Raw genomic sequence first — 72089 nt, forward strand, 5'->3', positions numbered from 1 at the left:
CTACTTGCTGCGGGGGGGTTGGGGGGGTGCTGCTCAGAAAACAGTGCTCACTTGACCTCAGTTTGGGCACCGTCATCAGGCCTACCATGCATCCCAAACCACCTGCATGCCTTCCCAGGCTTTTTGTGTAATAGCTCTCTTTGTTGAGACCTTCTAAAGCCCAAGACCAGATGGCTGTCTGGAAGGCACACAACTGAGGGCCATGATTCTGGGATCTCAGTGTAGGAAGAGGACTGGAGGTATAAAAGCTCCATATGTTGACTTTCATTTCATCCCCCACCCATTTTCTATGAGGTACCCCCTTCTTCCAACTGCACCTGGTACCAACTTGTCCAGAGTCCCCTGATTGGCTTCCTTCAAAAGTAAAACTCCCACTACGCACCAGGCTCTAGGAGCACATGTTGGCTGATGTGATGGGTGGGTGATCTACAGGTCCCTTTGCTTTTACAGATGTTCAGCCACTTTGCCTGTTGTAAGGCTCAACTTCATACTGTTTAGAAGTTTCAGAATCCAGAATCTTTGGGGGGCTTTAGAGTGTGAATCTCTTTGGTCTTCTGCATTTGCCTGCTTACGAATCAGACTTCTTGGGTCTGCTAAAATCAACTGGGACCAGTTGTCCACCAGCTTTTCAGCTTCCAGTCTTCTTACCATTCCCTCTTCCCTTCTTTTGTCTTTGAGAGTTGACGCTATACATTATGCTAAAAGCCCAGTCACTGTCATTTTATTGGTGTTTCAGGTGAGAACACGGATAAATGAGAATGTTCAATCTATCATCATCAACCAAAAGCTGCCCATTTTTACATAACTTAAATAGTTATTAAAAAAAAAAGTCTTGCTTAGTTTGAGATGAAATGGGAAAATTGCTAAGATTCATTTCCCATTCTTATCTAGATACAATAGATCTTAAGATGTTAGAGAAAACCTTGATCTCCCCCTTTGACTCCTCTCTTCTCCAAGATAAAGACAAGGACCCCCCCACCACCACCAGTATTCATGAAATTATTCGTGAGCAATGGAAACTATATCCAGCAAACACACACAAAAAAGGTTGAGGGTGCACGGGAAGAGAGAATTCAGAGATGGCTCCGTTGCCTGTTCCTCGGTGAGTGGTTTTCAACATATGCTCCCAGGCCAGAAGCATCAGGAGACCTTGGAACTTTCCAAAAAGCAAATTCTGAAGCCCCACCCTAGATCTACTAGATCAGAAACTCTGGGAAGAGGACCCAACAGTGCCTGTTTTAACGAGGAGATTCTGAGACACACTCAAGTTTGGGGAAAACCGCCCTAGAACCAGGTATGGATGAGGAGACAGAGGGATGAAGAACAAATCTGGCCACCGTGTTGCAGTCCACCATATTACCTGAGAAAGAATAATTGTAAACTGAAGACCTGCTCAATTGGTCTCACACTTTAAACTCCCAGTAAATTAATAGTACTCTGATGGAAGAGACAGCTCACCTCAAATAGTCTGTGTTAAAAATGGCCCCCTCCCCCCATTCGTGCTTTACTCTCATGGTTTTACTAGCTCGAGCAACCTCCTGTACATGAGCATCTATCCCAAGGCAGTTTACCCAGATCTTTGTCATCCTCCCATTGGGTATCCTTGGGGCTGCTCATAATTACAGGCTGGAAATGAGCTTTGTGCTGAAGGTGTGGCTGGTAGCCTTCCAAAGAGCTTTGCTCCAGGAGCAGAAGCTGAGGTTTTTCACCAAAAGGTCACATACAATGAAGACAGAGAATTTCTCACCTCTGGTTTGACTTCGTTCCAGCCTTAGAAAATACAGAGGGGGATGGAGCCCCAGGGCGGGGTGGGGAGGGGGATGTGACGTTGATATCTGTGTTGCCATGATTCAGAAAAGTTTCTGAGACATTGCAGGAGAATAAATGAAAAGTCATAAATAAAATATAACCTGTTTCTCTCCCCCATCCCCCATCAAAAGGCACTACTTCTTACCCTTAAACCAACTTGTTCCAATTGCTGCTAAGATTCTACTGTTCCAAAGATCCAGTTACTGAAATGAGAATAATGGCCTCACTACTGTGCCCAGCAGTGTGCAAACCTTTACGTATATTATGTCTATTCACTTAAAAGATACAACCTTCCTGAGTTTTAACCTCCTTTTAAATACAAAGAAGCTAGGGCTCAGAAAGACCAAACCATTGACCAATGCCACACAGCTAGTAAGTCAGAATTCACCATATCTAGCCTGCAATATCTATGATCTTAACCAGCTGCCACAAGGGCTCCATGACCACACAGAGCTAGGTTTCTAATAAGCCAGCTCCCAGTTCAGACAGGACTGGGTCACTCCAAGAGCTATTCTGAATTTCAGGGTGCCCAGAACACACTCCTAATCTCCCACCCAACAATCTTGCCTACCTAACACATTATTGCATGTCCTTTGAGAACCCCACACAGGGTCACCTCCTCTGTGAAGTCTTTCCCACTGCACCCCAACTCTGAAGCAGTCACTTATTTTATTCTCTATTATTTGGTTACCTGTCTGCCTCTTCCATGAAACGCTGAGCTCTCAGAAGGCAGGACTGACCTCATGGCTTGCCTTGCTAGCACCTAGGACAGGGCTAAACACGTGGGATACAGTTAGTACTTGTTTGTTACTTCAAAAAAGAATGAATGGATGGGTGGGTGGTGGGTAGGTTTCAAAGGAAAGTGACAGCAGCAGATACATGACTCTAGTATCAATAGCTCCAGAGTTAATTAGGGCAAAACCAAAGCCATTTATCTGCAAACATAGGTGCCTAAGCCCAGGGAATCTTGCCCTTGCTGCATCATTTTCGCCTCTGCCATTTCTGCCTGTTGTCTCTCTCCCCCTTCTCTTTCTTCTCCTTCTCTCCCCCAACCTCACTTTCTTTGTGTCCCTCTTCCCTTTAAATGCCTGCAATACAGAACGGAAACCATACATGTAATATTTTCATTTGTTGTAATATATGATTCAGATATAAATAATGTTCCCCATTCTTAATTTCAAAATCCAGTGGATGGAACATTTTTGTAATGTCTAAAAATAAGATCCAAAACACAAACACCCACAACTCCCTCCCTCGAATTAAGAGCATACACTAAATTGATTATTTCTTCCTTCCTTTGTTTTTTTTTTGTTTTTTTTTTTTTGGTGAGTCAGTGACTATCAATAGGAAAAAAAAGCATCCAATGCTGTTCAATAGCAGAGATTTACATGATTTCAGTACCTAGGAATTAACAGCAATGTGTTAATCATATACATATGATAATTAATCATAGACATAATATATAAATCATTACTTACACATTTATATGTATAATGTATCATAATATATCATTGATACAGGTATATTCTTATATAATATATATTCTCCCCCTTCTTACTTCCATTTATAAGGAGACAACCGAGACTCAGAGAGGTTAAGTGACTGTCGAAATATTAACCAGTAAGGGAGAGGAGGGGGTGGGATCCAACTCAAAGCCCATGCTTTCTCACTGGATTAAACATTCTCTCAATGCAAAGAGACCGTACTGTTAAAGAAAAGGAAGAGGAAATGCCCCCCAGCTAAAAACAAAAACCTAGAATTAAGGAACACTTTATTCAAGGCAAACAGCAAATCCTGGGCCACGGTTTTGTAAGAACAGGTGTAGCGCTTGCTTGCTGACATTTCCTATGATTCAGCTCTGCCGTCTTACTCGGCTCTTTGCGAAATTAAACCACATTTCAGAAAAGGAAACAATATCGGACTGATAATAATTTCTGTTTAAAATCTGATCATTTAAAACGAAGGTGAAAACCAATGGAATGACATAGATTTTTATCTCACCTTCTAGTCACAGAAACGTTGAGTGTGAAAAACTTTGAATTCCAAATTCCAGAAACAATACTTTCTTTGCTGCCTGTGGAGGTTTCTCATGCTGTTTCACAACCTACATGCCCCACACTCCCACTCCCATGGTGTCTGCTTCCTCTTCCTCCCTCAGCCCATGCGGTGAACCCGAAGGCATGCTACGGGAGGGGCTCCACGGAGAGGAGCCCAGGACTCCTTCCCGGCATGGGGCACTCCTGAAAATCTCCAGAGCCTTCCTTCCCGTGATTCTCTCAGGCTGCTCTGTCCTGACCACGCAAGGAGGAAACCAGGCAGGATGTTAGTTAGACCTGCCTGGGTTCTGAGAATTGCTACTTGACCATTGTTTTTCTCTGGTTTGAACCGGAGCAGCAGGAAGGGTAGAAAGTGTTAGAGAAGAAAGTGTTCTCGGGGAAGCCATCAGAGTGAAAGCAGGTGGGGTCTGTGGGAGACCTCAGCTCTGGCCAAGACTAGACTGACTGAAGCTGCCTGGCCTCCCTCTCCACCAGACGATGGGGAGCTTCGCAGTATTGGCGTTCTTCCCTCACACCCCATTAGTGTCCAATTGCATTTTGCACCTTCATTCTCAAGAACTCACATATCCCATTAAATGTGAGTCTTGCCCAAAGCCAAAACTAAGCTTGTAATCTCCTGCTTCTTGAGAAAGTTTTAGAGTGAGTACAGTCTGTGTAAGTCATAGGCTTACATCTGACTTCAAATTCTGGGTCTATCACCATCCATGTGCCTTTGTGCAAACTAGTCCTCCTTCATGGCTCTCTCTCCTTTGACTTCTCTGTGAGAACGACTCCCTGATCGACGTCTTCATTTTCTACTTACATAGCCAACTGCCCGCAAAAGACACCCACTTGGAGTTTCCTTCATGCCTCAAATATGAACAGACAAAACCATTATCTACTCTCTCCCTGCCCGCAATACCCTTTATACTATTTTTTTCTTTCTCTTGGCCCATGGAAGCCCCAGTGATGTTGAATCAGAACATGAACCCTGAGATTTCTTCCCCCAGAGCTCGGCCATGCACTCCTTCCTTCCTCACGGGTTCTCATCAGTTCATGGCATTTTATTCCCCTGCCTGTATACTCCTTTCAAATGAGCCCTTAAACCACAGCCAGAAAAATCACACTGACCGAATACCCTTCTGCCACCACTGAAAAACCGTCAATGGCCTTCCAACCAAGAAAACAGGACACAGTCCTTGGACTGGAGCTCAAGACCCTTCATAATCTGGGCTCAGCTTCTTCTTCCAGCATCATCTCCCAGAGCTCCCCCCACCTAAGGCGTCCGTTCCCATAAGATCACTCACTCAATATGCATGCATTTACTCCATTCACTAAGTATCTGCAGAATGCCCACTTTGAGCCAAGCGTTAGGAACACAGTGGGTGAGTTAGCTGACATGGACCCTTTGTAGTGGAGCAGACAGACAAATGACAAATTGTGAACTCCTGGTTCAACTCGATATACTGATCACGGCATTTACATGCTTTCCTTCCCTCTATGAAATGGGGGAAAAAAGTGTAGGATATAAGTGGACAGCAAATTATAATGAAATTTTGGAAGACGGCTATAGACAGATGAGCAATGATCAAGTTAGCAGAATGGAGAAAACTTCAACATAAAGGCCTAGAGACATGTATGCTGACCAAAGTGCATCATGCACTTTGCTGAAGACCTGGAAGGTGAGGCTCTCAGAGACCTGATGCCCCCACAGAAACAAGGGGTAAGATGTGAGGCTGCCTATCTGGACACAGGAAGAGTAAAACCCTTAGATTGTCCCCTTGGTCCCACAGAGCCTGATGGCCACCATGCAGGCAGAAAGAAGGGTGTTAGTGTCTGGAGAAATTGTCATAAGAAGCTCCAGACTCACACACATCAAGTCCAGAGCAGAACAAAGATGAGGCAGGAGCTGAAAATGATCATGTCGAGGGGCATCACCATGACATTTCAGGACTGCCCTGATAAAAAGATGATTGTAAAAGTTTGTAGATGTGGGGCTGGGAGAGAGAAGAAGATCACATGCCCACATATACAAAGAAACACAATTGCAATCAGGCACTATCAGAAATTCTAGAAGATGGAAAATAACTGGAGAAAGCCTCCTAAGTTCTGGGGAAACTTTTTAAAATCTCAAACCCATGACTTCACAACACTACCAACAAACAGGGTGTGCATATAGACATTTTCAGACATAGGAAGACTCGGAAAATTTACCTCTCATACACACCCTCTTTTTCGAGAAGTTACTTGAGAATGTCCTCCAGTGGAGCAAAGGAATAAAGCCAGAAAGAGGAAGATGCAGAAACCCAAGACATACGTGGTCTGAAAGAGGAAAGCCGTGAAGGGGAATTCCAGGATGTTAGCAGACAGGACACAAACGAGGAAAGGCAGTGGAGTGGAGGAGCATCTCCACTCTGAATGGAGGCCTGCAGGACAGGAGACACAGGAGAATAAAAATAGTACGCATTAGTATCTGACATATTTTATCATTGAGAACTGGGGTCTGCAAACTCCCACCCGTGGACCAAATCCTGCTTGCCGCTTGTTTTCCTCCCTAAGATATAATTGGAACATGGCTATACCCATTCATTTAAGTCCTATCAGGGGCCACATACTGTCCTTGACCGAGTTCCCTCTGCAACAGCTGAGCTGAGCGATTGCAACAGACTGTCCAGACTGAAAAGTATACAATTTTTACTGTGTGACCCTTTATAGAAAGATTCCATCAATCCCAGTTTAAAAGGGGGGAAAAAATTACTGACTTGATAGACTGGGTTAAAAAAAAAAAAAAAAGATAAGAGTAGGTATAGAGAGTGTCTGGGTGGCTCAGTTAATTAAGCGACTGTCTTCAGTTCAGGTCATGATCCTGGTGTCCCAGGATCAAGTCCCTCCTCCGACTCTCCCCAGAAGGGAGTCTGCTTCTCCGTCTGACTCACCCCTCTCTTACACTCTCTCTCTCATTCTGTCTCTCAAATAAATAAGTAAATAAAATCTTTTTTTTATATAAAAAGAGTAGGTATAGAGAGAAAAAAGCCCACAAAAATTGGGGGTAAAGAGGCCATTGTAAACTCAGGATATCAAAGTTGTATGAGAAAAGAAATGATCTTAGAAAAGAAATGATCCTAGGATGGTACTTGAGTTCTGCAGTGAGTAGTATCTGCATGATCATAAAAACATGCACACTGATTCTGATTCATCAAAAATTATGACATAAATATTAAGGAAAAAGAAGAGGAGAAATGAGATGTACAAAAGGCCTAAACTGTCATCTCCTATAGCAGGAAGTCAACAGAACACTGACATTATAAATCAAGAGTTTAACAGTGTAAGCATCTTTGCTGGAAATACAGAGGCTTATGCCATAAGAAATAATGAAAGAGTTAAAAGTAATTTGTCTGGTGAGAAGGACCATATGTGGTAGGGATTGGTAAGCAGGGCACTACTGTTTTCAGCATAAATCTTCCAAAAGCTTTTTTTTTTAACTGTGTATACATATTATTGGATGAAGTAACAATTTTTCAAAAATACACGATCTCAAAAATTATAAAAGACAGTAGGTTGAAAGCTATTCAGCTAGCCAGTTTAGGTGAAAAGGACTTCCCAGACAGACAGATTAGCATGTGCAAAGGGCCAGGGGTAACATCAAGTATAATGATTTAGAGGACTGGAAATGGATGGGACCGGCTGACGAGAAGAGAGTGGATATGGAAAGGTTAAGAACCAAACTAGCAAACACAGCAAGAAAGAGACCACAATGTCACCATGAAGAGTCTCAAAGGCATTGCTCAATCGCTGGCTAATAATATCATCAATGGACTCACAAGACTGTGATCAATATTTGGAGCACATTTTTCCTTTCATAAAGAAGTATTTTGCTTAAGAAACAGACTCAAATTCGTGACCTGACAAAAGGAGTTACTGGACAATCAGAAAGTCAATTGGTATTGTTGAGCCAGATGGTATCTGTTTCCTTCAAGGCCCTATGTCAAATTCTTCTAAAAGCATCAAGGGGACCTCCCAATGTCCCTGCCATCATTGGAAGTGAGCTGCCTTTCCCAAGGAAACTCTTGCTCCCACACCTGCGTACTCCATCCCCTTAATCTTTGTTAGCATTCTGGAGGCAGAATTCCCTTCAGTCTCTTCTTGAGCTCCCACTTGCCACTCTTCCATCAAATCCAAAATCTTGGTCTTTGCCATCACTTGACTACCTAAGTGCCCTGTTCTCCACATTCCTTTATCAGTCTGTTCCAGATGTCTCAAAACAAACTTGAATCTTTCAAGAAAGGACCCCAGAGATGCTCTCTCCCTATCTTCATGAGGAAAATGGACCCCAGGGAAAGAAAGGATTTTCCCCAATGTCAGGCAGCAAATTGAGCACAGAATCAGGATCACAATGCAGATTGCATCACTTTTGGTTTGTGAGGGCCTCCCTTCAAGATTTCAGGAAAGACAGTATGGAGGTTCCTCAAGAAGTTAAAAATAGAGCTACTCTATGACCCAGCAACTGCACTACTAGGTATCTGTCCAAAGGACACAAGCACAGTGATCCAAAGGGGCACATGCACCCCGATGTCTACAGCAGCAATGTCCATGATAGCCAAACCATGGAGAATGTCCAGATGTTCATTGACAGACGAATGGATAAAGAAGATGTGGTATATATAATACAATGGGATATTACGCAATGGCAAGACTGAGATCTTGCCATTTGCAATGATGTAGATGGAACTCGAGTGTATTATGTTAAGCAAAATAAGCCAGTCAGAAAAAGACAAATACCATAGGATTTCACTCATATATGGAATTTAAGAAACAAAACCAATGAACATAGGGGAAGGGAGAGAAAAATAAACTAAGATCAAAACAGAGAGGGAGACAAACCATAAGAGACCCTTAATTCTAGGGAACAAACTGAGGGCTGCTGCAGGGGAGGGGAGTAGAGGGATGGGATAGATGGGGGATGGGCAGGAAGGAGGGCACGTGATGGAATCAGCACTGGGAGTGATATGCAACTGACGAATCATTAAATTCCACCTCTGAAACTAATAATACACTATATGTTCATTAATTTGAATTTAAATTTTTTAAAAAAGAAAGGGAAAGACTTCAGGGAAAAGTGCTCCTACACACCAGTAGGCAAGAACCTGAGATTGGGAAATTCTCAAAGGTGAGTTTTCTCTTTCTCCCCCTCTATAAGAGAGAATTTTTCCTCTATTAAAGAAATAGCAATTAATATCTTGGGAAATGTGTTCAGGTTATATTTTACAATTCATGCCCTTGGGTTAAGGTGTACCCAGATGTAATTATTTTTGTGAAATAGCAGTTAAGACTGAATATTAACTCCTACTGCCTTTAGAAGTAGCAGAAAGACTCTGTGTTATTGTAGCTGGCATTTTCTTGTAGGAATTCCTAAGAATCAATTACAAATTATTTTTATTGTGCTGGGATGAGGCAGCACTGACTCAATAATGTGTTCTAAACATTAATTTAGCCAATGGTTCTGAGTCACTTTGGTTTCAAAGCTTTTCAGCCCTTTAGAAATCGAGGACTCCAAAATTTGTGATTGTACATATTTACCAATAAGTATCATTTGAAACAAAAACTGAGACATTTGACTTATGTATTCATTCAAAAATATCAATAAGTTACATGTTGACATAAATAACATTTTTTGTTTAAAAAAACACTATATTTTCAAAAAACAGAAGAGTGGCATTGGCTTTGCTTTTTTGCAAATCTCTTTCATGCCTGGCTTAGTAACAAACAGCTAGAAAATTACATCTGCTTCTTCATTCAGTCTTTGGCAGATACCCCACATCATGCGGCCCCTGGAAAACTCCACTTACACTCACAAGTGAATGAGCTTGAAAAAGGCCAAAAACATATTTGTATTGTCACAAAAATAGCTTTGACCTCATTTCACAGGCACCCTAAAAAAGTGCTGGGGATCCTCAGGGCGTCCCTGGACCACATTTTAAGAAATGCTGGTGTAATTAAAATTAAAAAGACAAAATGTACTTATTTATTCAAACATTTGTGTTTTCACATGATGGGTTTCACTACGTCTTCCCAACCAAACAGGGAGGAGAAAGGTTTCTATTCCACTACACAGAAGAACGTGTTTGTTAGTAAAGACATCGGTGAACTTGTATTTTAAACATTCGGATGCAAAAGCCACGATTCAGGGTCTGTGGGACCCTTTGGGTGGACAGCCAGTGGCCACAGTGATGTCATTCAAAGGTGATGGGCTCACCTTAGTAAGTAGCTCTTGAATAGTCATTGAGGGCAATTTGTTTGGACCCATCATTCACTCATTCACTCATTTAATTCACTCGTCCCAATTCTATGTTATCTGTGCAACTTGTACATTCTTATTTCAGGAAGCAGGGTATCTTATTTTGGTGCCTCCTATCTTCTCATTGATGCCACTTTTGAGGGGAAGGCAATATGCCCTTTGCTGAGTACAGGAGTTGAGAGCAAAGAGGATCATGGTAAGAAGTGATATGTTCACTCTCAGGACTGAAGTTGTGCACTGAAATGGAACTGGTTTCCAGTCCCTGTCACACTTACTGCGACTTGGGCAAGTAAGTCACAAGACTCTGTGAGCCTCGGTATCTCTATTGATAAAATGGGGATGACAGTTCCCAGAGTGGCTAGGAAATTCCCATGGAGTGATGTGTGGAAAGTACCTACCGCTGTTCCTGATGCCGAAGGAGGGCTCCACAAATGCCAGCCATGACGCTGTGGATCATAGGAAAGGGGTTGGAGCAACACCCCAATGTGGGCACAGCCGGCTGACTCAGGACCCAAAGAGGGCATTGATGCGAAGCCACAGCCTCCCTTCCCTTCCATGTTGGAGCTATAAGAGCCATTTAACAGATGCTCAGTTACGATGGGCTCCTGCTCCCTCCAGCATTTTCCTGAATGCAAAGCTCTCCAGGTGTTCCAGAGAATCCATCAACAAAAAAGTCTCCCTTGACACAGTCTAGAAAAGTCTTTCTTGACACTCCTACTCCAGTCTCCTGAGCGATCTGCTTGATATCAGTCAATCCATTTACCCAGAAAGTCTGCACAAGGGCCCCTTTTCCCAGAAAGCACCCCCCCCAACATGGTTCAGGTTTGGTTTCTCTTCCCCACTACCATTTTTCTTCTGTAACTCTAATTTCACACCTTTGTTAATTAAAATGACCAATCTTTTTTGCCTACAAAGAGCGTGCTGATAATTCAACGAGTTTCTCTGCATAATTCTTACACATTACTCTGAAGGTGAAAAGCCGTACTGAGTGAGACTCCGTGATTTGCCCCAGTTCCCACAGGTCACAGAGCAGATGGCAAGTCCTCCTCACCTCCCCCACCCATCAGCAAACTGACAATCAGCACACTGCAATTCGCTTTGATTCTCAAGATTTCTGTCTTAGTTCATTGAAGCCTCCTGGCTTTCTCTGGCATATTGAGAATTAGCACGGAAAGGCAACAGGGGAATAGCAGCACAATTAGACCACAGCCATCATTTCAAAAATAAAACAGCTCCTGTTAAACTGATGAATCCACAAGAGAGAGAACTGGGTCTCCACGGTGGCTCCCCCAGTGACTTTCTCATCCCTGCCTCACACTTTCCCCCTTCGATTGTCCAGCCCTGTCCTGCTAGATTATGTTTTTAAACACAGCTAGAGGGGCACCTGGGTGGCTCAGTCAGTTAAGCATCCAACTCTTGGTTTTGGCTCAGGTCATGATCTCGGCCTTGTGAGATGGAACCCCGTATTGGCTCTGCACTTGGTGGGGAGTCTGCTTGAGATTCTTTCTCTCTCTCTCTCTCTGCCCCTGCCTCTACTTGCTCATGTTCTCTCTCTCTAAAATAAATAATCATAAAAAAAAAAAAACCCACAGTGCTAACCTTGCCATTCTTCTCAAAAATGTCTAATGTCCCTTCACTGCCCACAGCCTAAAATGTCAGCTCCCTACGCTGCTATCTGCCTCTTTCTGTCTGCATTTCACTTCACCAAACTTCTTTTTCTCTCTCTGCAACTCCATCTCCTACCTACAAATGCCAGGTAGCCCAGTGCAAGACTGTCTTGATGAAGGGAGCAGTGCACTGAGATACATTCAAGCACAGGTTTCTTATCTCACGGTCCACAGACCAGTTACTTTGAATACCATTGCCTAATATAGATGTCTTTCCCCGGAATGCCTTCCACCACCAAAGTTAAGATGTATCTATCCTTAAAGCCCTACTCACATGCTGCCACCTCCAGGAAGTCTTCTCTATTCATCACCACTGAGAATAGTCATCATTGGCTATCTTATGCTACTGACTATCATGTCTTATAGCAACATTCTATATACCCATATCCTAATTCTTCCAATAGGCTACCTGGCGTCTCTCTCCCATATGTCTCTTGAACACATAAAATTCTTGCTGGCCTGGGGCCCCTCACACATGCCCTTCCCTCTTTCTAAAACCTGCTTCCTCCCATTAATTTTCTAGTCCATAATCTCCGACATTTCAGATTTCAACTTAAAAGCCACATCCTCAAAAAGACACTCTTGAGGATATTTCAGTCAAGGGCCTGGCAGGAAACAAATGTCACCTACCAAGGGGGGTAATATTTTAATAAAAAGCCTACCTACAAAGGTATGGCCAGGGTTGAGGGACACCAACAAGAGATAGCCCAGGACACCACAGCTGGCACCAGCAGGTGCCTGAAGCAGGAGGGGAGGGAACGTGTACCAGAACCTGAAGACAGTAGGTGAGAAGAAGGCCACCTGAATTCACTAGTGGCTCACAACTGAGCAGTGAGATCTATAGAATAGGACTAAGGAAGTAATACCACAGCCTCCTGCTTATCCCACTGCTCCAAAGGCCAACCTCCTACTGGGAGCAGAAGAGCCCTTGAAGGCAGCCCAGCCAGGTCAGCCTCCCAGAAGCGTGGAGAAGGATGGGAAGGAAGATGACAGAAGTAACCCAGAATACCCACCATTCTCAGGTAGACCCTCCTGTGAGCCCACCTCCGAGCAACCTGTTCTTTTTCTTCTTAGTATTTAATAAAATGTTCACTCTTGGAGTGCCTGGGTGGCTCAGTGGGGTAAGCCTCTGCCTTCAGCTCAGGTCATAATCTCAGGGTCCTGAGATCGAGCCCTGCATCGCGCTCTCTGCTCCGTGGGGATCCTGCTTCCCCCACTCTCTCTGCCTGCTCCTCTGCCTACTTGTGACCTCCCTCTCTCTGTCAAATAAATAAAATCTTAAAAAACAAACAAACAAACATTCACTCTTGTATCTTTTTGCTGACTGTCGATAAACACCTTCAAATTGTAAGTCCCATGGCCATGGAGGCATGAGTCTTTTTAGATGTGCTCAGTGCAGCATCCCCAGAATCTCTCTTATTGTCGGTGCCAGATAATACTTGCTAATGAACACATGAACAAATGTAGATCAGTCAGACACAGTAACACATGTAATTATACACGTACACATCTCAGTTTCAAAGGGAGAAACCTCCTCTACAGAATTAAGAAATGCCAGGAAATTTCACATCAAAGTCAATTCAATGAAAACAAAATGCTGCCTAGCATAGAAAATCAAACTCTAACTTCAAAAAAAAAGCTGATCATTTTCTAAGAAGAGAAGAAAAAAGTCTTTCCTATTAACCTGCTGTGAAAACACTCTGAACCAGACTAGATAAGCTATTGCTATAGTATACAAAATGGTCCTCCTCCCCAATCCACACTGCAGATTTAAACAAGGTCAAGGGCATGTGGTCTTCTCTCTTGAACTCTGTTTCCAGCAACACCTCAGCAGATCTCACACCGGATTTACAGTTGCAAGAGAGGAAAAGTGCTAGCAAACCCTCCAACCCCTCTTCCTGGTCTTGGGTTTTAATGCATCTCCCCAAAGTCTTAATTTCTCTGAACCCTTGTGGTAACATTATGAGGAATACAAATACAAAACTTTTAAATCAAATTCAACATAAGTTTGTTTACGTGGTAAGTGTATTTTACAGACAGTTGAAGTAGATACCCAACCAAAATGTCCACATTTGTTTCTGTCCTCTGTTTCCCAACACAGTCACACTTTGATGAGGAAGAGAAAAGTCTTTTTCCTTACAGCATGTTACACAGTATGATTTCAAATACTTCATCTTTCTTTCACTTCCTCAAATGTGTCTTGGGCATCTTCTCCCCAACCATAGGACTTTCCTGTTTGCCACTCCCTTTCACTAGAAGATGCATACCTCTTTTCTCCAACTAATTCTGCAAAAATGAGCTAATATTTGGACCTACGTCACAGTGTAGTTGTGAAGAATCATTGCAATAATAATTTAATAAGGTAGTACACGTAAGACAAGTAAAACAGCTCCTGGCACATAGTACCATCTTGTTGTTTGTTTGTTCATTTGTTTGAGTAATCTCTACACTTAACATGGGCCTCAAACTCACAACTCCAAGGTCAAGAGCCACATGCTTCTCCAAATAAGCCAGCCAGGCACCCCAAGGTCTTGATAAATATAATCATCAACAACATCATTATGATTACTTCCAAATTAATCTTCAGATCTGCTATCAAACATTATTTGCTCAGGAAGATTTTATGTCCCCCAGGTTAGATTGGATGTCCCAATCATGCCCATTCATGTGACTGCATACCTTTCCTTCATAGCACTAATTACAATCCATAATTACGTGTGACTCAAATTACCATTAAAATAATATATATGTCCCTGACTAGACCAAAACAAACAAACAAACAAACAATGATGAGAAATTGTGCAGCAAGTAAATTTATGGGTCACCACTATATCCCTCGTTTCTAGGAAAGTATTTCACACTTAGTGGTCAAAATGCATGTGAAATAGGATGGACAGACATCATCTCTTTCTCTGATTGTGACACAATAATCACCACTTCTTTCCATACATTTCCTTCATATTCACTATCTAAAAAGTTGTAAAGGTAAATGTTTGAGGAAACAGATGCATCAAGAAGCCATATGACTAGAGATTCTAGTTCCCAGAGTCACAGGTAGACCAAAAGCCAAATATCCATATTTCTAACCATATAGCATCCTGAGTACAAGTGGAAAATGGCAGAAGGTTTCTGTTATGGACTGAATGTTGGTCCCCTCCCCAGATTCATATGTTGATGCCCCTAATCCCTAATGGTAAGGTATTTGGAAATGAGGCTTCTGGAGGTAATTAAGTTTACATAAGGTCATGGGCTGGGTTGGGGGCGGGGGGCTCCCCCGTAATGGGATTCGTGTTTTTAGAAGAAGAGACTAGAGATCTTGCTCTCCTTCCCTTGGGCCATGTGAGGCACACCAAGGAGGCTGCCATCTGCAACACAGAAAAGGAACTCTCACCAGAACCCAACTATGGTGACACCCCTATCTTAGACTTCCTAGCCTCCAGACCAAAAGAAATAAATGTCTGCTGTTTAAGTCCCCTTGTCTATGACATTTTGTTATAGCAGTGTAAGCAGACTAATACAGTCTCCTGTGGAGGAGAGGAGTCAGGGGGATAATTTGCTGTACTCAAGAGGCCCTCAGTCTTCTTCATATAGTTTCCTATATAGTTGTTAGAGCCAACTGTGAAGGCATAGTTCCAAGAGAGTGTGTGGAGAAAATGCTTACATTCACCATGCTATTTCTTCTTCCTGGACACATAGAAAGGTGCATTTCCCAGACTCCCTTGTTCTTGGATTGGGGTCATATAACTAGCTCAAACCAACAGAATTCAGGCATTAATGGTATAAACCATTTCCAGGCTTGATCCGTTGAACATCCATGTGCAATCTTTCACACTGTCCTTCCTCTCCATAGCCACCTTGGAGGCCACGAAGGCTGCCTATCACCTGCTAGACTCCATGTAAGTGAGAAAAACATGTTTGTTTTATTAATTCCCTGATATTTCAGACTAGCCTGCCACTGCTACATATCTTAGTAGTGTCCTGACTACTACGAAGAGGCAGAGTGGAAAACTAAAGAGAGAAATGAAGACACCAAGAGTCTGAGGCCAACTCTAGCATCAGCTTCTAATAAGACATTCAAAAGTCGTCTCTCTGGCTCTGAATTTTCATCCATGTTAATCAGACAGGAATAGATCACAGTGGATGCTCTAGGTTTTGCATATTACCTGGAAACTAGACTCAGTACTTCATACATCCCTCTTACCCACACGTACACACAACTCGGAAAGTGATGGCAAAACACATGGCGTTACTGAAGACTTTGTTGGGTGATAAGATGAATTATATCTAGAGTCACTGCATGTGCTATGCCAGGACAGTGCCCATTTAGACCCATTGTCCCAATTTAATAGGTGTAATTATTCATATAAGAGAATTCTTGACCTCTAGGGCTTTCTGGCTTAAACAATAACATCGTAAGTTAAGCTAGTTATGTTACACACAACATACAGCAACTCTAACCCAACATCTCTGTGTTGTTTTCTCTCCACCCCGAGACTCCACCATCCCCTGCATTTCTTCCCTGGAGTCTTTCACTGGATTTTCTGCACCTAGTTCATTAGCTGAGAAGGAGCTCAGAGAAACACACCAACTCATAACTCCTCATCATATCTCATTACTTCAAACTAGTCATATGACTCCTCTTTAACTGCAAAGGAGAAAAGCTTATTGTAGGCTCCATGGTGATCTTATGTGCTCAGAAACAAAAACAGACAGGTGGGTATGAGTAAAGGTTTAACAAAATGCCTTCACCTTCTCTGTGGGAAAATGACAACAGGTCAACCTCAAAGCACTATTTCCTTGATAAAGGTGGAATGACACGGCTAATGGGGAGAATGACTCCTGATTGGTAAACAACCTCTAGATGGGGCAAACTGTACTTGAACTATGAATACCGGTGGAAAGCCACAGATTTGGGACCTGAAATCTGTGAAAACAGATATTGGTTCCAATGGCGCTTTGGGTTCTCGAACCAGACTGGCCCGTGTACCCAACTGTGTAGTCTCATCACAAGGACAGCACCTGTGTTATTGGAGAAGGAATATAGACCCTAGACTGCTGCAAAGAGGCCCACTGAGAGACTCATTTGGCATGGTGGTCTTGGCCTGCTATGTTTCCTCTGCTGTGTCTCTTCAAGTGGAGTGGGCCACTGCAGTCATGTGGATTTGATAATCTACTCTCTGTATGGCCCTTGGAGAGACAAATCAACATTACCTGTAACTTGGTAGAAATGCAATCAGCCCCACCTCAGACCTACTGGACCAGAATCCCCATTTTCACAAGATGCCCAGGCAGTTCTTCTGCATGAAGTTTGAGAGGTGGCGGTATATATGAAGCCAGGACCAGAATCACTGGTCACTAAGAATGGGCATAACAGTGGACACAAATCTCTGCCACTCTTACTCATTCCCAGCTCAAATCAATATTCATGTGTATTTTCCTCTTGTTATTTCTAGTTTTCACTTATAATCACAAAATTACTATTATTCTTCAGTGGGCTCTGTAAGAGCGATTAGGTCCTTCTATTTTAATTTACAATTAATCAATTAGCCTTCCGCCCCAATGTAGCAGAGCGGCAACAGTTTCCACAATATTCCACATGCATTAAGTTTGAAGAATTATTTCCTCTTCCCCAAAATGCTTATCAGGCTCCATCACATCAAAGCAAGAGAAGGTTTTACCAAATGGGCAGATGAGCTCCTTGGACTGATTCCTTATGCTGTTTCAGTTCCCATGAAGGGTTTCGAGCTTGTCCAGGTTTTGCTACTCTCACATTTTCTGATGTGGAGTACAGAATGGGATACCCCAGAAAGCAACTTCACAGAGGAAGGAGAAAAGGGCACACAGGACTGTGCCAACCACACCGTGGGCTGGTTTCAGAGAGAGAAATTTAAATTCTTATATATTCCACATTCCCTAGAAAGAGGTAGTGAAAGGTAGTACATGGTATTCAGACAAGGAAATAATAGATTTTCCTATGACCTATAGGAAACTACATATATTTTAAAAAGAAAACATTAGATGTCCAGTGTGATCCAAGATATTACTTGTGGTCACCACTCTGGGTATAGATTCTGGGCTGTTTCTAGTATCTTCTGTATAAAAAGTGATACGTATTCATAGTAAACAATTTGGGACAAACAAAGACATATATAACGTGAAAATAGAAGAGCTAAATATACTCAGTAAAGTTGCAACTGGGAAGTTGGCAGGAGGGAACAGAGGCACAAAAACGGGAATAAGGACAAATGAGCAAAGATGGCGGCAAACAGCTTGGGAGGAGAAACAAAGGAGACTGGAAAGGGGGAATGATGTTTTTGGTGGTTGGACGGGAGATGACAGGAGAGGAGTTTGGTTGCCTAGATAGTCTGGTGGCCCAGAGAGGAGTTTGGTGGCCTAAATTAATGGTTTATGTTCTAACACTTCAAGTCAACAAAAGGCAGGATCTGATCCCTTTGACAAATGTAAACCAAGTGCTCACCATGCACCAGGAGGTATTCTAAGGCGTTTTAAACACAGTATCAATCTTTCAACTATCCTAAAAGTGAAAATAAATTATCGCTCTTGCATTGCCAATGACAAGTGAGACCAGCAGCACCTCCCAAAGGTGTTGATCTTTTACCTCCCAGAGAGTGTCCAGCAGATGTTTGCTTAAGTAGAAGGAAGGAGGAGGAATATGAAGTCAGGCCTGTGTTTCCAGAACACTGGTCTGAACCTCTCTCCTTCTCTGTACACTCTTCTAGGCTTCACCTCCCCGCCACGTGTTCCCCTCCACATTCTTCCATTCGTTAACACCTCTACAGATGCTTCCATTCTCTCTGTCTACCAATAACCCCCTTTCTTTGCACGGCTGAAATTTTGATGGTAAGAAGGCAAGGTTAGGTTGGGACTTTTTTGTTCTTCTTCCTAGTAAAAGTAACAACCACAAAAAGTGAATTGGTGCATTCTCTTGTGGTTGACATGTTTTCTCCTTGGCTTGTTGCTTCACAACTGAAAATAGGTAACATGGTACAGCTAAAGCACTTGTTCAATTTGAGATCATTTACTCCGGGGATAAATTGAGTTTTACTTCAAAAGCAAGACTCATTGAGCTTCATATTTCGTAGGAAAAAAAAAAAAAAAAAACTAGCCCACTTTAAAGAGAAAAGAAAAGGTCATTTCCTGATTTTGCTAACATCAGGAAAAAACACTATAGGACATCGTTCAATGTCAATCTCCACCCCTCACGGAGTCCACAGATCTAGCATGCCCAGGAGATCGAGGCTGTACTCTACACGAAAAAAAGTCTGAGCAACTCAGAAATAAGCCACTCTTCTCTTCAAACAAAACAGACCCTAAACTTCTGAAAAGTTTCCAAATTTCTCTTTCTCCCCCCTGCCCCTCCTTTCTCTATTTCTCCTTTTCTCCAAATAACATTCGTTCTTTGAATTTTTTGCCCACCCGTTATGTTCCAAGAAGACACAGATTTCCTTAATATGTCATGGTATCTGTTCTATTGGGAGACTGCGTGTTTGCATATACTTAGGGAAGGGACCGGACTTGACAGAGAGATAGGAATTTGGAGAATGGAGGACAGCAAGAGGGGAGGCTAGAGGGAGGATCAGGCCTTGGATCTCTTGTCTGCAATGGGCTCACATTTAGACCTCATTTATGAAGATGGCATGTGTCTTAAAACAAATGTTTCTTCCAACATTGTGTCCTTAAAGTGGACTTATTGGGTAAATGTATCATTTAAATATTTATCGAGAGCCTGCCAGGTGTGGACATGTGCAAGCCATTTATTTACTCCAGAGATATGCTGTGTTCTCAGGGTGATTACCGCGCCTTTGGGGAGACAGAGCCCTAGGTAGGTACCTAGAGTACAGGTAATAGAATCTCATGATGTTTACGGCAACCTGCTGGCAGTCAGGCAGCCCTGGGTCAGAACATCGCTCAGTACCAGTATGACCTTGAAAGAGCCTTTTGGCAGCTCTGAGATTTAGTTTTCTTTATCTGCCAGAGGGCAATAAGAGCCCTCACAGGGTAATGTACAAATTAAGTGAAACTATGAATGTAATGTGTTTGGCACACAATGAGCTCATCTCGTTAAATGCAGGTGGTGGTTGTAATCATAAAACTATTACTCTCATCCTTATCGACTAGAGATAAACGTGTGCTCTGAAACCCTACGGAGGGATAGATTTCTTCTGAAAGTCGGGGGTGGACGCTCAGAGCAGAGACAATATTTGAACAGCAACTTAAACAAACGTGTTGAATTGCCAGAGCAAGAGATGTAAGAAAAGGCATTTAATGTTGCAGCAAGGATGCTGCCTGCACAGAAACGCAGTCAGCAGAGGGATTAGCTGGCTTGGGGTTCAGAATAAACAGGGCACCTGGAGTGGAGCTGGGATCAGAGGCTGAAAATGAAGCTTAGGGGATAGCCAGTGAGGCCGTGCAAGGACTTGTGACCCAGACTCCACAGGCAAGGACAGACACTGAAAGATGTCAAACTGGAAGGGGAAGGGTGGGAAGCAACCTAGTAGAATTTGAGTGCATTTTTACTTAGCAAACCAGTGTACACATCAAAGATGTCACCACCAGGAAGCCCCACTGGAGAATGATAAATGAGATTATGTTTCCTACCCGCCGTGCACATAGAATGCCCTGAATCATCTGGTATGAATACCCATTACATTATATTGTATTCACTACTTAATTGTCCATCTGGCTCCCCCAACTGTAAGCTTCTTGGAGTCAGGGCTGATGTCTGTAGGGTGTTCGCTGCTATAACGCCAGTGCCTAGCAGCACACAGTAGCCCTCAGATGCTCGATGGGTGGCGTGCCGTAGAACAAGCCATCCTGTCTCTTCTTCTCTGTCTTTTATTGATATGGAAGGACCTTTCTCCAGCTTTGCAAAAAAATGCAGACTCGCCTCCCTTCTTTGACTGACAACAGAACTCTTTTTTTTCTATTTCATTTTTATTTTTTAACCATAATTGTACACAAATACCCTTCAAAAGTCAAATCATTTAAAAAGGCAAACAGTTCAAAGACTCAAAAATTGGAAAAACTTACTAAAAAAAAAAAAAAAAAAAAGACAACAAAGCTGCCTGCCTCCAACTTTCTCTAGAGGGCAACTACTAAAATTGTTTTAAAGTGATTTGTTTGGTGTTTGGCTCCGGATTGCATATCCCTGTGGGCTTCTCAAGGTTAAGAGCCCCGACATTTTATAACTGATTCAGTCTGTGAGGTGGGATATTCAACGATGGTTGAAAGGCAATTATCCAAATGATGACAGTTCATTGCTTAAAGCTTCTGTAGCAGTTTTCCCTGGAGCAGATCTGAAATGTCAAAGGCAATTTCCAGGAAATGTATTTTTTCAAGTTCTTTCTGAAAATGTTGCCTCTTCGCAAGACTTATCTTGCTACCTCAGAAAGGCCCTGTGCAATGGTCTTTGCAGTCCTACAGTGAGGAAAGAGGGCAGCAGGGCATGTGGGGGCAGAGACCCTGCCCTGCAAGGGTTCAGTGTCCTCAACACAGATTGCAGGTACAGGCTTGAGAAAATGCAGACCTTTCCAGGAGGCAGCCAGCTGGTCCGGACTTCTGGGCTCCACCAACTCCGAGGAAAGCAGGTCTTAAGGACCATCTAGCTTAAGGATTTTCTAGTACTTCCCCTCTCCGAGGCTCCTAGATGCCAGGAAAGTGATGCTCTTTTATTCCTCTTTATTTTTTTTTTTCTTTTTTCCCCTTTTGGTCCTGACTCCTCCACCACCCTAGCGTCTGGTCATCTTTAATTCTGCATCACTGAACATCACAAGATTATATTTCTTTTTAAATATTCCAGGATTTTCACTTGTTCACATCAGTTCTTATCCTGATTCATTGCCATGCCATGCTTTAAATTCATAGATTACCATCAGCCATTTCATAAAATGCTATGTATTTCAAAGCACCTGTACAAACAGCAAAGGGTCCATTTCTCCTTTTGAACTCATCTGCTCTTTACCATCAAAGAGAGCTATGCAACCCAGCATGTTTTCTTCTTTGCCCTGATTACCAAGAATCTCAGAAGCATACATGCTGTACATAACCGCTGAACACAGTCCTCTGCCAGGGTGTGTCCCCTCTCTTAATCCTTAACCTCTCCCTTTACATCGTGGCTCCTACCTGGTGCCTTGTCTTAATGGCTTGAGTTCCAATATACGTGTGCATTTATTTTAAGTGGTCTCAATGCCTCTTTAAAGTAGGTAGGAATAACATGTGTGTGTGCCTGTGCATGTAATGTATAGATTCATATATATGTCTATTATGTATTAATTTATGAACACACACACATATTCCCAATGCTGAAAGTCTATCTGTCTACATATTTCCCAGATCTCTTCTGCCAGCCTCTCTCTCAGCGCCTGGGGCCTCTCCAGTAGTCTATGTGGTCACACACAAATGAGGGTATCTAGCTCCTTCCCAATTAGTGAATCCCAGGAAAGGAAGTTCTCTTCTGAAAACGTGAGTTAGTGATGAAAATATAAGTGCAGATTTTATGGAGGAATCTCAGAAAAACGCATTTCTATTCTTTTCTCCAAATCCCTTCTTTTGTAATCCTGCCTTGAATTGAGTTTATTTCGATACTTTAAATCAGGGGTCAGAAAACTTTTCTGGCAAAGGGCTAAATAGTAATATTTTAGATTTTGTGGGCCATGAGATCTGTCTGGGTTGCAACTATAACTATTCAACGCTGCATTGTAATACAAACATAGCTATAATCTGCATAAACAAATGAGCATGACCCTGTTTCAATAAAACTTTATTCATAAAGTAGGTGGTGGGCTGATCTGGCCCATGACTGTAACCCTAACCCTTCCATGTCCACTGTACCTGTAGCCAATAGATCCTAAGTTCAGTGTCATCCTGACCAACTCCAATGTCCAATCTATCAAATCAGACTTTGCAAAACAGAGGGCTCTCCAGTTAATGGGACGAGATCCATCCTACATCTTTTATTGCTTGAAAATACCCTGCAGGAGTTCCCCCTTCTCTCACATACACCAAAAATTTTTTAAAAAAATATTTGTTTCTACCACAGTGTTCACCACAAGAGAACTTCAGATATATATTATAAATATATCTTCATCTACAATAGCGCTTTTCAGCCTACAGCCATATTGGGGTTTAGAAAGTGGGCCCAAACAAGAGACAAAAAAAACAAAGCTTCCTTCCAACAATCTCCAGCATCCTGATCGCTACAGTGCTATGCCTCAGTTTTCTCATCTACACAGTGGGGTTAAGACTTCACCTGCCCAAAGGGCCACAGCCTGGACAAGATGCACCCCCCCCCTTGACCCTTTCTGGGATTTAGACAGATTATTTTCCTAAACCGATGATTTCCAAATGGTTTCAGGAATTGTAGTTCCCTGAGGCACTTGTTAAAACAGAGATTGCTAGACCCCAGCGTGAGTTTCTGATCAAGTAGATCCTAGGGTGGAGCCGAAGAATTTGCAGGGCTACCAAATTCTGTTAGTGCTGGCCCAGGGACGACAATTTTGGTCCACGATAGAGACCTCACAGTCCTCTACACAGGGAAGCAATGGCTGGACAGTGGGGGACAGTCCTACAGCTGGTTCCTCTTCATTTTTTCCAAAATGCTGTTCCCTCCCAAAGGGGTGAGATATTAGACCTGTTTGCTCACCGAGTCTCAGATGCTACAGTCACACCTCAGCTGACTACAGGTTGAAAGGAGGCTAGTGGTGACTTTTGCAGGGTCATGCTAGAACATAAAGGCCAATGGGTAGCCAGGTAAGTTCTAGAGAAGGACAGGGAAACCGGGGATCGTTGAGAAGTGAGAGACAAATACACCATCAGGCAACTCCTTTGTATAAACCAACCTTCTAGAACCTTCTCTTTCCATAAACACAAAGTCAATACAAGCATTGACTGAAGGCTAATTATACATGGATCCCACAGCAAATACTGCAGGGTAGGAGGCAAGGAAGGCTGCCCTCAGGAGCTCTTAGTCTAACGGGGAGGGCAAAAGGCACACCGTATTCGCACACTTGACAGAGGTCAGAACAAGTAGTTAATAGGATACAATAGTGTGTGCATGACCATGGACTTTTCTGGAGAAAGGACAGTGGTGGGCTTGAGAGCCCTGAGCAGGCCTCCCCGGGAGACGGAAGCAGGCGGCAGGGGCAGGAAGGCTCTGAGGCAGTGGAAGGGTGAGGTCAGTGTGGCAGGAAGCAAGGCTGTGCCTGAGGGGTAAGAGAGAGCACAGGGGGCTCCTAAGCATGACTTTACCCCCATTTCTCTGCCTCAGTTTCCTGATTTGAGGAATATGGGTTTTGAGCTAACTCGCAAGTTTGCAAGTTCTGTTCCAGCCTGGAGAGACCCCAGGCCACTAAAAGGTGTATGAACATGCTGGGCCCAGCCTGCCTCTTCGTCGCCCTGCCTCTGCTTCAACCAGAAAACTCCACTTTCTTATGTGTCTGCACTCACTGCACAGTTTCGCTTCCAGAAGGGATTTGAAAGTCACTCAACAAGAAACTCTGTAAAAGCTCTTTCCATTTGTATCTCAGGTGACCAAATGAAAAAGAGAAAGCAGCCAGGAAGCACAAAGGATGGGACCACTCCATGGGCTGGGCTGGATCCCAGAGCAGCTGGGCAGCGAGGGGGGCTCAGACCCCTGGGGTGGGATGCCAGGAAGCTTGCAGGCTTGCGTGTAGAGGAGAGGCACGGGGACAGCAGATCGGGCCCACGGGCTGCTGGAGAAGCAAACGGATCTGAAAATCTCAACTGCTCAGAAGGTTCTGAGTAAAAACAAAGGGTGATTTTTTTTCCCCCTTGTCAGCCTTCCCTCTCAGGACATTGTACTGTATGCAAAACGTGTAACTGTAAGACAAACATTTTTTTCCACTGCCCTTCTCAGCCCCACGGGCCTTCAGGAAGACCTGCACTTCAAGCAAAGCCGTTTTATCAACACCCACAGCTTCCATTCCATAATCAGAAGTTTTCCACTTTCATCAAAGAGACTGAAGATAGAGGCCAAGGGAGCAAATCTGTTCTCAGTGCGTGGGGCCCGTTATAGAGACCCCGCTACTCTCTCGTCCATGTCCACCGCCGGCCACAGCCTTCTCACCAGATCAGCTAGGTACACACCCCAGAGGACACTGGCTGACTTCAGCCCCACCTCAGCTACCAGACCAAAGGAACCCGTGCACCCACTGCTTCCAAAACTAAGCCTGACTTGGGGTCCGGAGCGGGGAGGTGGTCAGCTCCCTTAACCGTGATGCAGTTACAATTCATACCACTCTAGGTAGTGCAAGAAAGCAATTTACCTCTTGATGGCTCTTCCTTCTCCAGGATCTGTGATTTTAGGGTTTCACTGGAAAAGAATATTCAGACCAATCCCTAGAGTCTGACCCAACTCCAGTGATGTTCATCTGTCTGGGACCACTGCATTTGCAGCAGGAAGAATCATCCAAGCTTGACTTTGAATACAGGGCATTTCCTTAGGAGGAGCTGGGGTTCCTGCTGGCCTTCTGAGATACGGTGCCACCAAAAATGAGCAGAAAGGCAGGGGAGGGCGGGCGCTTACAGAGGACTGGGTACTTCCGAATGAAGTTTTCAGAGCTACAGCTGGAGGCCCCAGCTCTGCAGTGATTCATATTTTAAATGGGGTGTTGAAGTAGAGACCTAACCGCAAAAGGACAACGCTGTCCCCTAGAGAATCTATTGTATCTGTCCAAATGCTCCACTCCGCCCAGGGGACCACTAGCGTGCTTGACCCAGGTGGGCCAACACCTTGGCCAAGTCCATCCCCATTCCTGGCAGGACTCTCATGTGAAATGCACAGCAGCTGTGCACACATGGGGGTAAGGAGAAGGGTATAAGGACCCCCACAAGGTGCCAAGGCCAATAGGGGGCAGGGCGGAGAGCAGATCTCAGGTTTTCAGCCTTGAAGCCCAGTGATGATTTAATGATTTAACACCGGCAGGGGGTGTGAGGGCAGGGGGGGTGGGGGGCGGTGGACAGGTATGTCTACGCACCGGGGTGACGTCATTGATCGACATATCCCACTTTGGCCGAAACAGTTTTCACATTCTCTGATCCTCAGTTTTGCGCTGGGTGGAAAGGAAATGTGAGCTGCGTCAGAGGGCAGAGGTGAGAGCGGAGGGAGGCAAGGTGTCAAGTTCTGCTAGTCCGGGCGCCCCGCGCTAGATGGTTGATCTTCAGTTGCAATAGTCACACACACACACACACACACACACACTCCTTACCCCAAGCAGAAGACACACACAACACGCGCCCCACATCACATATGCGACGCGGACATGCGCCATGCATGCAAACCACACGCCCACCGCCCCGCACGCTGCACCTGCGCCCCTCACAGAACACACCCCCACCTTCTGCTCCACTTGCTTCCCCACCCCCACCTCGATCGCCAGGCCCTTCCCCTTTCTGGGAGCGTGCTGGTGAACCCAGGTTTCTGCACGCCTGACACCCCCCCCCCCCAGTGCAGCCAGCAGGATTTTTTTTTTTTTTTTAAGATCAGTGTTTCCAGATTTCTGCTCTTTGGATTCGCCCCCACAATTCATCCTTCCGCCGGCATGCCCTCTTGGGATGAATCTCCACATTTGTGGGCTCTTCCTTCCCAGGGAGCTGGTGGCATCTCCAGTTTTCAGCATAAGCTGATACGATCAGACTGAATCCTTCGGAGTCCTTCTAGCCCCGTCCAGGGACCCCAGCTTCTCCCCCAAAGAGACATTTTCTACCGAGGTCTTCTGAGCTGCAGGCCTCGTACAGAGAATGTGCGGCTTTTCAAGCAGGAAGGCGTTTTGTGGCTGAGTCTAAGTGAAACAGAAGTTGCTTTGTACACACACACACACACACACACACACACACACACACTCCCCAGAGTAGGGAAACCGTCATTTTCTTACTCGCCCTCTGACATTAACCACCTTCTCTGTCTGCACTCAAATTCATCCCTGGCAATGAAAAATGAGCCTCTCCCCCACCCCTGCTGCCGCCTTTCGCCTCACGCCCCCAGAGAAGAGTGTCTCCGTGTGGCAGCCGATGAAGGTTTTTTTCCACGTCACATGATCCAGGATGCAGGGGGAGAATCCTTCTTGGAACAGAGATGAGCCCAGAAGTGAATCAGATGAAGAGAGATAAGGTGTGCTGCGGGAAGACTATATAAGAATGGACCCAGGGCTGCAGCAAGCACTCACCGGAGTGGCCCCTTCTCGAGACACAGCCATGCATGTGCCAGCGGGCTCCGTGGCCAGCCACCTGGGAACCACCAGTCGTGGTTATTTCTACTTCACCACCACGGCGCTGGCTCTGTGTCTTGTCTTTGCTGTGGCAACCATCATGATGTTGGTAGTTCAGAAGACGGTAAGTGGACTCCTGGTCGCCTTTCCTTTCCTATTTTTGTTCAGTTTTCCCTAGAGAGAGAGAGCCTTGAGAATAATTAATAAACTAGTAGAGAAGAGAGGGAGGAAAAAGTACCTAGATCATGCAGAAAGACGGAGAAAAGAAAACAGAAACTCAGCGCTCTGAACTAATTTAGGTTTTAAAAGAAAAGTGTGCTCGGCCATCACCTCAAAACTTTCCAGACTCACGTGGGCCAGAAGAATAGAGGGGAGCAATTAGTATTAAGATATTAAGAATACGACAATCAAAGAAGGAAGTGATAAGGAAATGTGATAACCGATTTGCACGCCTCAGGAGCATGTCTTCAAGGTCTGCCACCAGATTCCAGGGTTCTCTGTTCTCAGGTGGAACATTGCTCAGATCTCTGGGGCCTCCTCCGTTGCCAAGAGCTTTCACAACAAGGAGCTAAGTTTCAGTGCCCAGGGTGTATGAGGGAAGGAGTAAGACAGGAGGCCAGGCTTAACTCCTTAGAGCTATTTAAGCCTATAGGGCAAGTTGAAAGCTTCCTCTTGAGTCACTGTTTGGAAGAGTTTAGGATGTCAGGAGAAACCTAGAGCATGTAGGCAGAACATAGAAATGCTTTTAACACCTGTTCCCTTGGAGATTGCTCAGAATGCTAAAAGGACAAGCAATCAGACAAGCAATCATGGGTACCCACTGTAGAGGCAGACGGTCTCAGGAAATTTAGTTTGTTTGGAGGAAATGGTACAATTTGTTGCAAAAGCAGAAGAGACGAAGGAGGGCACTTCTTCATATTTTAGGAAATTGGTGTTTACAGAGAATGCGGCCAGTGTCCTTTTTTGTAGAAAATACCGTATTGATGGTATACATGGCTCATGGATTTTTTAATGAAGTAAAGTTTTTGTTAATATTGGTAATTTGAGAACTCACTCCCTCTCCATGCCCTGCCAAAGTGAGAATGTTTCTGTTTCTTCCTTCCCAGCTCCCATTTTTCGTTACAACTCTGCAGAACTTGTCCCAGTTTTCCTTCCATTGTCTTAGGTTGAATGTTTTATACCATATGGATTGCTGAAAAGAACAAAGCTTTAAAAGATTTTGGTATCTGTTTCTCAAGTGTCATCAGCTTTGAAATTTAAATGAAGCTTGGAGGCTCATATCTTCATAAAAGTGAAAGAAAAAAGAATTACTAACATTTGATTTCCATAGTGGAACTTATAAAATGCATCCTTGAATGGGCTCATCTACAGCTACTACGAGTAATACTCCTGAAAATATTCTAGGGCATTTTTTTTTTGGCGGGGGAGGGGGGTAGAGGCTAGATAATTTCTATATTTCTAATTTGAAGTAAACCAGAAGTATATCATTTTATAGCAACGGCCAAAGAAAAGAAATTGAAGTGGTCTTTAAGGTTTTTTAGTTAAATGCTGTAGCTAGAACTGCTGAGAAAGAGGGGAGGGAGGAAGGAAGGAAGGAAGAGGAGGGTGGTGGAGAAATATAAAGCCGGAGAGAGCTCTGGGAGGGTCCTTATTCAAACCCATTCTTTCCAGGAAGGAACTATAGTGGATTCTTCTGGCCCATTTTTGTATATGTGGAAAATTAGGAACAGAAAGGAGAAGGGGCTTGAACTAAGTCATCCTGAGAAAGTGATGGCATCAAGACCATGCTTGATTGTTTAATGAGAACAGCACTCCCTTGACTAATACAACCAGCCACAGAAGCACTTAGAAAGTTCGTTCCTGCGCCTCTCTCAAGAACCTTATCTTCTTCTGCATCCATTCCCTTCACTTACTCCTCATGTTAGGATATGAAAAGATTCACTTCACAAACTGTAGGGTTTGGTGGGCTATGGTTTCTTTAGTCTGGCAGATATCAGTTACTTGCTTAAAAGCTAAGGCTTGTAATACTGATCATGATATTAAGTGTTCAGTGTTTTGCACATACATCATTTCCAGTAAATTATCCAGACATTAACAACTGCAAGAGCTGAGAAGAGTTATTCCCTTGAGTTATCAAGGAAGGCTTCCTGCAAGAAGTGGGAATGCAGGCTGACTCTAGGAAAGGTAAAACTTAGATAAATGGAGAGACCCTAATAGGACCTCTGGTAAGGAAGTTAGTGGGAGAGACCCAAGAAACTTAAACTCACATCCCAATTATCAAAAAATGGAATGGGTCAATGACTACATAGCATTCTGTGTTAGGTTGGAAGGGGCAGGGATGGAGTATCATGAGAATGGTTTTACTGGCCTAAGAAGTCACAGTTCTGGGTAAGAAGCACATGAGCACAAAATTTAAAACAAGAAGTGATGGAAGGTAGCCACATAGGGTTTCCATGACTCCACAAATTAAGGAGACAGGGTGTTTAAGAAGTGGTTTAAGAACCACTTCACTGGAGATTAGAGTTCCAGACTGGCTTGAGAAATTTAAAGCAGGTGGGAAAGGCAAATCAGAGGAGAGGGGGCACTCTGGACCAATGGATAAGCATGAGAAAGTGATGGAAAAAGAGAAGACACAGAGAATGTAGAAAAACCAACAAAAATTACCTTGAGATTGGCCTAAAGACCAAAAAACTCCAAGGTCAAATTCCTTGGGAGACACAAAGAAGAAACTTGGGTTTCAATCTCAAATATTTATTGGCCATCTTCTGTGTGTGGGACATCATTCCAAGCAATGGGGATAGAGCTTGAAAAAAGCCAACAAAATTCCCGCTTTTGTGTTTCTTATAGAACTACTTGTCTAGTAATGTCTTTAGAGTCCCTGTGGTAGTTTTTCTTAATTTATATTTAAGCCAGTATATTTATTATAAAATATTATATTCATATGGTTTAAGAAAAGTAAACAGTAAACATGGGAAAAGAAACTAAAACTCAATCACACCATGCCCACCCAATCACCAATCCCTCTTCCCTGAGATGACCACCATGAACAGACTCTCCCACGTCCTTCCAGAAATAAGTGTGCCTGCAAATAGATAGCATAACATGCTGTTCTATTAGACTCATAATTTTGCACCTTGCTGTATTGAGGTGACAGTGTATCTTGGAGACCCTTGCATGACAATGCATGAAAGTTTGTCTCATTCTTTGGGAGGGTCAGAAAGTATTCTGTTATACGACTGCTTCATAACTTATTTTGTCTGTGCCTAATGAAGGATACTTCTATTTTTCTCTAGAATTTTTACCCACTGTGCATATCTGCAAGTATATCTGTAGAAAGAATTCCTAGTGAGGGGAATAGAATGTGTATTTTTCACCTCAGTAAATATTGTCAATACAAGAGATTGTACCAATATACTCTCGAGTCAGCAAAAGTCCTACCAACAAAGAGACACCTCTTCATGACCATATGGAAAAACAGAAAACTGACCTGTTATTAAGTAAGCCCAAGAGAGTACATGTATATGCATCAGGATGCAACTTCCCACGATTTGTACAGCAAAGCAAATGAAAAATAATGAAATGTGGCTTATCTTGTCCAGAAAGGAGGGGTTATACAAGGAGATAGGCTGCAAAGCTGGTGGTAGAGGCATAATTTCAAGAGGCTCTAAGGTCTTCAGTCTACGAGCCAATTCTATAAACCTAGGGACTGGGTTTATCAGTCCCTGAAAAGATTTGTTTACATTCCAAAATGTTAGAGCAAGAGTTCAGGATCATTAGGTTTTTAAGAAGACCCTTTCTAGAAAGAGAAAGCAGCTGCCTCCTTTCCCTTTGTAAGTAAAGAAAATGCCTTTAAAAACAAAAGAAAACAAACATATCTTTCCAGTGCCACTCTACATCCCCATCCAAAGCGGACTGAGCGTTCGGTTAGGCATAGAGATTGTTGGTGGCAGTGATATGGATTTGGGGTTTGCTTTGACCTTCAAAGACAATGTAGGGGTGAGTTGAAATGCCCCATGATGCTTCTTTCTACCCACACTACTCTCTACAGAGCATTCCATTTATCAATTAAAAAAAGAAGAAGAAGAAAAGAAAACAACAGAAAGTTTTCTCAGGGGCAAGCCTTTTGCTAGGGTCAGAAGGGAGGACCCACATGGACAGAGCAGGACCGCCGTTTTCTGACGATTCTCAAAGTAAGGCCCAAATACCCAAGAGTTTAAGTTCAGGGCAGAATGGCACAGAATGCCATCAGTGGGAGCGGGAGGAAGAATTTCTTCTTGGGACAAGGACGGGGCTTGCAGAAGAGCTAGAACAGAATCTGAGCCTCCTCCAAGAATTAGGATGTCTTACGCCTGAAGTTTTATTTTGAAAATTTTGAAACCAATAGAAAACAGGATGGTAAACACCCATATAACCTTTCACCTAAATTGACTGGGTTAACATTTGCTCTGTTTGTGCTCTTCTTATGTGAATGACAGTAAGGTGCAGATGGCGTGGCCTTTTACCTACACCTGTCTCAGCACTCATCTCCTCTTTACTGCAAGGCCATTATCACTGCCAGGGAGTCAATGTCAGTTCAGCAGTTCCATCTAATAATAATGCATAGTCCATATATCAATGCCCCCTACTTGTCCAAAAATATCGTCTACAGCTGTTGTGCCGTGCCTTGATTGGGGATCCTGAATTCACCCTCCAGTCACACACCGCATTTGGTTATGTCATTTTCAAGCTATTTAATAGGTGGTCCTGGGAGCTTGTTGGAAATGCAGAAACCCACGCCCAAATCTAGACCAAATGAATAAAAATCTGCCCTTTAATAAATTCCCTGGGTGACTCCTATGCACACTAAAGATTAAGAAGCAATCATTTAGCAATTTCCTCTGCCCTTTGTTGTTTGTTTCTCAGGACGTTGACTTTTTCAAAGGGTCAGGGTCAGTGTGCTTATAAAATTGGCCAAGTTTTGGATTTGGCTTCATATTCATTATGATTATATTCAGATGAAACTTTTTGGGGCAAGAATAGTACATAGGTAATGTTACATACTACTATAGCACACCTAGGGGCGTATGTCAATTTATCCCATTATTGGTGATGATATATGGTTACTTGATTAAGGTGGTGACTGCTGGTGAACACTTTTGTCTTTCTTACTAATAAGTAATTTCTGGGGTAGTACTTAAAAGACATATAAATATCTTCCATTCCACAGTTTGGGCACGATCCTTGTCTGAATCGGGGAATGAGCCAAGCGTCGGAGAATGATGATTGCCAAAGCCTGTCATTCTTTCTGCATTTATTAACTGCTATTCTTCAGTAGAGAAGAGCTCTCTGTAGGAAGGAGAGTGGCAGGTAGAGCTGGGGCAGGGCTTTCCAGGTGAGGCAGAAGAGTGAGCAGAGGCACAGCCCAGAAGCAGGCAAATCCAAGTGTCAGGAGAGGAGTGGCAGGGCCAGAGCAGAAGTCAGCCCAGACTGCACATGGGAAGAGCAGGAAGCAGAGATAGCTGGCAAGAAGCGCTGATAGAGGTAGGTAAGAGAGTAGGATGCTATGTCCATCAGGAGAGTAAGAAGAAGATTTCTTAAACCTATGTATGAGCCCAGCCTGTAGCCAACACCCACTCCCAATTCCTTGAGGGAAGGAAGACCTCAGGTGTTCTGATGGCCTAATTAGTAATGTCTTTAAGCCCTTGCCACTCATAGTGTGGTGCATAGCCCAGCAGCATTGGCATCATCTAAAAGTTTATTAGAAATGAAAAACCTGGAGGGTCCATCCTAGACCTATTGAACCAGAGTCAGCATTTTAACAAGATCCCTAGTGGGAAAAGCACACTGCTTTAAGCCACTCTGTTCTAGTTTCCTCCTGGATTAACCATACCAAAACCAAGGCAGCAAAAAAAAAAAAAAAAAAAAAAAAGTCTTCTCTTGAGGATTTTCTATGACCTCCACCTACTGACTCATCAAGTCACAGGAGAATTTTCTGCCCCAGCTCCATCCTGCCCTACTCGAGCAAGGCAGCGTAGCATGGCATTGAAGAGCATTGCCTTCCAATTCAACACATTTGATGTGAATCTTTTCCCTGCTATCCACCATTTGTAGGACCTTCTGAAATTTCCAAGGCTTCATCAGTCACAAACTCCTGGGGTAAAGACCAAGTGAAATGATGCATGGAAAGCATTTATCCCTGGAGGACTAAGCAGCCTCATGGAGGGCTTCCTCATGCTAGCTTGAAAGTAAGGGAAATGGTCCTGGCCCCTAATCTCCATGACCCACCTTACAAGACAATATGAAGCCAGCAAAGAAGGGGATATGTAATCGCCCTGGCATATTCTAAATGTTGGTTGCCTTGGGCCATTTTCAGTTTCAAAGGACATTTGGATCCAGAGCACACTTGGTATCTGATTGCTTCTGCACAGCCTTGCTCTGTAAAAGAAATGAGCTTTTCAAGTTATTAGGGGCAAATTAAGCACATCATCAGGATCAACCAAAATAGCTATCATTTCGAGCACTTTTCAGTACTTTATATACAGTATCTTGTTGTGTCTGCAACAAGCCAGTGGAGGGAAGGATAATTAGCCCTCTAATTACAGTGACAAAAAGGAAGAGGAAAACAGAGTCCTGGGCAGGGAACATGATTGCAACTGAGTCATTCCACCTGGGAACAAGTAGGTTAAATGTGAGGGTTCCTCCCTCCATCCACAGAAACACTGTTGGAAATACCCATCAGACACCTGGAGTCTGAAACAAAAGAGTTACAGTGAAGGAAGCATATCTGGTTGTTAACCATGGAGATGAAGTTTCCTGAGCTACTTAGTGGCAGCTGAGAATGACAGCCTGGGAGGGTCCATTAGCTTCCGTCTGTGTCTAATCTATGTGCCACTGACCACAAAGCCAAGTCATTGAGCAAGATGGTCCACATTTCCCCAGCCGGGACCCAGATCCCCAGGCAAGATTTGGGAGAGAATGGTAGGACTGAGAAGCACCTTTAGAAAGAGCAGTTGATGGATAGCACTACATAGTGCCTCGGGCATAAAGAACTCCCAGCAAACTGTAAAAGTCACCATCTCTTTACACCCTGCCCCTCTACCTCCAAATGCAAGGATTGTTAAAGGGAGGGGAGAATGAGCATCACCAACCTTGGCCTTCTGAAGCTAGTGTCTCTCTTGGGGCAGTGGAAAGACCACCAGAGAATCTGAATCCAAGATCTGCCACTGACTCATGAATATCTCAAGTTCCTCTTCTGTTAAATTAGCCTGATGGACTGAATGATGTCTAGGTCCCTCTCTGGCTCTGCTTCCCTGATCTTTTCTACCAGAGGCAGCCAGAGGAGCTCTGGCAAACTTCATCCCAGGAGCTCTCTAAAACAGGAATAATCGCATTTATGTCTTGGATGCCCTGGGCCCCTGTAGTAAGATACATTGTTTCTGACATGCTCCCGCCTAAAGTTGGGAAACCAGGAAGCCCTCCAATAACCAACAGAAGCCTCCTCTGACCCCCATATAAATGAGGTCCCCCTCCCAGATATTATCTCTTACAACCTTGCCACGTACACAAAGTGTGTTCCGTGGGCCAGGGGCCTCAGTGACACCTGACAGCTTGTCAGAAATACGGACTCTCAGGCTCCAGCCAAACCAGCTGAATCAGAATTTGCGCTCTAACCGCCACCCCGGGTGATCTGCGTATATGCGTGAAGTTTGAGAAAGGTCACCTTGAACGGCTCTCTTCCTTTGTTGTCCTTGTCTCAACTTGCAATTCAATTCTTATATTTATTTGTATATCTTAAATGACGGCTTTAATGACTAAGCCATAAAATCCACAGGGTGTCTTCCGTGACTAACATAGTTCCTGGCACACACCAGACCAGGTGCTCATTTGACAGGTGCTGAATGTCTGACTTCCTGGTATTTCCGGGATGGCTCATGGAGCCTGGGATGCTCCCAGTGCTTCTACTGTGCCAGCCTCCTCTCACTCTCTCCGGACCCTTTCCTGGGGGTTCGACGAATTCAACCATCTTAGCACCACGTTTAAACATAGATGCTTTTCTTCGTCCATTTGCACATCGCACTAATTGATGATCATACTCGGTAGTAAGCTTGCTGCTCATTAGATTTCGAAACGCTCTTCACAGTCTCACAGAGGCAACACGGAGGGGAATTTGGTGATGTCAGGTTTTCCTATGAACTGCAGGCACAGTTGAGAGACCACAAATGCACGGTGTTACTACTGAGGTTAAGAGCTTTCAGCTAAAGCAATAAAAATCATAGACTATTAGAGCCGAGAGGGAAGGAGCGTCCAAGTCAAGTTCACTTCTTTTGCCCTGAAAAACTGAAGGCCAAAAAGTTAATACTGACTTCTACCATCTGCACGGCAGGGGTATGCCAAGGCTTTGCCTTCGGGAGACTTCCTCGGTTCATTACAACACACTTAGGCTGGAGGAGGGATCCACTTATCAGAAAATGAGCCATCAGGGGAAGGCAAAGGACAGAGCCCCCAGGGAAATGGTGGAATATAAGGGGAACTCCAGATGGTCCTGGGTGTTCAGACAGAACTCTGAGGAAGTAAGATGTGCACAGATGCTAACTCCTTGCTCTGGATGTGGGAGTGATTTTCATTCACATCAGTGTCACACCCTCTCTAGGTCTTTATTAGTATTTCAGTCCAGTGAATTACACATGACCCCAACCTAGACAAGTCAAAAGAGAAATAAGATACTTTATTCCATATTGGCAAGACACCTGAGGTGCAGTTTCATGGCTGAGCTGGGGAGAAGGGGAGGGAGGCTAGGGTTGAGGACGTCCGTGTTTGAGGGATTTGTGAGGGTGAAGAAGTGTGCCCATATGCTTCTATCGCCTTCTTGCTCAGAGCACCGCAACAAGACCTCCCTATCAGTCCCTCCAGTCCCCAGCCCAGGAAACCCCCCTTCAAAGACAATCTACTTCTATCAACCCCTTACATATCTGTATAAATATCTCTCTATATATTTATGTTTATTATAAAATAAATAATATGAAATATAATGTGAATTTATAAATATATAACATTCCTTTGTGATTATTTATGTTATATAGTTATAAATATTTGGATATTATAATCATATATAAATTTGTAATAAGGTCCTGACGGCAGAGACCCGATTTCATTATTTACTATTGCGTCACAACGCTTGGCCTATAAACATTCGATTAATTCAGAATTTCCAACCACAGGAAAGGGAGAGATGTACCTTCCCAGGTATGTTTTCAGCATATTTTCACTGTTTGATGAATCAAATACGGAAAAAAACCCACATATATTTATATATCACAGTTGCTTGTTCTTTCGTTGACCGAAGGGGGGAAAATATCAAATGTGGAAGCAAAAACAAAAAGGCCTGGACAGGGCGATGAGTTTCAGATTCCGGTCCCCAGAGCCGCCAGAAACTTTTCCTTTCACCCTGCTCGGCCCCCTAGTTCATCACCTGTAAAATGTGGATAGTAACCCTCAGACTGCGTTTCCGATAGGCAAGTTATTGAGCAAATGAACAAGAAAGCCCTGTGTAAACTGGGTCAGCGAATTCATTTTTTTTTTTTTTAAGAGTCAAATGGACCACATCTTCCTTATCCATTCGTCCATTGAAGGGCATCTTGGTTCTTTCCATAGTTTGGCGACCGTGGCCATTGCTGCTATAAACATTAGGGTGGTCCATATACACTATGGAGTATTATGCCTCCATCAGAAAGGATGAATACCCAACTTTTGTAGCAACATGGACGGGACTGGAGGAGATTATGCTGAGTGAAATAAGTCAAGCAGAGAGAGTCAATTATCATATGGTTTCACTTATTTGTGGAGCATAACAAATAGCATGGAGGACAAGGGGAGTTAGAGAGGAGAAGGGAGTTGAGGGAAATTGGAAGGGGAGGTGAACCATGAGAGACTATGGACTCTGAAAAACAATCTGAGGGGTTTGAAGTGGCGGGGGGTGGCTGGGAGGTTGGGGTGCCAGGTGGTGGGTATTATAGAGGGCACGTATTGCATGGAGCACTGGGTGTGGTGAAAAAATAATGAATACTGTTTTTCTGAAAATAAATAAATAAATTTAATTAAAAAAAATTAAAAAATTTAAAAAACAAAAAAGAGTCAAATGGAACATGAATTCTAAATTGCATCGCACTTGGAGGGCAACCAAAATGGAAAAGAAAGAGATGAATCCTTTCCACTGGATGATGATCTCACGCTGCCTCTTTTTTCCTTTCTTCTCTTCCAGGACTCCATTCCCAACCCACCAGGAAAATTCCCCCTTAAAGGAGGTAAGACCTTGGAATTGGGAGTAGATGTATATTAAATCATCCATATGACATCATAGTGGACTAACCCCCAGAAGCATCCTAGCAGTGCCCAGCAGAAAAGCCAATGGAGGCAAAGGTGAAGGCTGCTCAGAGCTGAGCTGGTGTAACTGCGTTCATCCCAACAGCCTTCGTACGGTACCCTGGTGCGCACAGCTCTCTGGTTAATGAAAATTCCACCTGTGCCTAGGCCATCGCATGGACATGGACAGGCATGCAAGGGAGAGTTGTGTTACGAGCTTGAGATCTGGAGTCAGGCAAATGTGGGTATGCATCTTGGATCTCCGTCCTGCCTCGGAACCTCAGTTTTTTAATCTATAAAATGGGAATAATACTACCTACTACCTACCTCATGAAGAAATTGGAGAAGGCAAGCAGATCTCATCCATAAATTGCTTGGTATGGCCACTGGCATATTGTAATCATTAAGTAACATGTAGTATCCAAAAGCCTTAATGAAGGTGAGATTGTAAAAACAGATTTCCCCCTCACCTTTTCTACCATTGCACACACTAGTTAACGCTTTGTCTCTATGAGGCCCAGAGGGGATAAGCAGAGGTAGCTTAACACTGAGGGTAACACCAGAGATCATCTGGTGAATGTTTTCCTCACGCAGAAAAGGAACAATAAGAGCCAGTAGAGTGTCATGTCCAAGGTCATATGGAGCCAAAGCCAGAACCCAGATGTCCCCATCTCTTAGCCAAAGTTGGATTTTTTTCCACCCCAGAACATGAACCCATCTCTGCCTTATAACCTTTAGAACTTAGATAGCATCACAGCTGGATAACCGGACAGCTCAGAGAAAAAAGTCAAAAAGAAAGGGTGGGATATGGTGGGCACCCCGCTAGAGACACCAGGGCATCTGTGGGACACAGGGTCTGAACACAGCCCTGCATACCAACAGCCTCCCACAGGGAGTTTTCTTCAGGAGGCCTTTCCTGCTATCTATCACACAGACATTTAGCCAGTAGAAGCAAAAGCCACAAACACACAAGCATTCTGGATCTTTCAAGGAAGACTAATAACTACAGCCTTGTAAAAATAGGCTATAACCTTGGCTGGAGTTACTTCACAATGACCTCAATTCCCATAATGCCTCTGTGGTATAGCGTAACCCTAGTCTTTGAAAACCAGCAGGCACAGCTGTGGGTCCATGCAACTTTATTTCTAGAATGAGGCGAGAGGCTGGCTGTGACGCACAGAGCAGACGGAGTCTGAGAGCCCTGTTTAGGGAACAGCACAGGTTTGGGAGTCAGAACGTGTAACGCACGTTCTCATGGAGCTTTGCAAAACATCCTGGCACACTGAGTCACTGTCATTTTTCCTTCTCCACCCCCACTATCCCACCACCACATACCCCCCCAGATCTTCCAAGTTAAGACCAGAACTTCTCATGTCTTGAGAGAGAGAAGAGAGAGAGAGAGGCAGTCTTTAACAGGAACACGATTCAATGACCAGGGTAGTTTTGATGAGGCAATAGGACCCCAGAGAGTCTGGATCTCCGTTCCTGTACCTGCAGAGTCCGTCCTTCACAGGTGGCCAAGCACAGAGACTCCGACTGCCGGTCTGGCCCTATGCTGGTGTTCACCAGCCCAGGGCGAAATAGGAAAAAGAAGAAGGTAGCCCCTTCTTTCCATAGCCAACAACTATTTTAATATAAGGGGTGCTCTTTTCCTCTGAGAGTACATCCTTCCTTTCTGAAAGCATAGAACTGTCCTTTCTTTTACAACATGAAGCTGGAACAGATGCAAATTAAGTTCACTTGCTTTTTGTCTGAGTTATTCTGTTTTGTTTTAATGGGCACAAGAGACTAAATCAAAAGCTGCCCACTCTGTATTGGCCACTGAATTTTCCTCTGGGTGTAAATTTCTCTGGTCCATGAAACCCCAAACTGTGGGAGCCGTGGGCTAGGTCCCTCATCAAATCCCTTCTTATCTTGGCCATCGCTATATCAGAACACGCACAAATCCAAAACCAACCTCTGCTGGCAATTCAGCGTTTCTGCAGCCAGATTTTAGAAATGCTAACAGTCATCTCCACCAGGGCTATGAAACTTTTTTGTCAAGGATCTTCCCGTGCCTCCCCTGGCTTGATCTTCACCTTAACCTTGCGAGCAAGCAACGTGGGGGTTTGTATTTCCCTACCGCAGATGAGAAGCTGAGGTCCAAGCCCTCAGGGTGACTTGCCTGAGGTCACCCAAGAAGCTGATGGCAGAGCAGGGATCAGAATCCAGTCCTCTGTCTTCCCTGAATGACATTCCTCAGCCATGAAATGTTCATGGCCGGCTGTTGCTATGCTCCCTGTCTCCTATTTTATAATGTACGTCTACCTTTCTCCTAACCTGGCCAGCTGCAGACACAGTTCTGGGGTGAGATGGAAAGAACATTGCCAAAGAGCAAGGGCTCCGGAACAGATTTTCCTGCCAGCTGGCTGTGTTTCTCTGGACCAGTCTTCCTCCTCTCTGGGCCTCACCTATAACGTAGTACCAGTGTACTAAAATTAAATGAAAGGGGCTTTCCAACTTTGACACGTTATGACCCTCCAATTCTTTTGCTCAGTATGTAAATAGAAAAGAAAAAAAGCCCAACAGTAGTCTTGAGGGAATCTATATCCACAGCCTCCTTCCCAGTAAACCCCCTTTTAAACAGACACAAGCAGCCATTGCCCCTTTTCAAAAGCCATTGAGAGACACCTGGCAGAGGGGAGCCATCTCCCAGAAAGCCCTGGGAAGGGGTGCCAGGGGCCACATGTCGTTTGTGACTGGAGTGGACAAGGGCAGAAGCCAGGTATGGTCTAGGGAGCCCTTGGCCACTAGCAGAAGCAAATCACACACCCTCGGCAGGCAGCAGCCCAGAGCCCAGGAGGCAGGCCCGTGTACATGCACGAAGGTACCCTAACACAGGACGACACTTGGCTGCATGATAACCACAGAAAAACCAGCTTGTTTTGTTATGGAAGGATTTCTTTGTCCCAGCATGAGCTTTGTATACCAGCCAGGAGTCTGGTGACTGGCAGACTGCTACGTCACCCTCATTCCACAGTGCTTAGGGCACAGTGGACCATTCTGAGGGTTCAGCAGGGACTGTGGGCCAGGAGGACCACAGGGAGGAGACCCTTGCCCCACGCCTTTCTCCTCTCATCTAGAAAATGGAGTTAATAAGGATGCCCGCCCCCCCTCACCCCGAGCCACCATAAGGGTGACCAGGAACGGCAAGCATGACCTTCATCTGCCACCTGGCTGAGCCTATGCCCCTTGGACACGGAGTCCACTCTTCTTTCATCCCCAAATCAAATGACTCTGTCCCATCCCCCACAGGGTGAGCAGCCAAGGTCGGGCTCCAGGGATGGCTGGCCGCCTTCTCCTCACTTCTTACTCTAATTTTCCACTTCTGCCACATTTTGAATCTCACAGGTGCTTATGTTAGGTGGCATATTTGCCCAAATCACAGAACGCAGGCCCTTTGCCTTGATTTCCCCCAGAGCTCCAACAGCACCCCACCTTTGCTAAAGCCAAGTTTGCCATAGGATTTAGGGTACTTAGCGGAGTTAGTAGGGCAGTGTCTTCCATCCCAGGAATGATGCAAATAGAGTACTAGAGCCTTCTGTTCTTGTCAGACCTCTGCTCCTCCAGCCACCAGGAATTTCTCAAAGGACAGCTTTCCCCACGGGCGTTCAGCCCTCTGTCCTGCATATTAACACACCCTCCTTCTACCTCTTTTTCTTCCCCATTTTTTATTCCCCACTCCCCACCCCACAAGCTCGACATCTATTTCATAGAATGGTTTTGGCCACCTTGACTGACTTGCCTGAGATTACACAGCTAGTAAGGGGTCAGCCTGGATTTGGAGGTCTTGCCCCATTCCGTCTTAGCTTATCCAGGATTGTATTGCCAGGTGCTTAGGACAGCACCCTGTGCTTCCTTCCAATACCCGTACCAGTTGGTTCCCCTGGGCTGGGCACCCTTCCAACACTATGGCTTCCTCATCACCTGTTCCCACAGCTGTTTGTTTTCTTGTTATGGAGTTCTGCAGTGGTAGGGGTCATAAAGAGTCCACATAGGGAATTTGGAAGCCGAGAATTGAAACCCTTGCTTTGCGGCTAAGGCATCGTGAGACTGGGAGATTCTTTCCCTCCCTACAGCCTCCAGTTAGAAGAAGTCAGCCTTTCCTGTGCCACGGGGTACCCCCTCTCCACAGGTTCCTGGAGGCCCTGAGGAAAGAGAACCAGTGAATAGACCAATTCCCTGCCCTCCTCTGCCAACTTTCTCCTGAATCCAATACCCAGCAGGAGACAGGAGCAAAGACAGAGAACAAGTCGAACTTTGGAATACCTGCATTCCGGTCCTGGGACTCGAAGCCATGCATTTTCCCTCTCAGGGGCCTGGAATGTCCTATTGTCTAAAATGTCAAGAGTGAGGAGAACCAGCCAGATGACCTGAGCCTGGCATGGATTTTGTTTTGAGGCTGACATTCCTGGAATTAGACAAATGGTGTATTTTAGAGTTCTAACAATGGACAATTTTTACGTGGCTTGGCAGATTACCTTCCTCCACAGCCCCTCTGCTAAAAAAGAAAATCTGGGCATTAAAAGAGATCAGGTAAGGCTTGCTCGCTTGTTTGTGCCTGGTGAACCTACCCACTCACAGGCAATAAAAACTGCCTTTGAAGGCAAGGAAACTGATCCTTGGAGGCCTTCTGCTCAGGATCCCCAGCTACCCCTGCTGTCCCGTCCCCACCAGGATGCCACACTGAGGGCAGAAGAGGCTGGCAGAGAAGCAGCAGCCTCCCCCAGCCCCAGAACCACTGCAAACAGCAGAGACCTGCCTTACGTCTACCAGATAGAATGACCTGGTTCACGATTGCCCAATTCACCCATTGTGGTGAGCCTTTTTCTTTTCTTTTCTTTTCTTTTTTAATTTTTCACAGCATGAGGGGGTACTTCTGCTCAGGGGGCACATTGCTTTTCAGAGAGTCACAGGCCTTAAAGAGCCTTCTCCATTTACTTTAAATGCAAAACGCACTCTTAGACTGACTTTTGCTTAAGGCAGAGCTAACAGGAGTCGGGAATCTCTCCGCAAGAAATAAACTAGAAAAAGGGCCGCTCAGAATGAAGGGGAATGGAGTCCTGTAGAGGCCATCCAGAGTGTTAGAGCAACCTGCTCTACTGCCAACCTTGCCTACTGCCAAGGAAAGCTGAGGGGGAAGAGAGAGGACAGGTGAGGGAGGCGGGAGAGGGGTCCAGAGACAAGAGGAGAGGAGAGGAAAAAACACTCGGATCACTGGAAAACATATGAAAATTTGTATTGGAGCTTAGCATATACAGATTACAAATCTCTCAATCTAGAAGAAATCCCCATCTTTCCAATACTTCAGGGAAGGAAAGGGGAGAGAAAAAGAGGTAGGAGGAGAAAGGGGGGATGGAGGGAGAAACGGATGGAGAGAGGGATGGTAGGATGATGCATTTCACCCAAGCTCTCTGGTCGCCACCTGTGTTGGCTTGAGTTCCTACCAGCTGAGCAAAACAAGTCCTGCACCAGGGGGCAGGAGCCAGCCATCACCTGGTGTCCTTTGGGTGGTGGGCACAGGGCTCATAGCTATGCATGATCTCCTCTGACCCTCCAGCAATTCATCAAGGCAGATTGCTACTATCCTCCCTTTGGGGGAGGATTCAAAGAGGCTGAGTGACTTCTGTAAAGCCACACAACTTAGTGAAGTAGCAGAGGAGGAAAGGGAGGCCAAGCTTGCTTGATCCTAAGCCTAACTTCCCAAGTGCACTGTCATACCTTTGCATCTAGAATAGCTAGGAGGTGTTTTTTAAAAAGAGTATTTAAGACATTAGCAGATTTCACCATGTGACTTCAGATTCACTTTACCTTTTGGATTACACACTTTATATGCCTCATATCTACCCCCCCCCAGTAAAATTAATGCCACCTGCATTTATATTAAGTCAGGTGGTCAGATAGGTTGATCTTACAAACTACAACAGCTCACAATTGAAAAGACTCCAAAATTCTAAAAAACTGCCAAGAAATTCAAATGAATTCCAGCTTGACTGCCATTTGTGCCTACTGGTCACTTTCCCTGTACTTGACACTGAACATGTGGGGATGACTATTCCCCGAGTGCTGTTTGTAAATCCCAAGTCACCGCCTTGTGCTTTGTTGAACAAATAACCCATCACTAACTTCTATCACTAGTTGGCTTTGTGGCATCGAGGAAATGGTCTAGTTGAAGCCTGCTGAAATGATCCTTAGGTTAAGGATTCCCTTTGATTCCAAATTCTACTGATAAATTCTACTGGAGAGACTTTCCCCCTAGATGTCACTGTTGGGACTCTCCTGGATATCCTGCCAGAGGAAGGGACTGCCAAGACCTTGGTAGATGCCATCATTAGGGTAATTCCTCTCCTTCTTGGAAGGCTTAAAATATTTTCAACAGATGGAAGGAACATTTTACACACTCATCTGGAAGCCATCAGATGGCCTCAAACATTTATGTGCTTAGTTGAGAAACTTCAGTCTATCAGATAATGCCATGAGCTTTGCTTTAATGAGTGTTTCATCAGCCAGCTCACTCTGCCGAGGGGCATGGTTAATTGTCTAACAAGGACAAGAAGAGTAGAGGAGGAAGGGACTACCATTTCCTGAATGTCTCCTCTAAGCCACATGCTACACTGGACACTTTACATTCATGGTGTCTTTGCAACAACCTTACATTTGGGTTGAGTATTATCAACCACCTTTATTGATGCGGTAACTGACGGTCCTTAAGGGGAAGTAACAGCTAAAAACCTTGACTGGAGCCCAGATGCACTCTGTCTTGTCTCATCTGAATATTTGCTTGGAAGGTGCCTGGCACTCAGACCACATACTGTCTGGCCGGAATGGTTGGCCTGGTTTGTTTTATCACCCTGGGCATTGCTGAATCTTGATGGAAGCCCAATCAAGGCTGATGACTTATGACTTGGCAGGGTCTGTGAGAGGGAGTCCAGAAGGCTCATTAGCCATCTTTTCCCAGCACCTCCAGTTGTCTCATCAGTTTTCAGACCAGTGTGCATGGTGACTGCAAACCCACTTCTTTCTACATTTAACCCTTCCTCCACCGTGGAAGCACTAACTGGAGGACAGAGCCCCGGCTGGACTAAGAATCAGGAGACTCTTAGTCCTCTGAACCTATCTTGGGCCAGACCATCAGTTCCTCTGGGCTTAATGTCCCCACTCACAGAACAGGGTCTTGGTTAAGTTTGTGTCAAATGGTCCTTTCAAGTCTAACATTTTAAGATCCCAAAGCAGTGGCCAGTCTTCAGGTTGCCATTATGCTGCTTCCTAGAAATTGATCTTTTCTTATCTTTTTAAGATTTTATTTGAGAGAAAGAGCATGAATGCAGGAATGGGAGGGTTTGCAGAGGGAGAAGCAGACTCCCCACTAAGCAAGGAACCCAATGCAGGGCTCCATCTCAGGATTCTGAGATCATGACCTGAGGCGAAGGCAGCTGCTTGACTGACTGACCCATCCAGGTGCCCTTAGAACATGGTCTGTTCGAGCATCCTAAGCAACATCTCTCTCTCTCTGGCTCTCTCTTCTGTAGAAGTGGCCAAGAGGATTTTATTGACACATGCTTCTCTTCAGGCTTCCAGACAATGCCCAGAAAAGTTCCATGATCCTAGAGGAGGCCAAGTCTGGGCTTATAAATCTTGCCCATCTAAAGGCCTTGGTCCTCAGAGAAATTCACAGAGCACTTAAGTTGTTTGAAAGATGGAATGTTCCATAGAAGGGGTAAAGTGTCTAGGCTCTGGTCCTACTTCTGTCACTAATTCATGGGGTGACCTAGGACAAGCCTGCCATGGGGATAACATTGAAGAGCACATAGGTTATATGTTTACCAACCTGGACTGGTTAACCTCTCCAGGAACTTCCATTTCTATCAGCCATGCAAAGCCTTACAGAACCAGCCTGTTCATAACTTAAATTGACCCCAGACCTAAAACACTCTCCAGACACCACTGTGGGTGTCTGGAGATTTAAATATGTGAAGAGAGTCTCCTAGATGGGGTAGAGCAACATGCCCACAAGGACAGACTGTTGGAACTGGGACTGGCATTCCCCCTGCTGCAGCAAGCCTGACCATGTACAGTTGAGTCTACACAGCCAGCTAGAATAAACTAGAAGGGCCCTTCTAGGCCATCAAACCCACACTGCTCTTCATCTAGCTAAGGACACTAGGACCCAAAGAGGGAAGATTCCCAGATTCTAATTCCCAGGCCATGAACTCAGCCTTGACTTGCAAACATTTCTCATTATCCCCCACTGAGTGGTAAGTTCTTTCAACTAAACCCCTCTAGACAACACACTCAGCTGGGAAAGGAGATGTTTTGCTGCCCGTGCTCCAAGCATTCAAAAATGCAAGGCACATCACAGGCTTCCTGCCACAGGTCCCACCACCTATTTACAAATCACTCCTTCCTGTTTTCATAACCGAAAGAGAAAGTTGTATCACAGACCTAGAGGGTGACACATGGCTGGCAAAATGACCCTCAAAACAGCCCAGCACAGCTCTGAATAGCACTAACTGGTCAAAGAGTTGAGCAGCCAGCCCTGTGATTTACAGTGTGGTGTGTGTCCTTAGAGGTCTTCCTATTGTCTAAGAAATGCGCACATGGTCAATGCTAGTCAGGAACCAAGTGCTTCGTCTCTTCAAACCTCCACATAAAGCCTTGATGTCTGGGCCCCACGGAGCAGGCTGCAGCTCCTTCCTGCTGACAGTCTGTCAGATGTGAATCGCCAACAGCCATGCCTTCCTCTGGGCTCCTCTGCACATTCAGCCACCCCCTTCCACCAACAGCTCTTCCAGTGTCCCCTTTCCCAGCCCCCTGCCCTCAGGCAGCTTCAGCAACACCATTCGTGGAGAGGGTTACCTGTTTTTTTCCTGTTGCTTGAAACCACTTTTTGCTTAAAAAGATTCTTAAAGAAGAATTAAAATACACCTTGCCATTTGACTTCAGGAAATGCAAATGCTTCAGAATGAGGCTTGTTCTTTCTTTTTTTTTTCCATCCTTGGGTTTCTCAGAATTACAGCTGAGGTCAACCAACCAAACATACAAAGACCAAAGGGGAAAGGAAAAACAGAACCTGCATGTGTGAGAGGCAAGCCCAGGCTTGTCCTTCTCCGGCCACCTGCCTGTTTACGGAAACTCACCTGACAGATGCCACCACAAGTGACATGATGTGAGGGGGGCCTCCAGCCAATGAGCAGAACCTGGTCTTGGCATCCGTGTTGGCCTCAGCCTAGGGCATGAGTCCTCTCCTCCCATTTAATCTACGCTAATCTGAAGAACTATGAGGGAATGAGGCAAGGTGTTATTCCAGCCGGAGGGGAAAGACAAACTGAGCATCCCCATTTAGCCTCACTCATGCCAGAACGCAGCTGACACCCACTGAGGGAAGTAAGAGGGAGAGAAGAGATGATTCAATTCAATAAATATTTACAGAGCATCTTCTGGGCTGAGCAGTGGGGATATAGAAATAGTTGTCTCTGCTCTGAGGGTTCATAGTCTAATGGAGGAAGTCAATAGGCAAATAGAGGAAGGGTCAGAGATGACTTCGAGGCCATGCTTTAAATAAGGAATAACTTCCCCAGTAAAGGGGAGCTTCCAGGTGGAGAGGCAAATCAATATGCATGTTTGAGGGCCATGGTGCCTCCAAACACCAGTATAGTCGTCAGCAATCGACCCAGGCCATTCAAGTCAGACAGCCTGGGTTTGAATCTCACTCTCTCACTGATGAGCTGTGCAAATGTGAACAAGTCATTAACCTTTGAAAGCCTTGGTTTCCTTAAGTACAAGACAGAAATCACTGGAATGGAGGGGGGGTGGGAGGGATGGGGTGGCTGGGTGATGGACTTTGGGGAGGGTATGTGCTATGGTGAGTGCTGTGAATTGTGTAAGACTATGAATCACAGACCAGTACCCCTGAAACAAATAATACATATGTATTGATAATTTTTTAAAAATCTATGTGCATCCATTAAAAAAGAAAGAAAGAAAGAAATCACTGTAGTACCCTTCTCGTGGGTGGCTATAAGAATTAAGAGAAAGATCAAATATAGCATGCTTAGCAGAGAACCCAGAAAATGGCCATCACTCAGTCTGCGTTAGCAATTTTTTATTGTCTGCATTATTGCTACTGCTGTAGGGATCAGGAGTTCAAGGGAAGGAGGGAAGGTGGAGTAAGACTAGAGAATGCAGGAGGGACAGAACACTAGGGACCGTGAACTTCAATGGAGTATCTGGCTCAGATCCAGCAGGCATAGCAAAGTCCCTAAGGAACTCCCAGCAGAAAAGAGATAAGGCCACATTTGCCTTTGCAACAATGCTTTCTGACTCTATGTTCTACATCCCTAAAAAGGGGAGGCTGGCCAGGGGAGAACTCTCTTAACAGCTCTCACAGTGCATTAGAAAATGAGCGCGCCCCCCCCCCACCCCACTGCCATGTTGTATCCCTGAATCTAATCCCTCAAGAGCGTGGGCTGCAGCTGAAGTAGGCAGGACAAGAATGCCAGGTAAAGAGATGGGATCAAAAAATGGCAACTAGTCTACCAGCCCTCATCACCAAGAAGACACTTTGGGCCAGAGCATCTATGGGTCGAGGAGAGACAAGGATCAAAACTGCTGCCTGCTTCTGCAGGGGTTGCTGCTAGCAGTGAGCTAGTTCAGACAGCAGAGGGAACTGTTTGCTTAACTTCCAACCTCTTCAAGACTCCTGTGGGGAAGTGAGGAAGGCCGGGGAGGGATTTTCTCAGGCCTGGGGCAGAGATGCAAGTGGGGGGAATCTTGTGAGCCCAATAGATACCACTCAGAGATCCAGGGAGCAAACACATCACGGTGTGGCTGCTTCAACCCAACAGGCCCATGGCTGCCTTGTCTCTGATGGATGGAATGAATGGTCACTCTGATAACATCATCAAAAAGATGTCAATGTCAGGTCTTAGACCTCCCAGTTGCATAGACAGGAAACCAACGTCCAAAGAGAAGTAGGAATTCACCCAGAGTAAGTTGAACTCATGAGTCACTACAGGAAATGTATAACTTGGCTCTTTGCATATAAAATAGTTTCTATAATAAGAAGCTCCTAAGCCAGTATCACTGGTGCATATATTAAAAATATTTTTGTTTCTTAAATACCATGATGACATAAACACCATCTTTTTCCCCTGCCAAGGAAGCTCCAAATAGCAGACTTCCTGCTTAGATCTCTTTAATCCTATATCCTCTTAAAATTGAGTACAAGAATGTGTTTATCTCCATTGTCCAGCAAGTGGCTTGGAGGAAGAAAACTGGCCTCTGGAATCAGATAGACATGGGGGTGAATCTCAACAGTACCACCAACTTGCTTGACTTTGTGTCATTGACTCCATCTAGGCATCAGGACATCCACTTTGCAGAGTTAGCTGGAGAATTCGATCAGCAGAAACATGTAAAAGTGCACAGATTAGTATCTGGTGTGCTCTCAAAGGCAGAATTGCAGTAATCACTACTGGAACTTTCGTTCTGACCACCACTGCCTGGCTGAGTAAGGTGGGACAGTATACTTAATCTGTCTGGTGCCCAGAATTTTTCCCATCTGTAAAAAAAGACTTAATAATACTACTCTCGTAGAGTTGTTGCAAGAGTGAAGTGAAGTAAGTAGGCACAGGAATGGCACCTGATACCTAGGGGAGCTCAAGTCATCTTTGCTTTCTTCCCCCAAATTCCAGTCCTTGTGGAAGCAGCCAATTCCAAAGAACCCTAAAATATGTGATGATAAAATGAGAAACAAACAGGTTCCCAAATGGAAACAGAATACTAATTGTCTCCAAGTATCATGGAAAGTATCATGGAAAAAGAGCTGGTGTCCCCAGTACCCAGGGCAGAGAAAGACAATTAATGTGTAATCTCCTTACTTTTAGGAAATTGCTCAGAGGACATCTCATGTGTAATGGAAAGGTCTCCATTCAGGAAGTCATGGGCCTACCTCCAAGGTCAGTAATGAATCCAGAAACTCTGGTCATCTGAAGGCCACTTCCTGTGGCCTTCTAAAACTTCCTTCACTTTTCTGTGTTGTCAACCTGGCCTCCAAAGACGTTTGTGTTGGACCCTTGGACCCCCTCTCTATTCAGCCACGTGTAAGTCTGGAGCCAATGCACAGTACTTTTCCTCATGGAAGAGAAACAAGCTCTTTGTCTCTGCCTCTGTCAGGTTCTTCACAAGGGAACCATGAACTTGCCTTGTCCCCTGATTGACAACTTAATGAACATGTCAGCACACAGTCTCTTTGCATATTGCTGTGTGCTTCAGCTAAGAGGCCACTTCTAAAGGAAATAATTCAAGGCACTTAGGCTGGGAAAGCTGAGATACGGAGAGGATGGCCAAGATTCTCTGAATAACCATTCTGCCCATTTTAAAAATTCAATTTTGCAGCTAGATTAGTTCTCACCCTTCAGTTGAATTGCAACAAGGTTTAAAGGGAAGGCATGGAGGCAATTAAAACGAAGGCCAGCTTTCCAGTTCTGAAAGGCACCCTGACTAATCAGTGCTGATTTTCACTTGTTGGACTCACAGAGACTTGGCTTTCCATGCAAACATAGCGGCCCACACGGTCTGCCCATCCTCTGCTTTCTAAAAACCCCAGCTGGGAAGAGCCCCTACTGAACACTGGCGGGATCTACACAATTATGTTTGGCTGCCCAAAGGAAGACATTAAAAAAATGAGACAATGAATTGCTAAAGGATGCATCTTGCTATGAAAATCAAAAGACTGAAGTTCTCCTGGATATCTTGATGCCTAAATTCGTTACTAATTGAACAAAACTGATTATCCTATCTCAGATACTTGATGCAATGCCTATAAACTAGTAGCCCCTTAGTGATGAAACATTAATTGATTGATTGATTGAATGAATGAACATGATAGTCCAGAACTTGTGGGGAATATAGTCCAGGAGCACAGGGTCTGAAAAGGGGAAGTTTAATAATTATAATAATAACAGAATAATAATAGAAAAGAATAATATAATATATAAGTGAAAAATAATTCTATAAGAGGTAGTATTCCATTTCCATATGTGTTTTGACCCTCCAGCTTAAAGCATTAGAGAAGAGAAACAGGGGTAGTTTTGCACCTGTGCCTTGAATATTAAGCAGCATCTAAAATAAGTAACATGGAAGAGATTCCAGATGGTTAGAACAGCAGGCAATGTTTTAGAAAACATGGGTCTTGAATGGGAAACCTTGAATAAAAACTTCCCATTTTGCAATCTGCCCAGTAATTCTTTTTGTCCTTCTCTCTCCAGTGTCAAAGCATATAAATAAATCCAAGTTGTCTTGGAACAAAGATGGTGTTGTTCGTGGAGTCATATATCAGGATGGGAATCTGGTAATCCAGTTCCCAGGTTGGTATGTCATCATTTGCCAACTACAATTTCTCGTGAAATGCCCAGAACATTCTGTTGACCTCAAGTTGGAGCTTCTCATCAACCAAGATGTCAAAAAGCAGACTCTGGTGACAGTGTGTGAGTCTGGAGCACAAACGAAAAACATATACCAAAATCTCTCTCAGTTCTTGCTGGAGTACCTCCAGGTCAACACCACCATATCAGTCAAGGTGGATAAATTCCAGTATGTGGATACAAACACCTTTCCCCTTGAGAATGTGTTGTCTATCTTCTTATACAGTAGTTCAGACTGAACCATTTCTTCTGGCCTTCAGGAAGAAAACCACTCTCTACCATACAGTACTTCATCCATCCAAACACTTGGGCAAAAAGAAAACTCTAGACCAAGCCTGAAACCACAAAGGGTATTAAATATTATGCTTCTCCTTCTGTCTCTTGGAAAGATACAGCTCCAGGGTTTAAAAAACAAACAAACAAACAGTTTTGAGTGAAGTGTTTTTCAAACAGAAAGGAGGGAAGCAAGGCAGTATGTGGGAAAAGCCCCACATGGGCATCAGAAGGGTTGGATTTATGCCCTGGCCCAACCACTAACTGGCTCACTGTGTGACCTGGAGTTATTCCTTTCCCCTCCCTGGAACTCTGGATACATGTCTGGAAAATGAATGGGCTGGATTTGAATCTCTCCAAAATCTCTTCCATCTCAGAAGACCAAGATGTCTTGTCCCAGACCCGTGAATTCAGATTCCAGGTAGAAGCCCCCAGCCAAAGGGAAGGCCCTCGCCTCACGCCAGTATAAATCTGATGGTACTAGTAGGATCTGGCTGCATGTCACCTCAACGGAGTCGGAATTTGGGGAGGAGGTTCAAGGTACATTCCCAAATGAAGTGAACTGTGGGATCTGAAATGTGTAAAAGAAACGACTGCCCAACTGACCATACAAATCTAAGAGGCCTCCTGGAATTTGGAAAGTCTTCTGACCAGGCTTGACTCCATCCAAGTTAAGACTGACAACACATCAACAACATACAACTCTCATTTCCTATAGGGAAGGGCTGTGCATTCAGCAAACATTCCATTGGCGTGCACTGGTCATGGTGATATGGCCATTTGGTCAGGGACCAGCTGCTGTCCTTTCTCACATGATCTCTCTCTGCTCCCTCCTTCAAATGCCTCTCAGGGAGCCATTTCTGTGGAGGGCCATTAAGGGCCCCGAATGTTATTGATAAAGATGATGTCCTTGAACATGGTGAGGACTTCTAAAAAATGGCAACCTCCTCTCCTGATTGGGGTAATTGTGAGATTTTTCTAGCTACACCAACCTACCTTTATATCCATCCATCTTTTCTGGAAGAAGCCCCTTATCTGTTGAAAAGGACCATTGAGCTTGAAGTATAATGCCCCAGAGTTTCTGCTTCAGAAGCAAAAGGGACCCTTTACTGCCATCCAAAAGAATGGAGCAAAATTTGCATTTTTCTCAAGAAAGGTGGCAGGGAAAAGAAAAATGTAGGAAATCAGGAAAGTCTGCCAGAGAAAAACTAGAAAAAGTGTTAAAGAAGAAAAGGAAAAAAAAAAACGCCAGCAGTGTTGGTATGGATGAGAAGAATTCAAAAAAAACAAAACAGCTGAAGAAAAATTGAAGTCATTTGCTGAGCAATGTGCTATGTCAAACTCCTCCTCAGCCTCCTCTATGAAACATTCAGTAAAGTCTGCATTTCTCCTAACGCTTTCTATGAGTAGATTCTTTGGGAGGAGCGGGCATTGGAAGAGGTGTTGAATTCAGCAAGCCAAGTATGTAATAAACGCAGAGACAGGTTTTGAGGACCCAAAACCAGCAAGTAAGAGAGCACCTGGCATTTGAATTATACCCAAACTCTGAAGGACAAATGAACCTTGCTTAAGCCAACTCCGGTGTTCTTGAGAAGGTATCCACAATCTAAGGTTGTGTGCGCTAAGCAAATTTTCTACTGTCTCATATTCAAGCTTGAGAAAGGTTTCATCTCTCTGAGCAGAGGCACCTGACTTTTATACTTGAGTGGTTCCAGCTCTCAGTCTCTGTCAAGCAATGACCTGCAAGCCAACAGCTGAAGACACAGGGGGCACAGCATTAAGGAGTCCTCTACAAGACAAAAAAATAAAGGGGAATAATCATTAGTAACTCAACTGAAAATAATAGGGCATGGATAAGATGGAAAGCTTAAAACCAGATTCTTCTTTTTTTAAAGATTTTATTTATTTGACACACAGAGAGAGAAAGAGAGTCCAGCAGTGGGAGCAATATGCAGAGGGAGAAGGGAAAGCAGGTTGGTCAAGCAGGGAGCCTGATGCGGCGCTCAATCCCAGGACCGTGGGATCATGATCTGAGCCAAAGGCAGATGCTTAACGGACTAAGCCACCCAGGTGCCCCAAAACCAGATTCTGTTGCTCCCTGAGGGTTAACCAGGCCCCTGGGACTGTGGTAGAATCTGTGCAAGTAAAATAAATAATTCTCTACCTGGGAATGTCTGTCTGTCTCTCTCTCTCTCTCTCTCTCTCACACACACACACACGAGTATACTTGCAGAAAGTGTAGAAAAGGGCAAATGCATAAACTCATAAGAAACAAGTCAGTGTAGACAAAATGTGTTCCTGCCCTTGGGGAATTCCTAAGACTTTCCTTCTCCACATTTAGTAACTTTTTGTTCACCCCGTCTGTCTATTACCTACCAATGCCTCCTTAACCTACCCTATTTCCTCTCAGAATTCCCCAGCCACACAAAGGTTGGCTCAGAAGAGGTCCCTGCACCCCCAGGAAGATTGACAGGAACAGGCCTGAAAGGGAGGAAGTGCTGAAAGAAGTTATGCAGAATCTACCAAACAGGAGAGCCTTCTAGAACTTGGATTAGGAGGATTGAGAAGTCAGTCAGTGTCGTCTCTGGAAAGATGCTTGCATTAAGAGGATTGAGAAGTCTGTGTCGTCTCTGGAAAGATGCTGATTGATGAGCTAAGCCAGTGGTTGAATGCATGCCTGACAGCAGGCAGAGACTTGTCAAGTCCTCTTGTGTGGTTAGAGCAGAGCTGGGATTTGAGCTAGCAGTGGAGTCCAACCTCTTGGCTCCCTTCTGCATGATTTCCCACCAGGCTTTACTGGTCTCATTCTGTACCCTTCCTGTAATTCCTCAGGTCACTTCTTTACCCCTGCCCTGGGGTGGTCCCCAGTATTCGGGGACTTTCTCTGTTCTTCTTTTCCCCCACACAGATCCTCCAAAATCATCATTCAAATGTGAGACTCAGATAGTCTTTGGATTCAGTACATGGGCAAATCACAGAAAAAGGCCGGGAGCCCATATGGAAAAGTTCAATCTCTGAGAAACTGAAGAAATTATTTAAAAATAAAAGTTTATTGTTTTAATCTGAATTTATACATATATGTGTGTATATGTAGCTATCTGTGTATGTTTATATCAGTATATGTGTGTACACACATGTGTGTTGTATACACATGTGTGTACTATGTGTGTATACACATGCATGTACGTGTCTGTGTGTGTGTGAGAGGGTGTCCCCGCTTTCACCTAGTAATTGTTTTCAGGTCATCTGCTTAACCTGCAGTTGGGGAGGAAGCTTTATTCTTGCTCTGGGCATTGCAAAATGTATGTACAGTTGTATTTATTTTTAATTATGAAAAGAACAGAAAGTAGTATTTCTCCCATGCTTCACTTCTTATTTAATAATATTAATATTTTGCCATGTTCGCTTCTGCTTCCTTTTAAAAATAAAACACGGCAGATAGAGTAAAGCCTCACTCCTCCATCCATTTCCCTCCACCCTCCCCAGAGATAGCCACCTAGAAGTTTGCCCAGCCCCTTTACTTGGATAATTTTAGACTTGTTTTCCCATAAGAATATATAGTACAATTTTGTATGGCTTTAACAATTTCAATAAATGAAATTTTTTTCAATAAATGATATCGTACTTCATATCATATTTTGTGACTTGAAATTTTTCAGGTAACATAAATTCTTTGAGATTTTTATAGACTGACACCTGTGGATCTAGCTCACTTGTTTAATTGCGATATCCTATTTCATGGTTTGAATATACTGGATTGGCCATGCTCTTATGGAGGAACACTTAGTTTGCCTCCCGATTTTGCTGCAATGAGCATGTCTTCCTGTACAGCCACCACTCCTTGTTGCCATTTTTCTGTAGAGCAGAAATACTCCCTGAAAATTATAACTATTATTCTAAAGCTACATCCTCTTTTAGCGAGGCTAGACTCCTCTGTGGTCACAGCGCATAAGCTGGAGCTTGGGAATCCAAAAAACTCTTTCCTTCCTTCCTAGAACTTCTGTGCTCTGTACATGTATTCCACACACCAGTCCTGAGGGCCAGTGTGGTGCCAGGCCCCCATGCCAGGTGCAGGTTTTCCCAGAGCATTCTGGGGCTTCTCTTGATCCAGTTCTCTTCCTGGAAAGCTAATGAAAAATACCAGAGTGCAGGAAGATGAGCACAACCCCAAATAGAAAATTCTCCCTCAAGACCGAGTGTCTTTATTTCCTGGTGTCTGTCCCCCACCTTTCTCTTCACACTCCATCCGGTCTCCCTGAATGGCTTACTCAACTTCCCCTTGGCTCCAATGATACTTTCTTGCCCATGACTGCATAACCTAGATCTCCAGATTTGATTGCTCCTAAAGTTCAACCCCATATATTCAGTGGCTGCTGGGCTCTACCCATGAGTTCTTTCTGAGATCTTGCAACAGAAGATTGGCACTCCACATCTACGGTAGGGACTTAAACGCTTTGTTGGTTGTTTTTGTTTTGTTTTGTTTTGTTTTTTACCGTGGCTCAGAGGAAGAAATGCTTTATTTGCAAACAAATGTACATTCACACACACACACACACACAAATACACACACACACATACACACACTCACTCACGCACAAACCTAAGACAAAGCTTACATTAAGTAATACTTAACTACTTGTGACTTAAAAAAAAAAAAAAAAAAAAACTCTTGTCGTGACCATCCGAATTGATTTTTACGATGTTGTCATGAGTCACAACCCACAGTCGGCAAAGTATGATTCTAGCATGACTTTTCCTGCTCCAGAACTTGGAAGGCTTAAAATATACTTTCCTAACTCTCTAGAAGTGTGTTGTCCAAGATGAACAAGATTTTAGCCCATTGTCCAGTCTGCCAGCAAGCCCAGCTGTGGGGGGCGTTTGGTTTTTCTGCAGGTGCATCTGTAGAGGTCCCAGCATTCAGATACTAGGTTGGGAGGCATGGGGAGTCTGCTGTAGGAACAGGAGCATTCATTCTGCTGACATGATCTGTTGGAGTTATGCAGTGGTTCTAGGTCTGACAGCAGTGGTGGCTTCCTGATTATGGTGGTTTCCTGTTTGAAACAGCCGTGTTGTGGCTCTAAAGGGGCAGCTTCCTGATTGCAAGATTGTTGAAGAGACAGCAACTACCCTAGCAGCCCCATTGTGAGGGGTAGCATTAGAGGTTGTTCCCGAAAGCTCAGCCTGGATTCTCTTCCTTCAGACCTCTTGGCAAGTCTGTAAGTCACCTAATACACTGGCATAAGTGCCTTCCTGCTAACAAGCTGGAGAGACATCTGTTCTCTGCAAATGATCCCTGATGGATACAGTCTCAACATGTGAAGCTGACTTCCCCAGACTCATCCCAAACTTGTCATTATTCCTATGTTTTAAATCTCAAGGATGATCTGAGTCTCTCATAACCCTTCTTTCTTATTTCCCTTTCAATCAACATTTGTTCAGTTCACTTAGTTCTCTTGGGCCCGGGAGCACCATGTCACCTGTCACCATATTACCCCTGTTTCCTGTTACCCTTGTTACCCTATTACTATGTTACCCTTGTCACCACCTAACTCAAAACCTGGATCCTCTTTTACCCCTCACAAATCCCACCCTTAGATGGCACCATCATTCTGGGTACTGAGAACAATCATGGCCACTTTGGAAGCTCTTACATGTTCTGCACTTCTCACATACTCACTCACTCATTTGATCTTAAACAGCTTGGGAGGTAGGTATTCCACTCCCCACATTGCGGAAAGTGACATTGAGTCTCTGAGATGTTGAGTAGCATGGCCAGCATCCCACATGGGTAGTAGAGCTGGAATTCAAGCCCCGCTGTGTAAACATCCCCACTCCGACATTCCATTCTCCAACCACTGTGGACCCAGGCTTCCTGAAATCTAAGCTCTCTCCTTCCCCATCAAGATCTTTCTTTCTTCTCTGGCTTCACGCCCCTTCCCACCTTATGCCTGATGGTCAAATAACATTGAATTTCTCCCAGTTCCTGAAACCTGTGCTCAGCCTTGCCACTCAGTGTTTGCAGGCGTTCCTCTTTGTGCCTGGAATGCTCATTTCACTCTCCTTGCCTGGCTGACTCCTGTCACTGTTCCAATCTCCTTGAAGAAGTCTTCCTGACTCTTCTGGCCTCACCTAATACCCTGCAGTCTTCTTCCCCACTTGTCCCATTCTTTAGTACATGATGCCCTTCCCTCTAGCCCTCTCGATACTTTCTTTCCAGCCTCCAAAGGCCTGGAAAGCAGGAATCCTATCAATCTTATTGGGCATTGGGTCTTCACAGCACCGCACAGCTCCTGGGACATCACAGCTGTTCAATAACTATTTCTTAAATGAAAAATCAAAGAAAATCTCTTTAAACACAGGCCACATTCTAGAGGAAAGATACCAAATAAGCTACTCAAAAGAGAAAAAAAAACAGGACTACCAATTCTTTAAAAAGTGTGGAAATGTGAATTGAAAGCCACCTTTTTTTCTTAGAAATGTTTTTTAGCACTCAGGAAAGTAAGACAGCTATTAAAGAAAGGGGATGTTTCCAGATTCCAGAACCTATCTGTGCCACCTGAGAATTTGAAAGGGGGGAAAAAACCAAACCTTCATTTGGTTTATTGAACTGTCTCTATGAGCTAGGTGTAGTATATTTGCCATATAATCTCTCTCCCTCTTGTCCCTATAAGACATTTCTGTGTAGTTCTAATCATTTTGTAGGTGGGTATACTCTCCCTAGATTTTAAATCCAATTTTGGTATACCTTAGAATCAACTGAAAGACTTTTTAATTCCTGGTCCCCAGCAAATAGCCCAGACCAATTAAATTAGGATCTCTGAGGTTCGAGCCCAGGCGTCAGGATTATTTATAAGCTCTCCAGCTTCAAGAGCCAGTGGTTTAAATCCTCATTATCCATACTGTGTCCTGAACCCAGCAGCCCTGCATCACCGGAAAGCCTGCTAAAAATGCAGAATCTCAAATCTACCCAGACCTACTGAAACAAAATATGTATTTTGATAAAATCTACAAGACTGAGATTCATAGACATCTAACAGTTTGAGGGCTACTGGTTCAGACGATTTTCCCTGAAAATCATCTGATGATTTCTCTGAATCCATTAGGCTTCCCTGTTTCTTCCCAGGTGACTTGGGGAAATGGATTCTCCCACCTCTTCTACTCTTTCTGTAGATATGAGGGTCTAGACACTACCATAAGTGTCATTAGGTCACCATGATGGTCTTCTTTTGTAATTATCACTGAATTTTTAAAAATTGCTTTTGGTCCAGCTCTTTCCCTTGGGTATCTTGGGCAAGAGCTGGGACAAGACTGTAACCAATATGTTGAAAGCTTGGGATGTAGTCTAGAGCAAGGGATGTACTTTCCCTATGGCCAAGGAAAGAGAGAACCACGTCTGGAGGTGGCGGATGGAAATGGCTGGTGTGGAAACCTGGGTTTGAATCATAGCTCATGCAGTGATTAACAGGAGGCTCTTGATGAGTCACGGATGCTCTAAATTTCCTCAACTGTAAAATAAGGAGCATAATCCTTTCCAAAGCTGTGGGAAGAACATACGGTAAGCTTGAAAAGCATACAAATGTGAGGTCTTATATTACATTTAATATCTGCAAAGGAGTTTCACTGCAGGAGAGTAGCAGAAAGAAACTCAAGGGCAAAGACAAGAGGAATGATATTTCCTCAAACTCACCGAAGCCTGCGTCATCTGCATCTGGAAAAAACGGCCATTGGACGAACAAGGTGTTCATGAGGCAAATGCTCAATGAATGCTTTCATACTTTAGGGAAAACTAGCCTGAATAAGCTTACTCAATAGTTGAGCAATGGAGTACTGGGGGTCCCGTCCCTGCATCTTCCTCATGGCCACCTTATTCACACAGTGAAATGTTGGCCTTGGCATGTCTCTTTTTCCACTTAAAGTGGCGTGCCTAGAAGCAAGAATCCACTCAGAGCCCCAGCAACCAGACTGGAGGCTGGCACAGAGTCAGCCCTCAGGAAACGTGTAGACTCACTCGCAAGTGAGGTAAGGAATTAACAGCCAAGAGTGTCCGTTAGACTAGTTAAGATCATGCTGAATTGGAGTCTGATCCCCCTGCGTCAACAAAAAGCTCCAAGGGAAAACCAGCTGAGGTGTTTCATCATTCCATTCCCACTGCTGGGCACACAAAGAACATAACTGCCATGACCTTTCTGAGTCTGCCTTCCGCTCTCGCAACTAGTTTCATTTTAACAGCTGGCCGGGTGCAGTCAGCATCAGGCGCAGAAGCAGTCAAGGGAAGAAAGGCCACGACCCGTCATGGGATTGATACATCGCAATGAGGAGAAAGCCAGCAAATGCTTAAGGAAGCTTAATTCCTATGGCCAAAATTACTTTCATACACTCAAATACACAGCCCTCGACTGAACGTGACCTTTTCATTATTGCTCCTTCATCAATTCTGGTGTGTTTACTTAAATAGCTTTATATTACATATTTGCCAGCTCTGACTGAGAGCTTCGTTACCAGGTTCCAGGCATCAAACTGAAGCCTTCAATACTGTTGTCTATTTCATCCTCAGCACTGTTTTATGAGATCAAGAGTGCCATTCCCATGTTAGATGAGGAAACAGAGGCTCAGAGAAATGCATTAGCATGTCTAAGGAGCTGAGAGGCCAGGATTTAATGCCCATGGTCTGACTCCAGATTCACATGCCTAATGACGTTGCACTGTTCCCTCCAAAGCCACTTGACTTTGCACATGTTGATCCCTCTGTCTGCCCCATCCTTGCCCTCCCTTCTCTGCTTGGTTAACCTGACCCCATTCATGAAATCTCAACTCAGAACTTACGGCTCAAGAATCATTCCCAGGCTAATCTAAGCATCCGATTTCTGCCTTGACATCTCTCTTCTATCTAAATACTTACCACCCTGTACCAAAATTGTTTGATTGTAGGAAAAATGTTTACACATTGTTCACTTTCTGCCAGTATCTATAAAATAAAGTGATTCTCACTTCCCAGTTATTTTGGTTTGGTCCTGCACCATATACACCCTATCCTGGATACTGGATGGGATATTGCTTTTTGGAGGCCAACAACTCTCCAACCCTGAGCCTTCACACTGGCTACTCCAGAAGTTCTGGTTGTTTCCCCATTGGTCGCAGGCTCCATTAAGTAAAAAATCATGAACTTGATGATACCAATCAGTAGAGGCCTAACTCCACATAGCTAAGAAACATCTCATTTCCCAGTGAGATTTAATTAAGCCTTTCTGTACTTAGGATCTGGCCCAACTCTTCCCAGGCCCAAAGAGACTCTTTGGCTAACTCTTCCCCTAACCCAAAGTGCCAACTCATTTCCTGCCCAGAATGAACCACTTCCCAAAATGAGTGACTGTGTGAACATGAATCCCCCCACTCCCACCAGGCCGTCATCTTACCCTATGACCTCAACCTGACAATCACCCAACAGCTTGATATTGGTACCCTTCCCAAAATTTATGTGACTCATTCTTACCTACTACCACTTTGTTGTTCTAGGGCAGTTCTGGATGCACAGTGGGCATTTGATATATATTTGTTGAATAAATGAATGATTGAGTGAATACCATCTTAGATGCTGGTATAGTATTTTAGATCTTACAAAAATGATGATTTCAAGTGACTAGAGAGAATTAAGCTGTTCACTAGACTGGTAAGGGGCAAAGCTGGGATCCCCTGGCATTATGATTTCTTGTCCAGATTCTACTATATTTGGGGGTCACCAACCTATAGCCTCTGGGGCGTCTGCATGTTTTGATAAATGAGGTTTTATTGGAACACAACTGTGTCCATTCATGTACTTACAGTCTATGGCTGCTTTTGTGCTATGATGACAACAAGTGAAGCAATTGTGCCAGAATTCAGAGCAGTCCCCATAGCCTGCCATGCCTAAAATGTTTACTGTTTAAAATGTTTGTAGACTCTGCTATATATTACTGCTGGCTCCATATATGTTCAGATGTACACACTTACATACCATACATCCTAAACTCACCCACAAAAAGAACCATTTGGCTACTGCCTTGACCTGAACCTTTCAATGTTGTCTGTGAGAAATGAATGTGAAGTGTTTTGGAATCATGTAAAGACCATGTCCGTAAGTGCCAAGTAATAAGTTCATGGACTAATGCATGGGCTTTGGCCATGGTAGTATCTACCCTAACAGTATAAAGAAGTGGTACACACAAAAAAGGTCTTAGATTCAAGTCTGCCAAAAGCAATGAGAAGGTATCACTTCCAATAAGACAGGACAGAAAAATCAGGATAAACAGAATATTTTAAAATCACAACTTGGACCCCTTAGCTCCAGGAAATTACTGCACACCATTATAATAACCCAATGCAGTCTAATTATACATAATAGAGTAGCTGAACTTGAAACAAGGTCTTGTATTATTATTATTATTATTATTATTATTTAATCTTGATGATTAAACCTGCCAAGAGCTTCCTGATATCAGAAGTTTAAGTTAAACTTTGAGGACAAAAGGGGGTTTTTGTTGTTGTTGTTGTTAGGAAAAAAGACAAACCATGACAGACTCCTGACTCTAGGAAACAAACAGAGGGTTGCAGAAGGGGAGGTGAGTGGGAAGATGAAGTAACAGCGTGGTAGGCATTAAGGAGGACACGTGATGTGACGAGTACTGGGTATTATATGCAACTGATGATTCATTGAGCACTACACCAGAAACCAATGTTATACTATTATATGTTGGCTAGTTGAATACAAATTTTAAAAAAACATTAATTGACCTTTTAGTTACACAGAAACAAAGACCATGTTTTAATTAAAAGTGGTTTGAGATGTGAGGAGCTGAGCTTCTTTATAATAATGAGCATATTTTTAATGAAGACATATCTTTCTAAATTATGGATTCGGAATGTACTGTTCCAGGACAATCGTCTGCCTTTAAATTTGTCTATTTTTCTTCCATCAGCCTGCCGGGGGAGTTTGGAAGCAAAGGCAAGATGATAGCTGGAGGGTCTTCCATTTACATTAGTAAAGGGGACTTAAATGACCTCTCCTTGAATTATGGAACCCTCTTCCTGGATGTTTTCTAGCCTGAACAATCTATACTTCCATAAATATACTATCAGGCATGGGGGTTCCTATGCAAATATGGGGTGAAACCCAATACCACGGATGGTAGGACATTGTAAGTTCCCTTGAAAGACAAGGTACCATTATTCTTTGAATCACAAAGTATGTACTTATGAAAAATGTGTTGATTTGAATAGAAGCTAAAATCACCTTTAAAAAAAATTGCTGGGACGCCTGGGTGGCTCAGTTGGTTGGATGACTGCCTTCGGCTCAGGTCATGATCCTGGAGTCCCGGGATCGAGTCCCGCATCAGGCTCCCAGTTCCATGGGGAGTCTGCTTCTCTCTCTGACCTTCTCCTCGTTAATGCTCTCTCTCACTGTCTCTCTCTCAAGTAAATAAATAAAATCTTTAAAAAAAAAAATTGCTATGTTGAATTTTTCCCTTTTAGTTCAGTATCTTTCCAACTGAAGATGTTCTATCCAAATACTCATTAAATGAGTTATATGTACATGTATTTTTAAATTAATTAATGCCAGGCTCCTTTTAAATGAAAGATTAGAAGGAATAGCATTCTGTTTGAGAAGATGTGGTATAGGGAAAAATCGTGAAAAACTGAAATTTAGAGAGACTACTGACTAGTTTATGAATTCAGACTATTTTAAGTTTTCATTGTGTCTGAGATATTTTACCACCCTGAAATTGGCAAAAATTGATAGTAATGCAAATAATTCTCATCCATAAAGATGCAAATTGGTTCCCATGCACTGTAACTGATTATCATTCTGTGGTTATTGACCAATTTTGCAAGTTTTTCATCTATTTGTAACTCTCTTCCCCACCCAGGAGCATCTATTAGCATCTCCAGAGAAACTTCTTTGATGAACATTGGTCTATACCCTTCTCTGCAATTACTTCAACAATGCCAGATACACACACACACACACACGTTTGCAGTACAGATTTATAGTACTCTAGTGGCTCAGCCACTTTTAAGTAATATTTTTATTGAAGAAATATTATTATTTTGGTATTTTAATCTTAATATTGAAATATGGAAGAAAGCTCAGTGTTGCACTAAGAAGGAGGTATCACTAGGCGCATCTTACTGATACAGAGAAATTGGGACTCAGAGATGGAAATCACCTAGCTAATAAATAAATGGAAAAACCAAGACTCCAATCCAGATTTTCAGCAAATGAATTAGTTTTATTCTATTTCTTGAAAGTATTCTTCATCTCTTTCTCTGAATACTTACAGAAAGTAAAATATCTGCATATTAGAGACACAACTATGATACCCAAAATATCACCACTTCAACAAAGATCAGGACAGTGCTATTTCAGAAATACACATAGAAAAAAAAAATCCCAATACTTTGATTTTGCTGTGCTATTGGAGACGGTAAATTTGATTAGCACAAAGGAAATCTGAGAAAAGCACAAGACTCGGATTTGCTTTTATAGAGCTTAAAAACTAATTTGGAAAATAAACTGTATATACCTAAAGCATTCTGATTAAAGTATAAAATTATATATTGAAAAAGAAAAGAAAATTGAAAAGAAAAGCCACAGATATTTGGGAAGATGTTTGTTATGTATATATGACAAAGGATTCACATCCACAATATATAAAAACTTCTATAAATCAACTGAAAAAAACAAACCAATCTAATCTTTAAATGGGCAAAAGAATGGAACAGAACTTCAGAAAAAAGAATATCTGTATGGCCAATAAGGATATGAAAGGTGTTTGATATCATTAATAGTCAGAGAAACGGAAACTAAAACCACCATGAGATATCACTATACATGCACCAGAATTGCTAACATTAGGATGGTGGACAATATCAAGTGTTGGTGATGGTGTGAAGTAACTGGAAATCTGATTACAGGGGGGAAGTAAAAGTGGTAAAATCACTTTGGAAAAATTATTTGGCAATATCTACGAAAGCTAAACATATGTTTGTCCTATGATCCTATGATCCTATGATTCTATTCCTAGGCATAGTCATTCCTAAGGGAATTAAGGTCATATAGTATGTCCAGAAAAAGGTACATGAATGCATTAGCCTAATTTGTAATAGTCCCAAAAAAGCAAAAATAACTCAAATGTCCTTCAACAGAATGATGGATAAATAAATAGCAATATACTCGTGCAATGTAATCCTAGGCATCAATGAAGGAAAGAAACTGCCAACAAATAACATGAATGAATCTCAAAGACATTACATTAAGCAAAAAGAAGCCAGACACAAAAGAGTATATTTCATTTTATTGCATTTGATGAATGGAATGCACTCATGTATGATTGCATTTATATAATATTCAGAATTGGTGAACTAATCTGTGTGGACAGAAGACAAAATAGAGTTTGTGGAAAGAATGGGTGAGTATTGATTGCTTGGGTATGAAAGAAACTTCTGGGGAGTTGAAGATATTCTAAATCTATTCTGAGTAATGGTTATACAGGTCATATGCATCTATGAAAACTCATCAAAGTGTTCAATTAAAATTTAGGCATTTTTACCACAAGTGAAAATTTTAATTAAATTTAGAAATATTTGTAAAAAGAGGAAAGGAAAAAACCCCACCTACCGTCATTTTAACCCCATCCCTAAAGATAACTCTAGTAATTATCTGATGTGTATTCTTTTTCCTATGCTTATACAATTTTATCTTTCTTTCTCTCTATTCGTCTATTTAACCTGCCATATTTCATAACACTCAAATCTCTGTCAATTGTAAAGTGTGCCACCAATTTCTGTACCACCAAGAAAGAAAGAAAGGAATATCACTATCAATTAAACTGTAACATAGCACACATTATAAGATACATCTCGATTTCAGATACATGAAAAATATGAAAAGTTAAGTCTTAGAATTGGTAATATACATATAAACATACGTATCCACATATATACATAAACACATTTGTGTGTGTGTGTATATATATATATATATATATATATATATATATGGCACATATACATTTTCTTTTACAAAAATGCAATCATGCCATGCATACTGGTCTGCAATTTACTTTGTTTGCTTAAGAATATAGCAAAGACATCCTTTCACAGCAGTGCTTGCAGATCTGTCCTTGCTGTCATTGTTCTTTATTCTTGTAAATTGACTATCTAGTATTTCTTTGTGAAAAGGTAATTTTCAAACCATTTCTCCATTGATGAATACCTTCTTTATGGATTTTGCTATTTCAACAGACCTGCCATCAACATCCTTGAAAAATATATCACTATCTACCTAAAATACAGTGAGAGTTTTTTAAAGAGTTCAGTTAATTAGCTATTTGGGAGAGAGAGAAAGGGAGAGCACGAGTAGGGGCAGGGGCAGAGGGAAAATCAGACTCCCCACTGAATGAGGAGCCAGACAGTTGAGAAAAATATAAATTACTCCAGGATCATTGTCTGAACTGAAGGCAGATGCTTAACTGACCAAGCCACCCAGGTGTCCCACATAGATTAGATTCCTGAAAGTGGAATTTAATGTCAATGGATATGGGCATTTAAGATTTTAAGATATCATAAATTATCATTCACAAATTTTAAACCAGCTCTTTCCACCCAATGGTGGAGAATGGTAGAGAATGGTGCCCACCCCCCTCACTTACACCAGCTGCGAGTACAACCAATCTGTATTATTTTTGCTAATATAAGAGGGTTTATATGACCTTTCACTGACATTTTATTTGGCATTTAAAAATAGCTTAGTCACATATCTATGCTAATACAAACTAGACTCTAGAAATATTACCATATTAATGAAACATGCTTAAGCATAAGCTACTGACCATGCTATAGAGAAGGCTTCTGTTTTGAAAAGCAGTTGGGATTAGATAAGGTTTTCTATGGGAATTCATTGCCCTAAGAGTATCTGTCCTGTCTTTAGCCTTTGCTGAGGAACATAGTTCTTGGTAGCTTCTTAAGCACAGGAAGCCATATTCTATACCCAGTTCATTGCCATTTGGCTTTAGGGGATTTGACTAGGGACAGGTTACCCTTTATTGAGCCAACCACAGAATAGTTGGTTACCTATGGTTTGCATATGGTTACGGAATAGTTGGTTACCTACGGTTTGCAAGTTTGACTGGGTATACATCTCTATGCTGCTTTGTACATCTCTCAATCTCACTCAATCTCTCCCCAACAAACTCTTCCACGACAACCCTATAAAAATCCCACTCTGGGGCCAACAAATATCTGTAAATCTCCACTTTTCTTAGTAAGTTCTTTTTGCCTTTTGCCTTAGCTGAAATCAGGCTATTCTCTGAGACACCATTTCTCCTATAGCTTCTTGAATGAAAGGTGCCTTGTTTTCTCATACCTCACACCATCAGAGTCTTAAGGTGGAGTAGGTGTCCTCCTTGCTCCCCATTTCTTCTTCCATATCCTTTCTTCTACTTACTCTTATAAAACACTCAGGTTCTGGTGAACTCACACCACCTTATTGTTATTGACTGTCCTCCAAATCATTCCCTTAATTCTTAAAGACCTGAGCCCCGGACTGCTTTCCTCTTCACACCAATTCCTATATCATTTTCACCGGTCTCAACATCCATACATGAACCAACTCAGCACTTTGGTCTCCTATAGTCCTTCACCATTTCCTCCCTTTTATCTAGTCTACCCACAGCCATGGTCACATCCTGGATTTTACCACCAACAGAAATGATATCATATTTAAAATACCAATGTATACACCCCATACCCTGGCCACCCACTTTCCAACATTCCAAATCACATGTTTCACAGAAGCCCCCTCCCTTCACCATAATTCTTTGACCTTATCCTTTAATCCTTACCATTTTCTGACCACCCTGACTTCTCTCTTTGCTCATCCTAGAGTACATCATTTGTTTTAGTTACTTCCTGGCAAATCTCCTCAACTTCCTTTCCCATAACCGCCTCCACTGTTCTGGCTTGCACACACCAGCCATCCCTCTCTCTATAGTGTGCCCAAGCAGCTGTATGTTGCTGGAGAAAACAATCACACAACTGAGCTGACAGGGTTCACATTAATGTAACAATCCCAGGTAAGAATAAGCTTTCACAATGGCCCAGAGGGCTGACCATTTTTCTCTCACAGGCTAACTTTCCCACTCTCTGAGGTGAATGATTTCTCTCTCCTCATGCTTCCCACACCTCCTCCTCAATCCACAATTTCCTCTGATGACCTTGCCTCATACTTAGTTGAGAAAAATATAAATTACCAGAAGCAAACTCTCTCAACTTCTCACCACCCATGCTCAAGCCTACAGTATTTATGATCATTTTCTCCTTCTTTTAGCCTACCATGGTGGCTAACCCGTCCTCTTCTGTTCTGAATTCCATCCAATGGCTCCTCTCTCACCTTCCATAATACCACCAATCACCTAGGTTTTTTCTCCCATTTCCCTGGAGCATCTTATTCAGATACCTGGTTGGATTCACCTCAACTCCCTGATCTTGTCATTCTTCAGAAGATCATTTTCATCTATAGTCCTTCCCTCTGTTATGTCTTTTATGACAATGGCTACAAGTGCCATCTATATGCTAAGACTACTAACTTTATATCTCTGCTCTAGATAACTCCTCTGAGATCCACTCTTACAAATTCAGCTGACTAGTTAACAGCTTCTCCCTGATATTTCAAATATAAAATGTACCAAATTCCTCCACATCTTCTTTTCCCCACCTCAACTCCCATTCTCTAGACTTCTTCAGTTATCCCATCAGCAAAATTGTTCAAACAAAAAATCACCTTTTCACTAATATCCGACAATCCAAGCAACCAATAAGTGGCTCGTGCTACCCACTAATCCCATAGTGAGTCATTACATTTTTCTTCATCTCTACTGTCAGCACTGTAATCCAAGCCATCATTCTCACCTGGATTATTAGAATAGGCTCCTGCCTGTTCTCACCTCTTCCTTGCTGCCTCCTCCCGACCCCTGAGGCATCCTCCACTTAAGAAAAAGGATATTTTTAAGATAAAAATTGGATCTGGGGTGACTAAGTGTCTCCATCGGTTAAGTATCCAGCTCTTGATTTTGGCTCAGGTCATGATCTCAGGGTTGTGAGAAGGAGCTCCTTAAGTTTCTCTCTCTCTCTCCCCTTCTGTTCCTCCCCACCTCCCTCTTTAAAAATAATAATAATAATAATAAAAATAAAACAAAATAAAAATTGGATCATGTGGGCTTATTGGTCTCTCTCTTCTTCTCTCTTTCTCTCTTACACACACACACACACTTTAGGACCCACCACTGTCCCATTAAATTTGGAAATTCCAGAACCCAGCTCCATACTGGCACTTAACAGGAGGGCCATAAATATTGGTTAGACAAAGCAGTGAAGTGAAGTTATTAAGGAATTCTATGATCATCTGAAATCCAGGCACAGTGAGCTGAGAAATTTACAATAGAACCAGAAACCAAAACACATATGTAAAGGAAAGTCACAGCCAAGAACGAGCAAACAAGCTGAAAAAGAGAAATCATCAGAATTAGAAAGTGTTTGGCATAGTGCCTGACCCTTAGCAGACAAGATTATGATTCAAGAAAAATTTGTACATGGTAGCTGAAACAGCAGAGGTGGTCAAGTGCTGTTCTGGGAAGCTCCTGACCTTTCCAGTACTTTCATGATGAGCCAGTCTTTTAGGAGTCAGCTATGTGACTTAGATTCTATTCTTCCTGATTTCTATGCATGTTCCTATAGCAGGCTGAAGGATCTCCTGAGTTTCCTAAATTTGGGTTGTCTGTCCAAGGAGTACCCTAATCTTGACTATCTCCTGAGTTAACCTATTCTTACAGCTGGAAAAATAACACACTGAAAGAGTCTATATGGTCCCTCCCTGAGTGACTGTTCTGTTCCATTCATAACTCTGTCCCTGGGGCCAACACACTCCAGGATCTTGGAAAGCTATGTTGAAATGAATTCGACTGACCAGAAAGTTCCAAGGAATTGATTAGTTCTGGATTTTTGTATGATTTCCCCCTTTTTCTTAAAATAAGAGGAAATAAATTCTGGCAACATTTATTTTGTAGTTAATGAAGATTTAACTGCAAAATATACAAATGTGAAGTCACTAGTAGAGTCTTCCTTGGACATACAACCCAAACTCAAAGAAACTTAATGAGACACATGTGAGGACTGCCTCTTCCATGCAACTGCATGCTGTAACCATGACAAGAGGACTTTTCTAGCAGTAACCAGTGGTAGCCATCACATGCTAGAAAAGCTGACCTGCCCAAAGTGCTTCTCATTGCCACCTTCTGAAAGGGGACTTAAACAATCACCTATTGTTATTGTCTCCTAAAGCAGAAGACTGAAGTTCCTCCAACTAAACCAAGATATGCCAACCAAGTCAAGGCAAATGTAATGTTTTGGGTTCTTCAATTATCTCACCTCCCAATGTCTATCCTATAACCTGTGGACTTTCAATCACGTAGCTGCCCATTTTATGGGACCAGTGTGAGGGCCTGGAAGCAGCATGGGTATTACAACAAGAATTCCAATCACACATTTACTATTTTGCTTTGAGGCCTTAAAGCCATCTAACCTGGCTGAGTTTGTTTGGTCATCTGAGAAGTGGGTATAATTATGCCAAACTTGTAGTGTGTTTGAAAGGATTACAGGTGATATAGGGGAGATCCTGCTGCTGGGCCCACAGTGGGTGATCAATACTAAGAGTGATTAGATATTTATTGTACAGTGGTAGGTGTCTTTCTCCAGTTTGACTGTAGATCTTGAGGACAGCATAGGTTTGTTTTTTTTTTTTGAATTTCTTTATTTTCTACTTTCTACTTTATTTTCTAATGTAAGTATTCAATAGCCAGATATGAATCAGGCTATCTTTATTGGATAGACCGGGTCAATATTCTTTTACTTTGAAGAAATTATTAGGGTCTTTTTAGGTTTAAAATATGGTGAGGTTTTTCTCCATGGATGTTTTCATAAAGAATTTGTTCTTTGTAGTGTTCAATACACTTGTACTAAAAATAGCTTGTAAATTATGTTCACACTCTTTATCCTACCTTTGTATCTGCTGGATCTGCCCATGTTCCAAAGAGGTGTAACAATTTTCCCACTACATGTTTGATTGTCAGGGTCCCTCCTTTCTCCCTCCCTTCCTTCCCCCCTTCCTTCCTTCCTTCTTCTTCAACCTCTTCTGCCTCTCCCTCTCCATCTCTCTTTCTCATTCTCCTTCCCCCCTTCTTCTTTCCCCCTCCTTCTCCTTTCTTACTCCTCCTCCTCCTCTTTCTTCCTCTTCTTCTTCTTCCTTGTATTTTCTGAAGATCTTTCTTCCTACATCTTAGTATTATGTTCTTTGGTGCATAACTATTCATGACAATATATTCCCCTATGGATCACATACTCCATTGTTATAAAGGGTTCCTTTTTGACCTATTAAGTATCTTTTGCCTTAAATTACACTTATTATTATTATTAATACTGAGATCCTCCTGTATTTTTTTGGATTGCCTTGGCTTGTATATCTCTACTTAGTCTTATAATTTCAATTCCCCATGTTTCCTTATTTTAAATCTGTCCTCTTTAAATTACTTGAAAGTGAGCTCAATAGTGAATCTGTGGGCCTAGACACTCTGATGAAAGAATCTTCTCTTCTATAGCCATATTATCTATTGAGCTTTGAAGAACAATGAAGTTACTTAGCATATTCCTCTTAATAACATTAATTCCCTATATATTCATAGCACTGCAACCTGAAAATCACTTTTTAATATATTATCCACTTACACTTCACAACCACCTTTGAAATAGTAAAAGAAGGTACTGTCACCCATGGTAAATCTACGTATAAGGTAGTGCAAGCTGCTCAAGTATTATAGTAATGAGTATAAATTAGCCCAGGTATTTCTGGGACAAACAGACTAATTCAGTGGAGGAAGGTAGGTCAGGCAGACATGCAGATCAGGGGACCAAGGTGTCTTCTGTAGAGCTGTACTTTTGCTCTTTTTTGGGTTAAGTATAAAGGTTTGGCCTTTTATCCATTCAAAAAACATTTATTGATTACACTGTATACTAGGAACTATGTCAAGCAGTAGGACCCAGTCTAAGACCCAGAAATCTAATGTTCTAAAGCTCCATAGTCCCAAATGGAGTTGAGAACACTGGACATTCTAGTAAAACAATAAACTACTTGCATACTTAGCAATTCCTACAACATTCTTGCTTTTACCACTCCATATAATTCTCGTAACAACACAGTGAGTCAGGACTTTGTTATATTCACTTCATAAATGTGAAAAATGAAAAGAAAATTGGTTTTCCAAATGTACAACCAGTGAACGACAAAACTTAGCCTGAAACCAAAATTCATTTCTCTAAGTTCTGCCATCTTTGCTCGCCACCCACACATCATGAAACCAAAGAAGAAATGGTAGTACCAAATAAACTCACCTGCCTTTGCCTTGGGCTTTGCTTTCAGGAATAGCCCAAACTCAAATACTGATTTCTTGGAAAGTAGCCCTGGATCATATATAAAGATATCAACCTGTAGAAGTGTACATCTTCATTAACTTCCTTAACATAAAGAAAGGACTCACATTTGTTTCTCTCTGAGACCTTCAGACAGATCCTCGTGGCTCACTGGAGACCTATAGACCACACTTCCAGAGCCACAGCCTGGGTGACAATCCTGTGAAAAAGAAAATTTACTTGAGTTCTCTCATATTCCAATAGGTGGGTGAGTCTTGTCACACACACCACAAATGGAAGACATCTAGGATTTTATGTGCAGGTGCTTTGGGCCAGAAGTCGTGATTCATATCACTTCTCAGCCTTTTGGCTAAGATCAAGTGTAGCAGTAATGATTCATAAGAACAACTCACCTTTGGCTTTTCTGAACTGTAACCTCTGAGAGTGAGGTCTGGACCTGTGTATTTTTAACA

General features: G+C 43.2%; 1 protein-coding gene and 1 long non-coding RNA gene across 5 annotated transcripts; one reads left to right on the forward strand and one right to left on the reverse strand.

Moving 5' to 3' along the window:
- Nucleotides 1–20087: 20087 nt before the first annotated feature.
- Nucleotides 20088–28940, reverse strand: LOC131812580 (uncharacterized). Of its 4 annotated transcripts, none has more exons than XR_009346403.1 (5): nt 27874–28940; nt 27011–27765; nt 25823–25919; nt 25112–25427; nt 20088–21470 (listed from the first exon to the last, which is right to left on the reverse strand). It is a non-coding gene; the product is annotated as an uncharacterized LOC131812580 (long non-coding RNA). The 4 variants fall into 4 exon arrangements; XR_009346404.1 differs by lacking the exon at nt 20088–21470 and having other exon boundaries at nt 21503–25427; nt 27011–27226; nt 27493–27765; XR_009346405.1 differs by lacking the exon at nt 20088–21470 and adding an exon at nt 21503–24538.
- Nucleotides 26696–54740, forward strand: TNFSF8 (TNF superfamily member 8). Its single transcript, XM_059142294.1, has 4 exons — nt 26696–27176; nt 37290–37332; nt 49315–49386; nt 50698–54740. Exons 1-4 carry the CDS (start codon nt 26982–26984, stop codon nt 51090–51092), a joined length of 705 nt encoding a protein of 234 aa, XP_058998277.1. The 5' UTR covers nt 26696–26981; the 3' UTR covers nt 51093–54740.
- Nucleotides 54741–72089: the final 17349 nt, after the last annotated feature.

The sequence above is a fragment of the Mustela lutreola genome, chromosome 12 (assembly GCF_030435805.1).
Source record: "Mustela lutreola isolate mMusLut2 chromosome 12, mMusLut2.pri, whole genome shotgun sequence".
NCBI lineage: Eukaryota > Metazoa > Chordata > Mammalia > Carnivora > Mustelidae > Mustela > Mustela lutreola.

Bases quoted from the DNA above. Each gene is read 5' to 3' on its own strand.
- TNFSF8 (XM_059142294.1), top strand. From the start codon at position 26,982: ATGGACCCAGGGCTGCAGCAAGCACTCACCGGAGTGGCCCCTTCTCGA. The intron at 27,177-37,289 runs GTAAGTGGACTC...CTTCTCTTCCAG, and splicing joins TGTTGGTAGTTCAGAAGACG to GACTCCATTCCCAACCCACC. The intron at 37,333-49,314 runs GTAAGACCTTGG...CCTTACTTTTAG, and splicing joins AAAATTCCCCCTTAAAGGAG to GAAATTGCTCAGAGGACATC.